At 53.2% G+C, this 69,194-nt stretch overlaps 2 protein-coding genes across 2 annotated transcripts; both read left to right on the forward strand.

Moving 5' to 3' along the window:
- Positions 1–18,117: 18,117 nt before the first annotated feature.
- Positions 18,118–27,240, forward strand: LOC132321125 (ubiquitin carboxyl-terminal hydrolase 42-like). Its single transcript, XM_059834697.1, has 16 exons — positions 18,118–18,183; positions 18,244–18,321; positions 18,515–18,571; positions 18,673–18,737; positions 19,646–19,771; positions 21,588–21,646; positions 23,810–24,010; positions 24,450–24,560; positions 24,636–24,738; positions 24,886–24,953; positions 25,111–25,181; positions 25,740–25,822; positions 26,085–26,196; positions 26,530–26,670; positions 26,886–26,986; positions 27,087–27,240. The coding sequence occupies exons 1-16, from the start codon at positions 18,118–18,120 to the stop codon at positions 27,238–27,240; spliced, it is 1,596 nt and encodes a 531-aa protein (XP_059690680.1).
- Positions 27,241–36,816: 9,576 nt separating this feature from the next.
- Positions 36,817–40,619, forward strand: LOC132321126 (ubiquitin carboxyl-terminal hydrolase 42-like). The gene is made up of 10 exons (XM_059834698.1): positions 36,817–36,832; positions 37,438–37,638; positions 38,078–38,188; positions 38,264–38,366; positions 38,514–38,581; positions 38,739–38,809; positions 39,369–39,451; positions 39,714–39,825; positions 40,159–40,299; positions 40,515–40,619. The coding sequence occupies exons 1-10, from the start codon at positions 36,817–36,819 to the stop codon at positions 40,617–40,619; spliced, it is 1,011 nt and encodes a 336-aa protein (XP_059690681.1).
- Positions 40,620–69,194: the final 28,575 nt, after the last annotated feature.

The following is a 69,194-nucleotide window of genomic DNA, read 5'->3' on the forward strand; positions in this document are numbered from 1 at the left end:
CTCAAAATGACTATTTAGGCCTTTAAAATGAGGCTTTGGACCCTCAAAATGACTATTTAGGCCTTTAAAATGAGGCTCTGGGCCCTCAAAATGAGGCTTTGGAACCTCAAAATGACAATTCGGACCATCAACATGACTATTTGCACCCTCCAAATGACTGTTTAGGCCTTTAAAATGTGGTTTTGGCCTCTCAAATTGCAGCTTTGGAGACTCAAAATGACTATCTGGGCCCTCAAAATAACCATTTGAACCCTCAAAATACGGATATGGACGCTCAAAACGAGGCTTCAAACCCTTGAAATGAGGCCTTGACCCTTAAATGAGCCTTTGGGCCCTCAAAATGAAGCTACGGGCCCTCAAAAGGACTATTTGGGCCCTCAAAATGAGGCTCTGGGCCCTCAAAATGGCTATTTGGAGCCACAAAATGAGGCTACAGGCCCTAAAATTAGGGTTTGGATGCTCAAAAAGAATACTTGGACCTTCAAAATGAGGCTTTGGACTCACAAAATGGGGATTCCAGCCCTCAAAACGGGGCCTCGGACCTTGACAATAGGTTTTGTACCCTCAAGGGATCCCTTGCCACTAAAAACTGTGTCGCGGCAGCCTAAAAACGGGTCTGCGGAAGCGCAAAAATGAGATTTTGGGACCTCAAAATGAGGCTTTGGACCCTCAAAATGACCATTTGGACCCTCAAGATGCCTCTTTGGACCCTCAAAATGATGCTTTTGACCTTCAAAATGACAATTTCAACCCTCAAAGTAACTATCTGAACCCTCAAAATGAGGCTTTGGGTCCTCATACTGTCTATTTGGACCCTAAACGTGAGTATTTAGACCGTCAAAATGAGGTTTTGGAAGATCAAAATCAGATTTTGGGCCCTCAAAATGACTATTTAGGCCCTCAAAATGACTATTTGGTCCCTCCAAATGCGGAATTATACCCTCATAAGAAGACTTTCAGACTTCAAAGCGAGGCTTTAGACTATCAAAATGAGGCCCTGGGGCCTCAAAATGAAATCTTGGAACCTCAAAATGACATCTGGAGTCCTCAAAATGAGCTTTTGGATCATCACAATCAGGCTTTGGGACATCAAAATGACAATTTGGACCCTCAAAATGAGGTTTTGGATCCTCAAAATGGGGATTTGGACCTTCAAAATGAGATTTTGGGCCCTTAAAATGAGGTTTGGGGCTTTCAAAATTACTATTTGGATGCTGAAAATGAGGCTTTGGAGACTCAAAATGACTATTTGGACCCTCAAAATGCCTATTTGGACCCTCAAAATGAAGCTATGGGCCCTCAAAATGACTATCTGGAACCTCAAAATGAGGCTCTGGGCCCTCGAAATGGCTATTTGGAGCCACAAAATGAGGCTAAGGGCCCTAAAATGAGGATTTTGATGCAGAAAAAGAATACTTGGACCTTCAAAATGAGGCTTTGGACCCTCAAATCGGGGCTTAGAACCTTGAAAATACGTTTTTTGCCCTCAAGTGGATCCATTGCCACTAAGAACTTTGTCGCGGCAGCCTAAAAACGGGTCTGCGGAGGCGCAAAAATGAGAGTTTGGATCTTCAAAATGAGGTTTTGGACCCTCAAAATGACCATTTGGACCCTCAAGATGCCTCTTTGGACCCTCAAAATGATGTTTTGGACCTTCAAAATGACTATTTTTACCCACAAAATTACTATCTGAACCCTCAAAACGAGGCTTTGGACCCTCAAAATGAGGATTTGGGCCCTCAAAATGAAGTTTTGGACTCTCAAAACGACTCCTCAAGTTCTCTGTCTCTGAGTCTGGGGACGGGAGGGCATTGGGTAAAGACGTTCAGGCCATGGAGGAAAGAGAGACACCATTTCTTCCGCGTTTCCTCACTTTTAGGGCCCCAACCTGTCTTTCATGACCCCCAGCCTTTTCTCAGGGCCCCCAGTTCCCTCTCGAGGGCCTAAACCCTGAAGGCGGAGCTGGTCGCCTGGCAACGGCCGCCCAGGAGTCTGGGGGGAGTCAGTGGACCCAGGACAGCCAATCGCATTTGGGGAAGGGTGTGATTGACATGTAACCAGACAGCCAATCCGAGGCAACATCACCTCAGGGAAGGGCGGGCAGTGATGGGGGTGGGGAGGGAGCCCTCAGGCAGCCAATAAGAGAGAGCATCCTCTCAGGGGAGGGTGGGCCCCAACTGAGGGCAGAGTGACAGCCCATGTGGGCAATCAGAGGTCAGAGTCCAGGTGAAGGGCGGGAGCCCACCAGGGCAGCCTGAACCAGCTGGGGGCCAATCAGAGGCAGCATCCCCTCAGGGCAGGAGACTGACAGCCCTCCCGACCTATGCCGGCAAAGACTGGTGTGAGAAGAAGGCGGGCTCCACCGGCAGCCGGGCCGAGCTTCAAGATGGCGCAGGTGGGGCCTGCTGTGAGGCTGAGGGTGGGGAGGAGGGGGAGGACCCGGCCGCCATCCGGCGTCTCCCGCCTGAGGTGGTGAGTTGAGTAGGGGGGATGCGGGGCTGGGGTCCCCCCTCAGAGCAGGGGGGTCCCAGGGTTGATGCTCTCCCCACCTCTCTCCCCACAGCTGCTGCACATCATCTCCTTCCTGACGCTGCCCCCACCCCCTGCTGACACTGGGCCAGACCTGCCGCTGCCTCCACGAGGTGTGCGACAGCGAGGCCGCCTGGCGCCACCTCTGCACCCCTCTCTCCTCGGCCTCTACCAGCGCCCGTCCCTGCAGGAGGGCCGCCATCCTCACCTGTGAGTCCCTGTCATTGCCAAGGGATGGGGGGTGGCACTTTGTCCCCCAGCCTCATTTTCAGAGTCCACAGCTTTGATTGTACGGTTGAAAGCCTCATTTGTATGGTCCCAAACCCTCATTATTAGGGTACAAACCCTCAATCATAAGTTCCAAACCCCCCTTTTAAGGTTCAAAGACTCAACGATGAACGACTTTAACGATTCTATATTTCTACACTTCTATGTTTCTATGCTTTTAAGGGCCCAGAGTTTCATTTTTAAAGCCCAAAGTCCGATTGTGAAGGTTAAAGCCTCAGTTTTAGAGGCCAAAGCCTTATGTAGTGGGTCCAAAGGCTCATTTGTAGCTTCCAAAGCCTCCTTTTCAGGGCCCATAGCCTCCTTTTCAGGATTCGGTCCACAATTTGGAGAACCCCAAGGCTATTTTGAGCCCCCCAAGACCCATTTCTAGGGTGCAAAGGCTTAGGTTTTGGTACGGAAGCATCATTTGAGGGCACAAAACCTAATTTCTGGGTTTGAAGTCTCAATCTCATTTCCAAAGCCCCGTTTTTAAAGAACAAAGCCCCATTTTGAAGGCCCACACCCTCCTTTTGAGGGTCCAAACTCTCATTTATTATTAGGTCCAAACCTCTCTTTTACAGCTCTGAGCCTCCACTGGAGTGCCCAAAGCTCTAAAACTTCATTTCTTGGGGCCATGGACGATCCAAGAGTTTCCCCTCCTTTGCAGGCTCCAAAACCTCATCTTTAGCATCGAGCCCATCTTTTAGCCCCAAAAGTCTCTTTTTTAGGGCCAGACCCCTCATTTCTAGGGTCCCAACCTGTCTTTTATTACCCCTAGTCTATTTTTAGGGCCCACGGTTTCATTCTGAGGGTCTAATCCCGCACCATCAAGGCAGAAAGCCTCTTTTTAGGCTCCAAAGCTACATTTCTAGTGTCCAAAGCCTCCTTTTTACTTTCCAAATCTTAGTTTGCATTTCCAAAGCCTCATTTCAGGCTCCAAAGCCTCAGTTTTATGGTCCCAAGTGATATGACTTTCCACATGCCAGCAAGCGTGCCAGGGTCCGGCCCTAGGATACGGCTGAAAGTGCAAGGTCCGAGTGAAGGTGTCCAATTCCTCTTTTATTACTTCTCAGATGACAGCTCATGCTGGTGCCTGAGGCATTTCTCGAATGACGGTTCAGTTGAGGCAGGTGGGCGTCCGTGGGGAAGCAAGCGTTACCAAAATCTTCAACAGCAGTAGAATGATGTCTCTTCCTTTGGTCTTGGAGGAGGCTGCACAACCAAAAGGTAGACTAGACGGGTCTCGGTGGGGTTTTCCAAACTGGTTACCCCCTTGACTTAGTGTAAGCGCTGCTCAGCAACAACTAAACCATCAGTGTGTTACCAACGTTATTCTCCTCCTACATCCAAAACACAGGACCATACCAGCTACTAGGAAGAAAGTTAGCTCCATCCCAGCCAAAACCAGGACAAGTGGAATTGGAAGAGCTGACCCCTCGGTAGGAGACGTTCTGGTTTTGCAGGGTTTCTTCCCTTGCGGAGAGGAGTGCAAAACCTGCTCCCCGTCAGGTTGGACTTTGCCTCAAAACGTGGCGCTGCCCTTTCTGTTGTGACATCACTGACTGCTGTTGATGTCACAAAGCGTCGTCGGTGCTGAGGTAGACCCAGCAGGGCATAAGATCGGGGTCGTGCCTGCACCATTGTCACTCTCGGTCTTGAGAGAAGAGAGATCGCAGAGTGGTTGGCTCGCTCCCGAGCAAGCAGGATGCCTGTTTCCCGCACCTCAGCGGATGCAGAGAGACAGCCATGGAGGGCCCTCGATCTGAACGGGTATGTTTGAAAAATCCTCCTCTCCTTTCCCCAAGGGTATTTTCCGCCTCATCTGCTGGGGTGGGTGGGGGACGGACAGGGGACGCACACGAGGGCAGCCTGAGAGCTCGGCCTGGAGGCGGTGTAAGGCAGCAGCAGTCTCCTCAGTCCCTTCACAAACGCCAGCACTAGGCCTCGAAAGCCTTTTGTCTCTGCCAAATGGGGGACGAGTCCCTTTTGGATCGCATGGAGGGAGTCCCAAGCGGTTGCCCAGCTCCATCCTGCTGCAGTAACTGTGACAGCTTAGCTTAGCTGTGGGCTAAGGAACATCCCTGGGCAGCCAGGAAGGCAGCGGAGGCGGTACAGGGCTCACCGCGGAGTGCTCTGGGTGCCTGCAGCAGCTCTTCCTGGCCTGGGGAGAGCAGCTGGCCCCAGCCCTGGGAGGAGGGCGGCAGGCAGGCAGGGAGTGAGGCCAGGACAGCAGCACGACTAGAGACGGAGAGAGCCAGGTCATAACCTGCTGCCCTCCATAAAACCCCACGCTGCAGAGGTGGGCAGCAGGGCGAAGCAGAGCACTTCCAGCTGCTAGCCGATGCCTAGAGAAGAGGTGCTTGGGTCTCGGGAGGAGAGCAGGCTTTTCCCTCCACCTGGCCAGGGTGCTGGGGTTGCGGAGATGCCAGCCAGGTTGGGCAGGTGGGTGCAAGAGGGCCCAGAAAGCAGGGAGGGATCAGGCCAGAAGCCCCGTGTGCTGCCCGGCTGCCCGGCAGGAGCAGGCAGCCCCAGAGCATGGGGGCTGTCTGCACTACTGCCCTCCAGCCGCGCAGCCCAGCACCCCCATTCCGGGGGCACCGTCCTGCCCCTTCTCTGGGGAGAGCCGAGCGGGGCCAGGCTGCCGCCCCTGTGTCAGGCCAGAGGCCTGTGTGTGTCCCAGGGGTGCTGTGCAAGGGGCCAGACTTTCCCAAAGGCCCGGGGGCCCTTGGGCTTGCAGCTGTGCTGAGCACAGGAACCTCATAGCAAGTGAGCTCCTGAACGGATCCCTGGCAAACCTGCGTCCCAGCCTTGGGCTTTGGTAACAAGAGTGTTCCTTCTCTTTTTAGACAATGCATCACCCACCAGAAGGGCAGGAGGGTCCTGAGGCTCCTTTTCCTGCTGCTTCCCATCCTGTCTGGTGAGTATCCCTGACCACAAATGGTGTCCTCAGTCCTGGGGAGAGGGACCAACTCCTGCGGAAAATAACCACCTCTTGACAATGTGACCCACAGCTGTTGTCTACTGCCGGGGCTCAACGGCGTGGGGAAAGGGAGCCTTGCGCGTAAGTGTCTCTTGCTGCGGGAAAGCCAACGCCTGCAAAGGCGGAGACGGATCTTCCCGAGTGACCTCCGCAGGGTGGCAGGCTGAAGTGGGGAGCACTTTGGCAGAAGGTGCCTTTGCTGCCTGCATCCATCCCGCCCCCTCTTCATCTTGCAGGAGGCGCCAGGGCTTCCTGAAGAGGAGCTGCAGTCTCTGGGGTAAGAGCGCTTTCTTGCCAAGGAACGCACTCTGTGGAGCCGTCTCAGCTGGCTTCGTGCTGCCTGCACTCACTCGCCTCGCGTCCAGGGCTCCTGACCTTCCCCGTCTGCTACCTGCGGTGGTGGAAGGGAGCCGTTTGTAAACAGGAGGAAGGAAAGGGGCTGGGGGGCGGGGGGTGACCCAAGCCCAGAGCACCCTTCTCTGCACGGCGTTTGGAGCCTGCCTGCAGAGGCTGGGCAGCTGCTGGACAAGAGCTGCTTTCTCTTTGCCTCCAGGAACTCACAGGCTTGGCTAGAGCAGAAGATGCAGGAGCTCAAGGAGACGGCGGCTCAAGTGTCTGCTGCCAGGGCGAATATACTGCAGGCAGTGCGAGAGGTCCTCAGAGACCATGGTGTCCAAGAGGAGAAGAGAGAGGTAAGGGTGCTGGGGTAGATCAGAGACCTTGCTGCCTTTGCGGGCTGCCTCCTGCTGCTTCTTTGTGGCCCGCTGTTCGCACAGAACGGCCCATCCATGTGTTTGTGTTCACTGCCATCTCTCCGGTCCTAATCTTTCCCCAGGAAATTCTGCAGCTGACTCAGGCGGCAATTAAGAACGTGCTTGAAAACTACCTCCCGATGCCTGACTGGGCTCTGGAAGCCATAGGTACGCAGACGGGAAGCCTCACTGCCCTCGGTTTGTGTATGGCACTCCCCAAATCTGCCGAGCTCTGCTGTCAAGCCTGAGAAATACATCCTAATGCACCGCTTCAACTCCTAATCTCTGGCCACCTTCATGTCAGGTGCCACCATTGAGGAGGAGAGGACATCCAAGAGTTACGGTGGGCAAGGCAAGAAGAGCTGGTGGCTTTCTCCATTCGGCTTCTCTTCTGCAAACCCTCCAGAGACGATCTTGCAGGTATCACGAGGACAGTCCGGACTCGTGGCTCACCTCCTTGCTTTTGGGCTGCCAGACGAAGTGCACAGCGCTTCCCTTCCGGCCGGCCGTATCGCTCAGCCCTGCCGCCTGCATTGCAGTCCTGACCCCTGCGAGGCTCTTTGGCTGCCTTGCCACTGATGGTCACGGCTTTCTGGTTTCAGCCCCGTATGGCCCCTGGCAACTGCTGGGCTTTCCAAGGATCTCGGGGCCACGTGGTCATCCGGCTGCCTGAGCAGATCTGGCCAAGGGCTTTCACCATCTGGCATATCTCCGAGGCAGTCTCTCCTTCCGGAGAAGTCAGCAGCGCCCCCAAAGAGTTTGCCGTCTCCGTAAGTCTTTGCCTTGTGCTTCTTAGGGTGGGGCCTGGCCCCAGGGAAAAGCTCTACCAGAGACGTGCTTCTCACAGCAGCTTCTCTCAGAGCTCTGTCTGGGGCTGGCTGCTGCAGGGCACCGCCTCCCCTGGGGGGCCACTGGGGGCACGTGGCGGGTCTGTGCCTCTGGGGGCTTCTCTCTGCTTCATGGCCAAGGATCCTGGAGCACGTGCTCAAAGCACCCAGAGTCAGCCTAAGCCGTGCTAGTCTACCGCTAGAGCCGAGGGAGGTGGGCAAGGCTTCCCGGTTCGGCCTCGGCGGGCCCTTTTTCTGGCGCCCTGCTTGAGCCTGACCTGCTCCCTTTGTCTCTTGTCTGTGAGGGCGTGGATGAGGCAGGGGCAGAAACTCTCCTGGGGACATTCACCTACGAGGTGCACAAGGAGGTGGCTCAGACGTTCCACGTGCAGGTACCGCAAGAGCTGTGGGCAGCATGCGCGGGAAGAAGGCCGGGTTCCCTGCAAGTCCGTGGAGGAAAGAGCTCTGGTTGCCCTTGCTTCCTCCTTCGTCAGGGCTGCCGTTTGGTCCTCGGCAGGGGCAGCGTGGGCAGAGGGGCCTCCGGCGATGTGCTGTGGCTCTTGCCACCTGCCTAATGATGGCTGCCCCCATTTCTTTACAGAAGGAGCTTCCCAGGACCTTTCGCTACATCAAATTCGAGGTGCAGAGCAACTGGGGAAACCCAGAGTACACCTGTGTGTACCGTGTACAGGTTCACGGGAAGACGGCGAGCCACCACGACCACCCACAGGCCCAAGATCTCCTTTGAGAAGACTAATGAAACAAGATGTGTGGCAGTTTGGCTTGTGTGTCTTCCTTGTAAAAAGGAAGGTCTGAGGTCTGCCTCAGACCTGGCTCTTGCCCGATTTGGAGGCAGGAGGGTGTATCCAGCATCCTGCGTAAACGGCTGCCCTCGCTGCACCGGCAGGAGCCATTGCCCATGGCGCCTTTCCTTCTGCTGTAGAGCTCCAGCCCCCGGCAAAACCTCCAGCGGGACACAGGGAGCACCGGCACTGTCCCCATGTCCCCGGCAGGGCACCAGCACTGTCTCCATATTCCAGGACACCGGCATGGTCCCTATGTCCCAGCACACCGACGCTGTCCCCCCAGTCCCTGGCTGCCCTGTTGCCACTGTGACCTCACAAGAGCAGGCAGCAGCAGGTGCTGGTAGCGCCCCGGGAAGGGTCGAATGCGGTGACTGTGGGGGGATTCCTCCGTGATGGCTGGTCTGTGTAAAAGGTGGGTGGGTCAGACGTGGTCCTCCCTGGGGACCATCCCAAAGGGGCTGTGACCCCACAGCGCTGGCCCCACTGCTGCCTTGGGCAGCCCCAGGCAGGCTGGGGACCGAGCACTGTCTCTGCTTCTCCCAGGCACAGCACGCGTGCTGGATCGACTTGGGAGTGAGGGGAGCTGGTGACAACAGCAGGTACACCACCCGCCAGAGCTTCCTCTGACCACTGCACAGTATCCTCTCCTTTGGCCTCATGGATGCATTCGGCGTCGTCCTGCTCTGCTCCACCTTCCTCTTCCTCTTTGTCCTGCTCTGGCCCCTCTTTGTGCTGCAGGACCACGTGCTGCCGGCCCTGCTCGTCCTGGGGAGAGCTGCGCTCCCCATTACCGATATCTTTCTCATCTGTCTGCTGCCATCCCTGGCTGCCTTCCTCACCGTTCTCGTCATCCCGTCCTCCTTTTCCTCGGCTTCATGCATCTGCTGGTGCCGCTGCCAAGCTGAGCCCATCAAAGACAGTGGCAGTGCCTTGGGGATAAGGTGTTTGAGAAGATGTAGGAGAAGCAGCCCTGCAGACCCCCAGGGTAGGGGAGAAGGAGGGGAAGAGGTGCTCCAGGTGCGAGAGCAGAGATTCCCCTGCAGCTCCTGGGGAGGACCATGGTAACACAGGTTCTCACCCTGCAGCCCGTGGACATCCGCCGTTGTCACGGCTTATCGCCAGCTGGCAACTAAGCACCACACAGCTGCTCACTCGCTCGCTCTCTCCCCCTGTGGCGGGATGGGCGAGAGAATTGGCAGGGCCAAAGTGAGAAAACTCGAGGGTTGAGATAAAGACAGTGCAGTAGGTAAAGCAAAAGCCACGCGCACAAGCAAAGCAAAACAAGGAATTCATTCACTCCTTCCCATCGGCAGGCAGGTGTGCAGCCATCTACAGTGAAGCAGGGCTCCATCACGCGTAACGATTACTTGGGAAGACAAACGCCATCCCTCCAAACGTCCCCACCCTCCTTCTTCTTCCCCCAGCTCTATATGCTGAGTATGACATCATATGGTATGGAACATCCCTTTGGTCAGTTGGGGTCAGCTGTCCCGGCTGTGCCCCCTCCCAACTTCTTGTGCACCCCCAGGCTGCTCGCTGGTGGGGTGGCGTGAGAAGCAGAAAAGGCCTCGGCTCTGTGTAAGCCCTGCTCAGCTGTAATGAAAACATCCCTCTACTCTCAACACTGTTTGCAGCACAAATCCAGAACACAGCCCCATACCAGCTACGGTGAAGAAAATCAACTCTAGCCCAGCCCAAACCAGCACACCACGGTGCCCCTTCGCCGACGCTGGGGAGCACTCCAGCTCCGCCTGATGACAGCAGCCACTCAAACACAGGCGGTACAGTCAGGGCAACAGGTTTCTTGTCCTGCTGCAGGTCCTCAAAATGAGGTTTTGGACCTTCACAATGAGGATTTGGGCCCCCAAAATGACTATTTGGTCCCTCAATATGAGGCTATGGGCCCCCAAAATGACCATTTGGGCCCTCAGAATGAGGCTCTGGGCCATCAAAATGGCTATCTGGAGCCACAAAATGACTATTTGGACCCTCAAAATGAAGCTACGGGCCCTCTACATGACCATTTGGGCCCTCAAAATGAGGTTCTGGGCCCTCAGAATGGCTATTTGGAGCCACAAAATGAGGCTACAGGCCCTAAAATGAGGATTTGGATGCTCAAAAAGAATACCTGGACCTTCAAAATGAGGCTTTCTTCCTCAAAACTGGGATTCCGGCCCTCAAAACGGGGCCTTGGACCTTGACAATAGGTTTTGTGCCCTCAAGGGATCTGTTGCCACTAAAAAATGAGGCCTGGCAGCCTAAAACGGGTCTGCGGAGGTGCAAAATGAGGCTATGGACCCTCAAAATGACCATTTGGATGCTCAAAATGAGGTTTTAAACCTTCAAAATTACTACTTAGATGCTCAAAATGAGGATATGGACCCTTAAATATGGCTTTGCGTGCTCATACTGCCTATTTGAACCCTCAAAATGAGGTTTCGAACCCTTAAATGAGGCTTAGGACCCTCAAAATGAACTTTTAGACCCTCAAAATGATGTCTGGGGTCCTCATAATGAGGTTTTGGGCCCTCACAATGAGGATTTGGGACCTCAGAATAACAATCTGGACCCTCAAAATGAGGCTTTGGGCCCTCAAACTGTCTATTTGGACCCTAAACGTGAGTATGTAGACGGTCACAATGAGGTTTTGGAAGATCAAAATCAGATTTTGGGCCCTCAAAATGACTATTTGGGCCCTCAAAATGAGGAATTATACCCTCCAAGGAAGACTTTCAGACTTCAAAATGAGGCTTTGGACCCTCAAAATGGGGATTCGGGCCCTCAGAATAAAGCTTTTGGCCCTCAAAGCAAAGATTTCCTTCCTCAAAATGAAGATTTCAGCCCTCAAAAAGGGGGTTCGCGCCGTCAAAATGAAGAAATCGATGCTCAAAATGAAGATTTCGGCCCTCAAATCAGGGGCTTCAGGCCCTCAAAATGAAGATTTTGGGCCTCAATACAAGGCTTCGCATTTGGACATTAGGTTTTGTGCCCTCAAGGGATCTGTTGCCACTAAAAACTGAGGTGTGGCAGCCTAAAAACAGGGTGGCAGAAGCTCAAAATGAGGCTTTGGACCATCAGGATGAGGTTTTGGAGACTCAAAATGACTATTTGAGCCTCAAAATTAGCATCTGGACACTGAAAATCAGACTTTGGGCTCTCCAAATGGTTATTTGGACCATCAAAATGAGTTTTTGGGCCCTCAAAATTACTATTTAGGCCTTTAAAATGAGGCTTTGGACCCTCAAAATGACTATTTGGGCCCTCAAAATGAGGCTTTGGAACCTCAAAATGACAATTCGGACCATCAACATGACTATTTGTACCATGAAAATGACTGTTTGGGCCTTTAGAATGTGGTTTTGGCCTCTCAAATTGCAGCTTTGGAGACTCAAAATGACTATTTGGGCCCTCAAAATTACCATTTGAACCCTCAAAATAAGGATATGGATGCTCAAAATGTGGCTTCAAACCCTTGAAATGAGGCCTTGACCCTCAAATGAGCCTTTGGGCCCTCAAAATTACTATTTGGGCCCTCAAAATAAGGCTCTGGGCCCTAAAAAGAGGATTTGGTTGATCACAAAGAATACTTGGACCTTCAAAATGAGGCTTTCTTCCTCAAAACTGGGATTCCGGCCCTCAAAACGGGGACTTGGACCTTCACAATAGGTTTTGTGCCCTCAAGGGATCTGTTGCCACTAAAAACTGTGTCGCAGCAGCCTAAATACGCGTCTGCGGAGGTGCAAAAATGAGATTTTGGACCCTCAAAATGAGGCTTTGGACCTTCAAAATGACAATTTGGACCCTCAAGATGCCTCTTTGGACCCTCAAAATGATACTTTGGACCTTCAAAATGACTATTTCGACCCTCAAAATAACTATCTGAACCCTCAAAACGAGGCTTTGGACCCTCAGAATGAGGCTTTGGACCCTCGAAAGGAGGCTTTGGGTCCTCAAACTGTCTATTTGGACCATAAACGTGAGTATTCAGACCGTTAAAATGAGGTTTTGGAAGATCAAAATCAGATTTTGGGCCCTCAAAATTAGTATTTATTCCCTCCAAATGTGGAATTATACCCTCATAAGACGACTTCCAGACTTCAAAGCGAGGCTTTGGACTATCAAAATGAGGCCGTGGGACCTCAAAATGAAGTTTTGGACCCTCAAAATGACATCTGGAGTCCTCAAAATGAGCTTTTGGATCGTCACAATCAGGCTTTGGGACATCAAAATGACAATTTGGACCCTCAAAATGAGGTTTTGGATCCTCAAAATGGGGATTTGGACCTTCAAAATGAGATTTTGGGCCCTTAAAATGAGGTTTGGGGCTTTCAAAATTACTATTTGGATGCTGAAAATGAGGCTTTGGAGACTCAAAATAACGATTTGGACCCACAAAATGCCTATTTGGACCCTCAAAATGAAGCTACGGGCCCTCAAAAGGACTATCTGGAACCTCAAAATGAGGCTCTGGGCCCTCGAAATGGCTATTTGGAGCCACAAAATGAGGCTAAGGGCCCTAAAATGAGGATTTAGATGCTCAGAAAGAATACTTGGACCCTCAAAATGAGGCTTTGGACCCTCAAATCGGGGCTTAGAACCTGACAATAGGTTTTTTGCCCTCAAGGGATCCATTGCCACTAAAAACTTTATCGCGGCAGCCTAAAAACGGGTCTGCGGAGGCGCAAAAATGAGAGCTTGGACCCTCAAAATGAGGTTTTGGACCCTCAAAATGACCATTTGGACCCTCAAGATGCCTCTTTGGACCCTCAAAATGATGTTTTGGACCATCAAAATGACTATTTTTACCCACAAAATTACTATCTGAACCCTCAAAATCAGGCATTGGACCCTCAAAATGAGGATTTGGGCCCTCAAAATGAAGTTTTGGACTCTCAAAACGACTCCTCAAGTTCTCTGTCTCTCAGTCTGGGGACGGGAGGGCATTGGGTAAAGACGTTCAGGCCATGGAGGAAAGAGAGACACCATTTCTTCCGCGTTCCTCACTTTTAGGGCCCCAACCTGTCTTTCATGACCCCCAGCCTTTTCTCAGGGCCCCCAGTTCCCTCTCGAGGGCCTAAACCCTGAAGGCGGAGCTGGTCGCCTGGCAACGGCCGCCCAGGAGTCTGGGGGCAGTCAGTGGACCCAGGACAGCCAATCGCATTTGGGGAAGGGTGTGATTGACATGTAACCAGACAGCCAATCCGAGGCAACATCACCTCAGGGAAGGGCGGGCACTGATGGGGGTGGGGAGGGAGCCCTCAGGCAGCCAATAAGAGAGAGCATCACCTCAGGGAAGGGTGGGCCCCAACTGAGGGCAGAGTGACAGCCCATGTGGGCAATCAGAGGTCAGAGTCCAGGTGAAGGGCGGGAGCCCACCAGGGCAGCCTGAACCAGCTGGGGGCCAATCAGAGGCAGCATCCCCTCAGGGCAGGAGACTGACAGCCCTCCCGACCTATGCCGGCAAAGACTGGTGTGAGAAGAAGGCGGGCTCCACCGGCAGCCGGGCCGAGCTTCAAGATGGCGCAGGTGGGGCCTGCTGTGAGGCTGAGGGTGGGGAGGAGGGGGAGGACCCGGCCGCCATCCGGCGTCTCCCGCCTGAGGTGGTGAGTTGAGTAGGGGGGATGCGGGGCTGGGGTCCCCCCTCAGAGCAGGGGGGTCCCGGGGTTGATGCTCTCCCCACCTCTCTCCCCACAGCTGCTGCACATCATCTCCTTCCTGACGCTGCCCCCACCCCCTGCTGAGACTGGGCCAGACCTGCCGCTGCCTCCACGAGGTGTGCGACAGCGAGGCCGCCTGGCGCCACCTCTGCACCCCTCTCTCCTCGGCCTCTACCAGCGCCCGTCCCTGCAGGAGGGCCGCCATCCTCACCTGTGAGTCCCTGTCATTGCCAAGGGATGGGGGGTGGCACTTTGTCCCCCAGCCTCATTTTCAGAGTCCACAGCTTTGATTGTACGGTTGAAAGCCTCATTTGTATGGTCCCAAACCCTCATTATTAGGGTACAAACCCTCAATCATAAGTTCCAAACCCCCCTTTTAAGGTTCAAAGACTCAACGATGAACGACTTTAACGATTCTATATTTCTACGATTCTATGATTCTATGATTTTAAGGGCCCAGAGTTTCATTTTTAAAGCCCAAAGTCTGATTGTGAAGGTCAAAGCCTCAGTTTCAGAGGCCAAAGCCTTATGTAGAGGGTCCAAAGGCTCATTTGTAGCTTCCAAAGCCTCCTTTTCAGGGACCATAGCCTCCTTTTCAGGATTCGGTCCACAATTTGGAGAACCCAACACCTATTTTGAGCCTCCCAAGACCCATTTCTAGGGTGGAAGGCTTAGGTTTTGGTACGGAAGCATCATTTGAGGGCACAAAACCTAATTTCTGCGTTTGAAGTCTCAATCTCATTTCCAAAGCCCCGTTTTTAAAGAACAAAGCCCCATTTTGAAGGCCCACACCCTCCTTTTGAGGGTCCAAACTCTCATTTATTATTAGGTCCAAACCTCTCTTTTACAGCTCTGAGCCTCCACTGGAGTGCCCAAAGCACTAAAGCTTCATTTCTTGGGGCCATGGACGATCCAAGAGTTTCCCCTCCTTTGCAGGCTCCAAAACCTCATCTTTAGCATCGAGCCCATCTTTTAGCCCCAAAAGTCTCTTTTTTAGGGCCAGACCCCTCATTTCTAGGGTCCCAACCTGTCTTTTATCACCCCTAGTCTATTTTTAGGGCCCACGGTTTCATTCTGAGGGTCTAATCCCGCACCATCAGGGCAGAAAGCCTCTTTTTAGGCTCCAAAGCTACATTTCTAGTGTCCAAAGCCTCCTTTTTACTTTCCAAATCTTAGTTTGCGTTTCCAAAGCCTCATTTCAGGCTCCAAAGCCTCAGTTTTATGGTCCCAGGTGTTATGGCTTTCCACATGCCAGCAAGTGTGCCAGGGTCCGGCCCTAGGATACGGCTGAAAGTGCAAGGTCCGAGTGAAGGTGTCCAATTCCTCTTTTATTACTTCTCAGATGACAGCTCATGCTGGTGCCTGAGGGATTTCTCGAATGACGGTTCAGTTGAGGCAGGTGGGCGTCCGTGGGGAAGCAAGCGTTACCAAAATCTTCAACAGCAGTAGAATGATGTCTCTTCCTTTGGTCTTGGAGGAGGCTGCACAACCAAAAGGTAGACTAGACGGGTCTCGGTGGGGTTTTCCAAACTGGTTACCCCCTTCGAAAGAAGGAAGAATCCACCCTGCGCTTCTTTTCTGGTTTGCAGCGCTGCTATCAGTAGCTTCCCAGGCAAGTGGGCCGCGAGGTTTCGTTAGAGTCGCAGGTACAGTTCCAATCTGTGGTAAACTCACGGTGACGGGTTGTCCTGGCTGTAACGCCATCGGATAGTTTCCTTCATCAGAAGGGGGAGCATCAAGCTCAGCTTCTGCAAAGAATGCTCGGCTCACGGGGCTCCCGCTGGGCCCGTGCCGATTATTCAGCTGATGAAGTGTTTGGGGAAGTTGAGTGTTCCTCTGGGCCTTCAGACTCGTTGTCAACAGGCCCTTAGCTCTTTCTACCACCCCATCTGATTGAGGATAACAGGGGGTGTGGAATAGCCATTGGATTTCTTCTTGTGTTGCCCATTCTTGCACTTCCTACACGGGAGAAGTGCGAGCCGTTATCACTGCGGATGACATCAGGAGTAGGTAGACTTGAGAACCAAAACCATAGTCCTCGTACTGTATTTCACCCATCGGCCTTCAGGCACTTTGTTGCCAAAAGCAAGCCGGAGACGACTTCCGCTCCCGTGAGGATGCATCGATATCCCGCAGAGGGTTTGAATGGCCCGACACAATCAGTTTGCCGTGTAGACCATAAGGTTTTTCCTTTATTGCTATGGAGGGGTGGCGCTTTAGCAGGGCGATTTTGCATCATTTTAATCGACATTGAGGACACTCTGCGAGAATAAGTGCACAAGTTTTCCTGTCTAGGGGCCAACCCGTGCTCTGTGCAGCAAAAGAAAGTGCTGCTTTACCTGTGTGACCTGATTTTTGACGTCGCCATTCCCCCATTTGATACCACTCAGAATTTAGGGAGTTCCCTGTTTAGGTTTTCCTGATCTTTGTCAATTCATCCACCTTTCTGTTCCAGTCCGTTGCTGGCTTATTATCTTTGGTGTGAGCTTTCACCCGTCCCACCCTGAATGGGGTTTTTCTGGCTACATTTAATAACAGTTGTCAATCTTGAGTTCTCCAAACGGGAGATCTGTTTACTTCCCAGTTCAGCGATTCCCACTGTCAGAGCCGGTATGTGGCTCCAGCCCACACAGCACAGGAGTCCACGGATATAACTTCTGCTCCGTTCTGTGCTGCTAAAGCAACTGCCCTTCATTCTCCTGCTTGTGCACTGCCTTCGCCTTCTCCTCTAATTTGTTGGCCAGTGTTAATGTTCAATGCGGCAGCTTTATATTGCCATTTAGCATTTGTTCTTTCTGCATCAGTGAACCAAATGTCTTCTGTTGGCATTCCCTCAGTGAGGGGAGGTGCGTTTGAAATTGGTGAGGGTTTGAAAGGCTGTTGTAACACTGATGGGTCTGCACTTAGAGGCATCTGGAATTTGGAAACTTTAGAATGTCCTTGGGTCAGTTGCATGTCATCTGCTGCTCCCATCGGGTAGGAATACCATTGCCTGAGAGTGGGATTTTGTGCAATTCCTTCTGGGGGAGCAGCCCAGCCAAGGTCATCCCACCGCAGTGTCTTTGCTGGCCGCACTGGAGACCTTGGCTTCACCCTCCGGTCACGGAGGTGTACAACAAAAAACATGATAACCCACAGCCCCCTAGACACCCCAAAGGCCCCTCCATTCCTCCCCACAGCTCCCCATACCCCCCACAGCCGCCCGTATGCCCTTGTGCCCTACAGCCCCTATGGCCTCCACACTCCTCCTCCCACGTGAAAGCCCCATCCTGTGCCCTTCTCCCTCCCCACAGCCCCACGGCCCCCGTCTCCCCCACTCCCCATGCTCCCATCCTGGGTGGCCCCACAGCCCCGTGGGCCCCTGTCCCAATACCCAGCAGTGCTGGCCCCATGGTCCTCTTGCCTCTTGCCCCCCATCCCCCGGGGCCCATTCTAGCAATCTCGTAGCCGCTGGCCCTGTCCCCAAAGCCCTGTCCCTGCTGACCCCACAGCCACCGGCCGGCACAGCCCCGGCTGCTCCCTGCCAGCTTCTCCAGGCACTCCCAGGTTTTGCTGCCGAGGGGAAAGGCGCTGTCGGATGGAGGCCGGAGCGACCCGGCCTGCTAACTCCTGAATGTGGCGACGCTGCACGCAGCCGCTTGAAGCGTCACAGCTGAAGCACGTGGCTCACTGCCTGCCTGCTACGTGCCCCTACCCCTTCCTCCTGGCGTCCCCCCGGGTGCCGGCAGCCGCAGCTCTCTGAGCAAGTGAGAGAGCCCATTCCTCTTGGGAGGCTTCAAACACGGTGTCTGCCTGGGCTAGAGCAGAGGACTAGGCTTTATTTTGCCCCTTCCTGGGCTGAAGTTCCGCCCCGGGGCTGGATGCTGGAACCAAACAGGGGCTGGATGCTTGAGCCCTGGGCTAGAGCCCGCGTGGTGTTGCTGCCCGTGCACATGTGCACACCTGTGGTGCACACGCGGGTGTGTGAGTGTCTGCAGTTGCCTGCTGGGAATACTTGCGCAGCCTGGCTCATGCTGGCGCCCGCAATCGCTCCTGCCCGTGCACTGAGAGTGGGTGCTGAGAGCAATGCCCTGATTCCCCGGTGGCCGCGCCTGGGCCCCACGTCAGCTCTTGGTGCCAGCCCCAGGGAGGTGATGGTCGTGTCACAGGAGGCGGGGATGGCCATGTCACCATGATGTCACTGTGGGTTTGTGACACAGGCGCCCTGGCAGGTATAAAAGGGGGCTGCTCCCTGAGGCGGGGGAGCATCTGGAGGAGAACCTCGGTGCTGCTGGGCAGGAGTTTGGAGAATACTCGCCAATGGCCTGTCCTGTGTCTGCCGTGCAGTGGAAGGCCCCCAACGGGGGAGAGGAGGGTGAGGGCAGAGTATCCCCACGGTCCCCACAGCCCAGGGGCTCAGTGCCTGTGTCTGGATCCTCTCCCCAGAGCTGTGTCGTGGCGCGGTGCTGCGAAAACAAACCCCAGGAGCTCCAGCAGCTGGAGGGGCTGCTCACCCAGACGATGGTGAGTTCACAGAAGGACGGCCTGGTTGAGGCTGGAAGCGACCCCTGGAGATGATCTTGTCTTGTGCAGTGCCCCTGCTCAAGCAGGGTCGCCTACAGTCAGTTGCTCAGGACCATGTCCAGAAGTGGACCGTGTCAGAGTTGGGCCTGGGGGTCCCTCTGTCTCCCTGCAATGTGTCCCGCTTGCTTTGCAGAGGGAGCAGTGGTCGGAGCTGCTAGAAGCTGTTGAGGAACGGGTTAAGGTCAAGAAGGTACTGGCGACAGGAGGGACGGGGGCTCAACAGGTTTGTGGGGGAAGCTCCCTCAGAGCGGGCATGGCCAGGACTCTTGACCGGGCCCTTTGCTTCTCCAGCTTCTCAGGAACAAGGTCCAGCGCCTCCTGGAGAGACGGCAATGCCTCCGACAGGCAACAGCTCTGTGAGTGGCGATGGGGCCCTGACTGAAACCGGGGCAGCAGGGTCAGGGGTGCTGAGCAGCTTCGGGCAGACCTCTGCCCGTTGCAGGCCTCTCTCTGGCTCCTGTCTGCTCTTCCAGCCGGCCCTGGAGAGCCCTTTGTCTTCTTCTAAGTGGCTCAAACCCTCTCTGAGCAACTCGGGACTCCTGGAAGCAGCTCTGCACACCTCTGAGCAGCTCCCAGGCTCTCCAACTTGCTCCTCAGGCCTGGGGTGGCACAGGGGTGGGGGATGGGTCTATGCAGTGCTGGGTTGCCGGGGGTGCCTGGTGCCAGCCCCAGCAGAGGCTGGGCAGCACCCAGGCTCCCTGTTGGCCAGCCGGGGGGTCGCCATGCCAGCCAAGGTCTCTCCTCACAGGCCAGCAGCCCGTGGTGTCCGTAGCTGGGGGAAGAAGGCGCAGACAGACGAGACAGACGGGTCGCTGCTGCAGGAGATGGTGGCTGTGCGGCTGGTAGGACAGACAACCCTGCTGTGGGCCTTGGGGAGGGAAGGGGCTGCACTGTGCCCGCGGGACGTGGGGGCACTGATCTCAGCGGGGACGAGGGAGGGGACCTGAGCCCCCAAACCTCGGCCTCCTCGCACACCCCAACACATGTCCCTGCTGTGCCTTGGCCTGTAGGAGGAGCAGCTGGCGTCAAGGAGGAATAGTATCGCTTCTTGGCTGAGGTGAGTTGCCTGGCGGGCGTGGGGTGCTGGGGCTCTTCCATCGGCAGTGGGATGAGAGAGCTGCCCGGGCCCCTCCCCTCAGTCCTGAGCAGGGAGTCTTGTGCCCAGCACGGTGCGAGGTCCCACGGTGCTGTTTGAAGAGGGTGGTTGGAAAGAGCTGAGACAAATTTGCCCCCAGCTCTGCCTGACCCCTCTCCTGTCCCGCAGGAGACTTCTTCTGTTCCTCGCCCTCCTGCAGATCCTTGTCCTCATCGTGGTCTTACTGAAGAGGGACATCCTTAACTGGGTCCTGCCACCAAAGCTGGCGGCCGCCTTTGGGAGCCGCCCAGCCAGGTCCCGGTTCTTTTGAAATGGCGCTAGAAAGAGAATAAAGACATCTCTGATAGCAGGACAAGTGCGTGACCTTGTCAATGAATGTCAGCTGACATGTCGGAGGGAGGTGGCTGCTGCTTTCCCTTCCGCCTGTGCGTGCCCCACGATGGCTCTGCCTCAGACCTGGCTCTTGCCCAATTTGGAGGCAGGAGGGTGTATCCAGCATCCTGCGTAAACGGCTGCCCTCGCTGCACCGGCAGGAGCCGTTGCCCGTGGCCCCTTTCCTTCTGCTGTAGAGCTCCAGCCCCCGGCAAAACCTCCAGCGGGACACAGGGAGCTCCTTCCTCTTCAGCCCCTGCCCGGGGGCACGACGACCAGGTTCTGCGAGAAACACACAAGGGCGCTGCCCCGTGGGCACTGCCGTGGCTGAGTACGTGTCCCAGAGACCACACAGAGCCACCCCACAGGTCCCCTTCTTGCCGGCTGCTCCAGATTGATGCTCCCTGCAAACATGCAGCAGTTCCCTTTCCTTTCCCAGTTGCCTTTCTATATTCTTTTCCTGTGCTACCACCTTGTTGTTTGGGGGCAGAAATACCATCCGTCCCTATGGCCCTACTGCATTTTTTGTGGGGGGAAATAAATCCCCCCAACATCGTCCTCTATTTTATTGGGGGGGAACTAATTTTCATCCCATGGCCTCCTCTATTTTGCGGTTAGCAATAACTCATGTTCATCTTATTTTCCAGCCAGCCAAGTTGTGTGCGACTGCTCCCTGCAGGTCGTGAGCCCCCTCCTGTCCCTCCCGTTCCCCTCTCTGCAGCTCGGCAAGGGCCTTGGTGCCATTCAGCATCTGCTGTCCTCACCCCATCGCTGGGCAGGGCGAGGCGGGACTGTTGTCTTTCCACCGCGCGCTTTGCCAGCAGCCCTGCTGCAGCCAGCAGACGAGGTCATGGAAGAGGGAGAAGGCGTAAGGCCGATCAGGCAGCCCGCAGGCTACTACACATCTTCAGGCGCTGACGCCCCACCTCCTGCGAGCACATCGAGATCGAGAGCAGCACCTGGAAACCAGGCCAAAGAGGTGGAAAGGAGGAGTCTCGGAAGAGGGCTGAAGAGCAGCCCCCTCCTGCTGCCCTGTTGCGGATCACTCCTCTGTGCTCCGACCCCACGGCATGGGAGGCGGTACCGAGATGCTGGAGTGAAACGTTAGGATGCTGCAAAGGAGCAGGCAGCGACAGCCGAGAGGCAGATCCTCTCCTCGGCTGCATCGTCACTCCCGTGTTTAACAAAGTCGTTGGGTTCCAGCGGTGCCCGTGAACAGTTTGTGGTGCCTGGCAGGAGCATCGCAGACTAGTTGGGTCTCCTTCTGTGCTCTGAACTTGCAGAGAGCTACAGAGGTGCCAAAACGTCTTGGCCAAGAAGATCCTCCTCAGGTGACCCCAACGTGTGTTTGGAATCCACCCAGAGAGTATTTCTTCTTGAAGAAGAAAGCCAATCCCAAAGCATCAAGCTTTGGATGGCTGCAGCAGCTTTTGGCGTAAACAAAGACAGCAAAGTCAGAGCACTGCTCTTCTTGTTCATCTCAGCTACAGCACTGTTAGGTACTGCAGGGACGGGCAATGGATCAAGTCTGCAGATAGCTTCACAAGTTGGCAATAGAAACGTCAAGAGTGTCTGACGAGGGCAGACACGGTCTGCACAGGTCTGCCAGAGCTTCCTAGAGCCTGGAAGCCCTGGCAGCTGCTTCTGGCCAGGCTCCTTGTTGCCTTTACTAATAACAGCAGTGAAATATATTGTGGGTTTTTCACCTTTCTTTTTTCTGTTTTCTTTTTCCCCCAAGGAACCTTCAGAGGAATAATACTAAAAAGTCGAGCAAGAAAAAGCTCTGGCCGTTTCAAGGTATGGCCAAGATGCCTTCCATAAAAGGAGCCTCTCAGGACACAGGAATTCTTCAGCCACCTTCACCCAACCAAGCCTGTCTGCCGTGGCATTTTGTGAAGGGTGACGAACGCCACTCTGCCCCAGCACAAAAGCCGGCTCCTGAGCTCTGACCCTCTAATGAGCTCAGCAGTGAGGTAACTTTGCACCTCGGAATGTCAGATGCCAGCTGGAGAAGCGGTGCTAGAGGAGGCTTGCAAGCAAAGCTGACTTTGTGCTGGAAGGCGAGGTCGTGGGGCAAAACCAGCCACCCCGATTTGGGCAGGGGCATAAAGAGCCACTTGAGCATGTTATAGCACATCTCAAAACTCAAGGTCAAAAATAAGTGAAAAAGAATGGAAAGAACAGAAGGAAGACACTTTTTGTTCATCTGGCTGTGCGGCTCAGGGAAGAGGTGGGAGCTCTGCCGGCGGACGAACAGCCCTTTGCCAGCAGTGTGTGGGGAAGCCCAGCGGCTGCCAGCTGCTGGCTACGTGAGGTGCCCAGGCTGCAGGGGCTGCGTGGCCGCAGTGCGTCCCCATGAGTCCCCATGCGTCCCCGCACGTCTCCGTGTCACAAAGGGGCAGTGATGCAGGACCCGCCCGCTGCTTGTGAGCTCACCAGGCCAGGGCTTCATATCCTGAAAAGCGGGCCAGTGAAAGCCACTTGGGCTGAGCTGACCTTCGGGATAACTTGGCTCCTTCCTTTGCTTCTTGCGTGGCTACGTTGTTCCAACCATTTATCGTTTACTGCCCACTTGGCCTCCACTTCCATCCTCTTTCAAAGGTAATTAAGATTTGACTTTCGGGACAGATCACAGAGTAGGTAGATACAGGATAAAAGTCTCCGCTGGTCTATACCTTCCGAGCTGTCGGCTGAGCTATTACACCTCTCTGGGCTGGCCAGATATGCGCTATGGGTAGAGCTCCTATTTGCTAATTCTGATGTCTCTACCGTAGCCTGGGATAGGTAAGTGGGGGGTGGGGGCAGCGTAGTCTGAGGCGTTGGGCTCAGCCTAGAATGACAAGGAGCCCACCCTGGCTGCTGCGGTAGGAAGGAAGGCAGAAAAGGAGCACGGCAAAGGCAGCCGTTAAAGTAGTGGCCAAAAGCTGGTCCGTCACTCCTGCATCCGAGGTGGGAAAGTGTGGGCTGGAGAGCCAGAGGGCTCTGCTGCTAAAGCTGGCAACAGGTCAGCAGCAGGTCCTCTTCCGAGAAGGTGACGCACATTTGAGCCTTTCAAAAGGGCCTTTGGAACTGCTGTGAACCAGGGCCCCGTGACAGTGATGGTGAGGTCGTCAGCCTGCGGCTCTGCAGCAGTTAAAACTACCACGGAAACAGTTTTGATGGCGGATGCTGTTCTGTGAGTTTCCTTTGGGGGTTTCCTCCATCATTTTGTTGAGCTACAATTATTTCTTGGCGATCAGGTGACGGGATTGGCGCTGGTCTTCTCTTCCGCGAGCACATCCTGACATCCTTTGTCATCCCGAGCTTTCCCCTCTGTTCCTGAGAGGAGCGATGGCTGCAATGGGGAACGACTCCTGTGAGTAACAGTTTCCCCAGCAGGCTTGGATTTTGTGAATCCCCAAAGGCGATGGACGCGGCTGGTCCTCCATCCCTGAAAGCTGATGTGCTGACAACCTGGAGTGAAGTCTGGGGCGTTTCCTTATAGTGGCCAGATCTACCCAGGTGTTTTCGATTAGACACAGGAAACGGCGTTTTCTCCCTCCTCTGCCACTATGTACAAGACGTTGAAAGATGACATTGCTCATAGAAAGCTCTGACATCAGTAGGGTTACCTTCTGTGCTAGGGTCTTGCTTGTTTTTGTCCAGTTACAATCAGGAAAAGGGAAGACTTGACCTGATAATCTAGTTCAAGAGCCTAGAGGGAAAGGAAGGTAGCCCGAGGCACAGAAATCAGAGTGTGGGTTTGTTGGACTTTGGGCAACGTAAGCGAGGGAACAGACTATCTTCCACAGCTGTTTCTTAACAAGCAAATTTCAATGGCAGCGTTAGGCTTCCCCCAATGTCTCTGTGTTGGAGGTTAGAGCTGGTTGTCCTGGGTGCTCCTGCACAGAACTCGACTTTGAAATATGCTTTTGTGCAACAGTATCGTCTCACCTCTTTTCAAACGTCGTTTCCCTGCAGTCATTGCCGAGGGAATGGCTCCGCCACAAAGGATCCTCTTTCCCCCGGAGAAGATTTGCATGGGCTGGCAGCAACGACAGAGAGCTGGAGCGGGACTCCACAACCTGCACAATACGTGCTTCCTCAACTCCGTCCTGCAGTGCCTGACGTACACACCCCCTCTGGCCAACTACCTGCTCTCTCGTGAGCACAGCTTGTCGTGTGAGTACTTTTAGGAACATCTCCTTGTCAATCTGTTGGGCACTTCCTGAGGATTCCCAGAACCTGGAATTTGATTTAGGGGAAAAGCAGCCCTTCTTTGTCAAACCCCCACCCCGCCCGCCCCGAGCGGGTCTCCTTTGAACGCTCAAGCCTAGAAGCCGCTTGTCGTACCTAGGCGTGTTCCTCTTCAGAAAGTCACCTCTTTCTAGCCCCGGGTCTCCGTCCCTATTCCTGCAGCTTAAACTCTCTTTGCTTACGGCACACAAAACTTCTGTCAGTTTAGCACCCCTCTGAAAAAAGTTTTCTACGCACAAAAATGTCCCGGGCTTGTTGGGACATTGTCACCCTAGGAGAAGAGAGTAGAACTCCTCTCCATTAAGTTTCCCGTTGCTACGGATATTTTGCTAAGCTGACAAATCGCTTTCCTCTCTCTCCTCAGGTCGCCAGCTAGGCTTCTGCATGATGTGCAGAATGGAAGCGCACGTTAACATGGTCTTGCGTTCCTCCGCCAGTGCCATCGAGCCTTGGGCTGTCCTCAGTGTCCTCAAGCGTAAGTCATTTCAGGTGCTTTGACACGGTGTCTTCTGTTCTCGTAGGAGAGAACTCCTAACTTCTTCTTTCTTAGGAATAGGAGAACATTTCCAGCTTGGCATGCAGGAAGACGCCCACGAGTTCTTACGCTATACTGTCGATGCCATGCAGAGAGCTTGTCTGAGTGGAAGCAGCGAGTAAGCACAAGCAAATGACCTTTTGAATGTTCCCCAGCCCTTTGGACTCCTCGACGTACTCCCGTCAGGGAAAAACTGCGCCCAGGGCTTTCAGACAAAGTAAAACTCTTGGAGGAGATAACTCCCTGCCTTACCATTTATTTCCAGCTTGGACATCTCTTCTCAATCAACTACCGTTGTCCATCAAATATTTGGGGGCTTTCTGAGATCCAGAGGTACTTTTCCACACCTATTGCTCTCCTTGGAATTGTCTGTGCCCTTCTGTCTGCCTGTGATCAACAGCTGTTCTTGTGACTGGCGTAGTAGGTACGACGAGCGTAAACCTGCACAGTCCACTCCCTCTATCGCTGAGCATTTCCATTTGCCTTCCAGTCACGTGCTTGAGCTGCAAAGCGGTTTCTGATGCCTACGAGACCTTCCTGGATGTTCCTCTGGATATAAAAGTAAGAGGGTTTGGAATTGTGCTTCCAGACGTCCCAAGGCTCCTGTAGCTTTCCAGCATAAACGCAGTTGGCTTTAAAACGAAGACGGCAAACACAAGAGAGCTTGGTGGTGGGTGGGGAGTGGAATGGAAGGCGTCCTTCTGGGGAGGCCGTGGCAGTGGTCTCCCTGGAGGTGCCGGCTTTAAGCCGGACAAGCACGAATTATCCTCTCTGCAGCCTCGACGTGCTCTCATCCTTCTTCCCTTTGCCCTCCCTCCACACCCGTCTGACTCCCAGGCTGATGGGTTGTGGTGTTTTCCTTATTGATGACCCTGCACACCATCGGTAGCTGAACCGTGCGGTGCCCCAGAGAGGTGGCTCTTGATGGCCCTGGGATTCCGTGGAATTGAGGGGAATGTTCAGCGTAATCCCCTCTTTCGGCCTCCTCCTGGGCGCTGCTTGCGGGTTCAGGGTGGGTCTCCTCAGCGTCAGCTACCTGGCTCTTCTGGTCAACTCCTAGGAAGTGTTGGGACGAGGGCGTTGCCCTCAGCTCAGTGCTCTCCTTTCTCACTCCTCCAGGCAGCCTCATCGGTCAGCGCAGCTCTCGAGGACTTTGTGAAACCTGAGCAGCTGGATGGTGAAAACTGCTTTAAATGTAGCAAGTAAGATGATTCCTAACGACATATTAATACTAGATCCTGGGGGAAGGTGCTGCATGTCATCGAGCGTAAGTCATCTTTTCCTCTAGGTTAGATGCACAACAAGGACACGCGGCTTTTATTTTTAATCTGGCCTTAGACAACTGAACAGCCTTAAAATAGCGGAAGGACGTGTGAGACGTGAAAGCTTGTCCGGCCTTCTGGGGGGAGAAAAGGGGGCATTTAAGGCTGCATTTCACCACTCGGCTCTGTGCTTGGATTCCAGGTGTGACAAGATGGTTGCCGCCTCCAAGAGGTTTACAATCCATCGTGCGCCAAAGGTTCTCACGGTGTGTCTGAAAAGGTTTGACCATTTCACCGGCGGGAAGATCAGCAAGGTGCGTACGCAATTGGTGTGCGACTTTCTCCCTGGAGCGGGAGGTTTCCCAAAGCAGTGCGCTCTTTCCCAAGCTCTTCATGTTGAGATTTTCGTGTTCCCTTCTGGGGAGAGGAGAGCTCCTGTGGGAAGATGAGGATGCACTCTGCTCCGGCAGAGCTGCTTTGGCTGAGAACACTTTCCTGCCACCCAAACCACGACATGTCGCTTTAGGGAAAACCAAGTTTCCAACAGCCCCAAAAGATGTATTTGTAAACCTCTGGCCCCTGGTCTTGGAAAGCTATTTCGTGTCGAATTTCAGGATCATTTCTGAGCCCTCTTGGTCTCTCCGTAGGTTGTGGAGTATCCCATGTACTTGGATCTTCGGCCATACACGTCTCAGACAGCTGGAGAACCCCTCCTCTACTCCTTATATGCTGTCCTGGTGCACAGCGGTGGCAGCTGTCATACAGGACACTATTTCTGCTACACGAAGGTGAAGAGCAACTTCTCGCCTAACAAGGGAAAAACGTACCCGGGGGAAGACAACTTCCGTGGCACTGTTCCCGGCAGCCAAGCTTTTGGGGGGAAGGTCTCCTTACCGGCCGGGTTGGATCGGTTTTGGCGTCCTCTTGGTTCTGTAGTTTTCTGCCTGTCTTTTTGTGGAGACACCATGCAGTTCATCTCCAGATACCGATGCATTCTTTGCAGGCCAGCAATGGACTGTGGTACGAGATGGACGATTCGTCTGTGGTTCCCTGTGACTTCAACACAGTTCTCAGGCAGCAAGCCTATTTACTGTTCTATGTCAGGTAATAAGCAGTATTAACTGTGTTCAGAATACTGTGTTTCCTTTTCCTGGCTTTGCTACTTTTCTTCTCGTCCTCCTGAGTGTTTCTCTTTCCGTCACAGAAGACAATTACTACCTGCGTCGTTCAGTGCTGTCAAACCCGAGCTACCCCACGTCAGTCCTTATCCTTCCTTGCTGGGCTTTAGGCTGCTGCCCAGGTCTAAACTGCTGCTCCTCTGCTATCTGAAGCTGGCTAATGTAGAGGAGAGTAGTTAACGGGGGCCTACGGGAAAGATGGGGAGGGGCTCTTGATCAGGGAGCGCAGGGATAGGACGAGGGGTAACGGTTTGAAGCTGAAGGAGGGTAGATTTCAATTAGACGTTAGGAAGAAATTCTTTATGCTGGAGGGTGGTGAGGCACTGGAAGAGGTTGCTAAGGGAACTTGCGGATGTCCCTCCCTGGACATGTTCCAGGCCAGGCTGGATGGGGCTTTGAGCAACCTGATCTAGTGGAAGGTGTCTCTGCGGTTGTAGGGGGTGTAAAGACGAGGTCTTGCTCCGACAGGGGCAGACCTGGTGGGAAGACCCTAATCGAATTTCCCACTTGTAGTTTTGGTTGCATCTTCTCTCTGTCATAGAATCTGCCCTGAGAAAATGACAGGTTGGAACTGAACCCCAGAGGAGGCTGCGAGAACAGCCCTAAACAGAGATCACTCTTTCTCTCCAGACGCTCCGATCTGAAAATGGGAGAAAGGACTTCTTCCTCACCGGCACCATCACATGCCCGCTCCTTCCTCAGTCAGTGGGTGGCCGGCAGCAAGCAGGCGGGTTCTGTGGGAGCATGGGATCTGCCTCGTCAGACTAAGGTAGCTCTGGGGAAGTGGGTCAGGGCACCAGGCGCATTTCTTTCTGGGATCTTGGCGTTGCTCTCTTTTCCCTCCCACACTGCAGCTTTCTCCACAGCCGCGAGGCTGCTCCCTCTGAAAGCATCCCGCCTAGATCCATCCCCTTTGTCCGCCTTTGGCCCTTCTGCCTTGGCAGCCCTCCAGAAGAGCCTTTGGGAGGCCTTTAGCTGTCCCCTCCCAGAGCTCCTGGGGTTTCCCCACTGTTGTGGTCCTCTTGGGAGGAAAGGGCAGGACCTTTTCACAGCTCTCTTTGCAGGACATGGCGGTGGGCATGGAGGACTCTCCAGAGCACGGCAGCTCCTCCGCACCAGCCAGCACCAGCCAGCTAACCTGGGCAGGTGCCCGGGAGGCGTCTGCAGGCCGGCCGTGCCTCATCTGGCCAGGCAGGCTCAGCGTCACCTCCGCCGTGCCCAGAAGACAGCCTGATTTCCCGCTCCACCGTCAACCATTTGACCGTGCGCTGCACAGCGTGCGAGAAGATGACAACGACGAGGAGCACGGATTTGGCCCTTTTTCCTGCTGCCAGAGGAACGGGGCCAGGGAGAGGGCCTGGAGCAGATCCCCGCAGTGGGGCAGTGGTCTCCGCAGCTGGTTCGTGGACGCCATGGACTATGACCACTCAACAGGGAGGAGAAGGATGATAACTGGTCCTCCAAATTGTGGCCATGCTCCCAGGGATGACGCAGCTCCAGGGCCCTCCGATGTCAGCTTCCAGTTGGCTCCCCCACCCAGTGCTGCTTGGGAGCAAACCCTGCCGAGGCAGAGAGAGCGGAGCAGATCCCCGCGGCGGGGCTATGATCTCCGCAGCCGTTTTGTAGAGTACAGAGAGTACTGTTCAGCAAGGAGGAGGAGGAGGAGGGGGAGAATAAGTCTTCCACGTTGTGACCGAGCCCCAAGGGATAATGGAGCTCCAGGGCCCTCCAACGCCAGCTCCCAGTTGGCTCCCGCACCCAGGGCTGCTCGGGGGCAAACTTGGCTGAGGCAGAGAGAGCGGAGTAGATCCCCGCCACGGGGCTATGATCTCCGCAGCCGGTTTGTGGCCACCACGGACTGTGACCCCTCAGCAGGGAGGAGGAGAAGGGTTTCAGCGCCCCAGAGAGACATGCCAGACAAACACTGCAGCGGTGATGGGGGCAGATTGTGACCCTGGTTGAGGGAGGAGCACATCTGACTCCTGCAAAGCCAGAGAGGAGCAGGAGGAGGAGGAGGAATCCAGGAAGCACTAAAGCTGCCCCCAGCAGGGACCAAGCTGCACAAAGGGCACCAGCAGCCCACCCTGTCCCTCCTCCCGGTGCTGCCTCTGGCCAGGAAGAGCTTTAATCCGTGGTCAGATTTTGGTATCACCTTGCAAAAACAACACTCCTTTGGAACCAACAGGCAGAAAAGCCAAAGCCAGAATTAAAAACATTTGTTGGCCTTCCAGGGTGTTTTCTTCTCTCTCGGTTTTGAGGCTTTTGGTGGAAATACCCACTGTGGGAGGTTTATATCTTGAGATTTTGAAAGCTGTGTGCTTGCACATGCCCATCTTCCAATCTCTTCTTTTTAAATATGGAGTTCAAGTCACACAAACAGAAATGGGCTGGATGAGCTGACAGCGAGGGGAAACGAAAACCGGCTGAACGGCCGGGCCCAGAGGGTGCTGCTCAGTTGCACCAAGACGAGTTGGAGGCCGGTAATTCCTGGTGTTGCCCAGGGGTCAGTACTGGCTCCAATCCTGTTTAACATCTTCCTTAATGGTCTGGATGATGGGGCAGAGTGCACCCTCAGCAAGCTGGCAGATGACACCAGACTGGGAGGAGTGGCGCTTAGGCCGGGGGGCCGTGCTGCCATCCCGAGGGACCTGGGCAGGCTGGAGAGATGGGCTGACAGGGACCTCATGCAGTTCAGCAAGGGGAAGTGCAAAGGGTGCTGTGCGGGTGACGAGCAGCAGCACAGAGTGCCCAGGGAGCTTGAGGCATCTCCATCCTTGGAGATGTTCCACAGCCCTCTGGACGTGGTCATGGATAACTGGCTGCAGGTGGCCCTGCTTGAGCAAGGGGGGGTTGGACCAGGTGACTTCACCCTCCAGGTGACCTCCCGGCCAGCCTCAAGTAGCCTGTGATTCTGCGAAATGGATCCAGCCACCAACGCTGTCCCCCTCAGGCGGCCATCGACAGCTCCACCAGGAAGCTGCAACCCTGGAGAAAAGCCCAGGCCGGAGCAGGCTCCTGTCAGGAGCTGCGGCCCCTGGGGCCCAGGCGGGAGCAGGTGACAAGGTGAGGAGGAGGAAGGGGCGGCAGAGACGAGGCGCTGTGGGCTGCCCACAGCCCCATTCCCCATCGCCCTGTGCCGCTTGGAGGGGAGAGGGGGCGGAGGAGTCGGGAAGGGAGGAGTGAGGCTGAGCCTGGGAAGAGTGGGGCTGGGGGAAGCCGTTATGGTTGGGGTTTGTTGCTGCTCTCCTGCTCCCTTTTTAATTGCCTAATTGGTTAATTACATGAATTGCATCCTCTCCCCCAGCCTAAACCAGTTCCCACCAGTGTAGCACTGGCTGAGGACACCCGTGGTAAGAGCAGCACAAACCCACTTCCCTTTTCCCACCCCTCCGGCTGCCGGGTGTAGCCGAGCCAGAGGCCGAGCAGGGGAGGGCTCATCCTGCCAGCGCTGCTCGCGGCAGCACAGGAGGGAGCGGCCCGATCCTGCGTTCGTCTAGCTCGGAGAAAAGGAGGCCGAGGGGCGTCCGCGTTGCTCTCTGCAGCTTCCTGGGGAGGGGACGTCGAGAGGGAGGTGCTGAGCACTTCTCCCAGGGATAGGACACATGGGAATGGTTCAAAGCTGCCCCAGGGGAGGTTCAGACTTGACATTAGAAGGCATTTCTTTACCGAGAGAGTGCTCAAGCACTGCAACAGGCTTCCTAGAGAGGTGGTCCATGCCACAGGCCTCTCAGTGTTTAAGAAGCATTTGGACAACGCCCTTAACAACATGCTTTAACTTTTGGTCAGCCCTGAATCGGCCAGGCAGTTGGACTAGACGATCCTTGTAGGTCCCTTCCAAATGAAATATTTTATTCTCTTGTATGCTATGCTGTGCTATAAAGAGGACAGCGTGGGCTGAAGGCATTGCAGTTTCTACAGCTGTGCAACCTGGGCTCGAAAACCAGCTCGACCCAACGCAACCCAACCCAACCCAACCCAACCCAACCCAACCCAACCATCATTGTACTTTCTCTTGGAGGTAGTGCTGATAGGATTCGGCTTAGAAGATGATGTCTCCCTACCAAAGCCCTCCTGGTACCGCAACTGTGGGATTTGAGGAGAATGGGAGTGGACGGGGTGTACGCAAAGAGGTGACGTTTGAGCAGGTGCCTCTTGTCAACATCTGCACCTTCCCGGCTCATGCTCCTTATCTCTTCTCCTCTGGTGATAGTCTACAGTACCACCTTTGTCCTGGAGTAGAGATGTTGTACAAAACGTTGGAAATATCTCTGGTCCCGCCAGCCCTACACAGAGAAAACCTTTCGCTTCCCCATTCAGGAGCTCCTCTCAGACACGTGAATTGCTTTACCCAGGACTGGGAGCCGGGAGCTTCCAGAAGCTGAGCATCAGCAAGGAGTTGTTTTGTGATCTGGGACGACCCCACCTTCCTTCATCCCTTTCTCTGTTGCCCAAATGAGAAGTGAAATGCCAGCCTGTTGTAGGTGAAAGCTGAAGGTCTTGTTTGCCTTGGTAAAGGCTTGGGCTGGTAGAAATCACTCTGTACCTGCCAAATACTGTTACACCAAGGCTCGCCTCCGGCTCGGATGCCCCTGCCTGTTGTCCGTGCCTCCTTGACAGCCCTCCCCGTAGCAAGGTTGCGCTGGCTGACGTCAGACAGCAGAGAGAAACCAGAGCAGAGCAGAAGCCTACGGCTGTGCCCCCCAGCAGGCTGGTGCTACCCACAGCGGGGCGCAGGGAGCAAGGAAAGGCACCAGGAGAAGGGGGAGAAAGCGGCACGGGGAGACCTGCCCTGTCCAGGAGTGGAGGAGCTAGTGGATGAGGGGAAGGCTGTTGATGTTGTCTACCTGGACTTCAGTAAAGCCTTTGACACTGTTCCCCACAGTATTCTCCTGGAGAAGCTGGCGGCCCGTGGTTTAGACAGGTACACTCTTCACTGGGTAAAAAACTGGCTGGATGGCCGAGCCCAGAGAGTCATCCGGCTGCCTGAGCAGATCTGGCCAAGGGCTTTCACCATCTGGCATATCTCCGAGGCAGTCTCTCCTTCCGGAGAAGTCAGCAGCGCCCCCAAGGAGTTTGCCGTCTCCGTGAGTCTTTGCCTTGTGCTTCTTAGGGTGGGGCCTGGCCCCAGGGAAAAGCTCTACCAGAGACGTGCTTCTCACAGCAGCTTCTCTCAGAGCTCTGTCTGGGGCTGGCTGCTGCAGGGCACCGCCTCCCCTGGGGGGCCACTGGGGGCACGTGGCGGGTCTGTGCCTCTGGGGGCTTCTCTCTGCTTCATGGCCAAGGATCCTGGAGCACGTGCTCAAAGCACCCAGAGTCAGCCTAAGCCGTGCTAGTCTACCGCTAGAGCCGAGGGAGGTGGGCAAGGCTTCCCGGTTCGGCCTCGGCGGGCCCTTTTTCTGGCGCCCTGCTCGAGCCTGACCTGCTCCCTTTGTCTCTTGTCTGTGAGGGCGTGGATGAGGCAGGGGCAGAAACTCTCCTGGGGACATTCACCTACGAGGTGCACAAGGAGGTGGCTCAGACGTTCCACGTGCAGGTACCGCAAGAGCTGTGGGCAGCATGCGCGGGAAGAAGGCCGGGTTCCCTGCAAGTCCGTGGAGGAAAGAGCTCTGGTTGCCCTTGCTTCCTCCTTCGTCAGGGCTGCCGTTTGGTCCTCGGCAGGGGCAGCGTGGGCAGAGGGGCCTCCGGCGATGTGCTGTGGCTCTTGCCACCTGCCTAATGATGGCTGCCCCCATTTCTTTACAGAAGGAGCTTCCCAGGACCTTTCGCTACATCAAATTCGAGGTGCAGAGCAACTGGGGAAACCCAGAGTACACCTGTGTGTACCGTGTACAGGTTCACGGGAAGACGGGGAGCCACCACGACCACCCACAGGCCCAAGATCTCCTTTGAGAAGACTAATGAAACAAGATGTGTGGCAGTTTGGCTTGTGTGTCTTCCTTGTAAAAAGGAAGGTCTGAGGTCTGCCTCAGACCTGGCTCTTGCCCGATTTGGAGGCAGGAGGGTGTATCCACCATCCTGCATAAACGGCTGCCCTCGCTGCACCGGCAGGAGCCATTGCCCATGGCGCCTTTCCTTCTGCTGTAGAGCTCCAGCCCCCGGCAAAACCTCCAGCGGGACACAGGGAGCTCCTTCCTCTTCAGCCCCTGCCCGGGGGCACGACGACCAGGTTCTGCGAGAAACACGCAAGGGCGCTGCCCCGTGGGCACTGCCGTGGCTGAGTACGTGTCCCAGAGACCACACAGAGCCACCCCACAGGTCCCCTTCTTGCCGGCTGCTCCAGATTGATGCTCCCTGCAAACATGCAGCAGTTCCCTTTCCTTTCCCAGTTGCCTTTCTATATTCTTTTCCTGTGCTACCACCTTGTTGTTTGGGGGCAGAAATACCATCCGTCCCTATGGCCCTACTGCATTTTTTGTGGAGGGAAATAAATCCCCCCAACATCGTCCTCTATTTTATTGGGGGGGAACTAATTTTCATCCCATGGCCTCCTCTATTTTGCGGTTAGCAATAACTCATGTTCATCTTATTTTCCAGCCAGCCAAGTTGTGTGCGACTGCTCCCTGCAGGTCGTGAGTCCCCTCCTGTCCCTCCCGTTCCCCTCTCTGCAGCTCGGCAAGGGCCTTGGTGCCATTCAGCATCTGCTGTCCTCACCCCATCGCTGGGCAGGGCGAGGCGGGACTGTTGTCTTTCCACCGCGCGTTTTGCCAGCAGCCCTGCTGCAGCCGGCAGACGAGGTCATGGAAGAGGGAGAAGGCGTAAGGCCGATCAGGCAGCCCGCAGGCTACTACCCATCTTCAGGCGCTGACGCTCCACCTCCTGCGAGCACATCGAGATCGAGAGCAGCACCTGGAAACCAGGCCAAAGAGGTGGAAAGGAGGAGTCTCGGAAGAGGGCTGAAGAGCAGCCCCCTCCTGCTGCCCTGTTGCGGATCACTCCTCTGTGCTCCGACCCCATGGCATGGGAGGCGGTACTGAGATGCTGGAGTGAAACGTTAGGATGCTGCAAAGGAGCAGGCAGCGACAGCTGAGAGGCAGATCCTCTCCTCGGCTGCATCGTCACTCCCGTGTTTAACAAAGTCGTTGGGTTCCAGCGGTGCCCGTGAAGAGTTTGTGGTGCCTGGCAGGAGCATCGCAGACTAGTTGGGTCTCCTTCTGTGCTCTGAACTTGCAGAGAGCTACAGAGGTGCCAAAACGTCTTGGCCAAGAAGATCCTCCTCAGGTGACCCCAACGTGTGTTTGGAATGCACCCAAAGAGTATTTCTTCTTGAAGAAGAAAGCCAATCCCAAAGGTAAGGAAGGAAGACACTTTGTAAGGAATGCACCTGGCATTTAGACGTGTTAAAGATAAAACCTGTCTCCACTAACTAACAATAAGCATTAACACAAGGACGACTTCTAGGAAGATAGAATAGAGTGCCAATACAGTGTCCGAAGGCTGACCCACCTCATTATCCTGCGAAAACCACACCTCCTAGGTAGAAAACGCCCCCAACCCAAATAAGCCCCCTCCTCTCTGGGCATGCGTAGTGAATTAAAAGAGAACTGTCGCTTTAAGGTGAAGTAAGAAAGGTACCAACCAATAGTTAGTTAAGGGGTGGGACCGGTAGGCGTCACTCACTTTGCTAACTGTTTAAATACTTGTCATGATTTCAAGCGGGTGTGCATGCTAGGAGGAGAAATCCCCCATGCACCCAGCGCAGCAATAAACCAATGTCGGCCTTCTGAACTGTCATTTGGCTTTGGGAGTTTTCTTGGTTACGATTTTCCGTAACAGGCAGGGCAGGAGTAAATCCAGGTACCCTGCGTGGAGAAGGGGGAAAAAAGAGCTTCCCCAAGCAAGAGAGGGGAACAAAGAGCCGTCCCGAGAGGGACGTGATGAGAAAAAGCCGAGCAAGGCTGTGACCAAACTGGATGCCCCACGTAGAGGATAAAAAGAAGAAAACCTCCCTGAGTGGAGCAGGGGCTAAACTCCCTGCCCTGACTGAGCAGGAGTACAACTATCTGCCCCGAGTAGGACTGGGGAAAGTAGATGACCCAGGTGGGGCAGGGGCCAAACAAGACAGTTCAAGTAGGGCAGGAATAAGAACCGGCTGCCTCGTCAGGGCAGGAGCAATACAACTGCCCGCCGAGCAGGAACAGGGGGTTATAGCAGACGTCCCAAGTGAGGACTGCCCAAAACTACATAAGCCAAGCGGGGCGGGAATAAAACTGCCTCCAGCCACCCCGAGTGGGAATTGGGCAAATGTGTGGCAGCCAGAAATCTCACAAACCCTGGAGGCGGGAGAAAATGTGAAGACGCTAAAAAGCCGCTCCTGAACATTTTTGGAGCTGCAGGGTGGGAGAGCAGCTGGGTGGGGGCCTGGCAGCCAGCTAGGGTCAACCCTGCCCAGTTGCTGAGTGTTCCTGTGGTAGCACTAGTTCAGAGTCAGCCTGAGGCTGTATCTTGGGGGGGCAGATGAAATTCATTGGAAACGAACCCGTAAGAGACCTGGTGCTTTGCTGCACGCGTCTCACGGACACAGTCCCGTAGCTGGGAAGAGCGGAAAAGAAACTCTCAGTAACCCAATGTGCCAGCCAAAGCTGTGAACAGGCACGCTTACTGCCCTGGGCAGGTTTTTATTCCTCTGGCTGTGCGGCTCAGGGAAGAGGTGGGAGCTCTGCCGGCGGACGAACAGCCCATTGCCAGCAGTGTGTGGGGAAGCCCAGCGGCTGCCAGCTGCTGGCTACGTGAGGTGCCCAGGCTGCAGCGGCTGCGTGGCCGCAGTGCGTCCCCATGAGTCCCCGTGCGTCCCCGTGCGTCTCCGTGTCACAAAGGGGCAGTGATGCAGGACCCGCCCGCTGCTTGTGAGCTCACCAGGCCAGGGCTTCACATCCTGAAAAGCGGGCCAGTGAAAGCCACTTGGGCTGAGCTGGCCTTCGGGATAACTTGGCTCCTTCCTTTGCTTCTTGCGTGGCTACGTTGTTCCAACCATTTATCGTTTACTGCCCACTTGGCCTCCACTTCCATCCTCTTTCAAAGGTAATTAAGATTAGACTTTCGGGACAGATCACAGAGTAGGTAGATACAGGATAAAAGTCTCCGCTGGTCTATACCTTCCGAGCTGTCGGCTGAGCTATTACACCTCTCTGGGCTGGCCAGATATGCGCTATGGGTAGAGTTCCTATTTGCTAATTCTGATGTCTCTACCGTAGCCTGGGATAGGTAAGTGGGGGGTGGGGGCAGCGTAGTCTGAGGCGTTGGGCTCAGCCTAGAATGACAAGGAGCCCACCCTGGCTGCTGCGGTAGGAAGGAAGGCAGAAAAGGAGCACGGCAAAGGCAGCCGTTAAAGTAGTGGCCAAAAGCTGGTCCGTCACTCCTGCATCCGAGGTGGGAAAGTGTGGGCTGGAGAGCCAGAGGGCTCTGCTGCTAAAGCTGGCAACAGGTCAGCAGCAGGTCCTCTTCCGAGAAGGTGACGCACATTTGAGCCTTTCAAAAGGGCCTTTGGAACTGCTGTGAACCAGGGCCCCGTGACAGTGATGGTGAGGTCGTCAGCCTGCGGCTCTGCAGCAGTTAAAACTACCACGGAAACAGTTTTGATGGCGGATGCTGTTCTGTGAGTTTCCTTTGGGGTTTTCTTCCATCATTTTGTTGAGCTACAATTATTTCTTGGCGATCAGGTGACGGGATTGGCGCTGGTCTTCTCTTCCGCGAGCACATCCTGACATCCTTTGTCATCCTGAGCTTTCCCCTCTGTTCCTGAGAGGAGCGATGGCCGCAATGGGGAACGACTCCTGTGAGTAACAGTTTCCCCAGCAGGCTTGGACTTTGTGAATCCCCAAAGGCGATGGACGCGGCTGGTCCTCCATCCCTGAAAGCTGATGTGCTGACAACCTGGAGTGAAGTCTGGGGCGTTTCCTTATAGTGGCCAGAGCTACCCAGGTGTTTTCAATTAGACACAGGAAACGGCGTTTTCTCACTCCTCTGCCACTATGTACAAGACGTTGAAAGACGACATTGCTCATAGAAAGCTCTGACATCAGTAGGGTTACCTTCTGTGCTAGGGTCTTGCTTGTTTTTGTCCAGTTACAATCAGGAAAAGGGAAGACTTGACCTGATAATCTAGTTCAAGAGCCTAGAGGGAAAGGAAGGTAGCCCGAGGCACAGAAATCAGAGTGTGGGTTTGTTGGACTTTGGGCAACGTAAGCGAGGGAACAGACTATCTTCCACAGCTGTTTCTTAACAAGCAAATTTCAATGGCAGCGTTAGGCTTCCCCCAATGTCTCTGTGTTGGAGGTTAGAGCTGGTTGTCCTGGGTGCTCCTGCACAGAACTCGACTTTGAAATATGCTTTTGTGCAACAGTATCGTCTCACCTCTTTTCAAACGTCGTTTCCCTGCAGTCATTGCCGAGGGAATGGCTCCGCCACAAAGGATCCTCTTTCCCCCGGAGAAGATTTGCATGGGCTGGCAGCAACGACAGAGAGCTGGAGCGGGACTCCACAACCTGCACAATACGTGCTTCCTCAACTCCGTCCTGCAGTGCCTGACGTACACACCCCCTCTGGCCAACTACCTGCTCTCTCGTGAGCACAGCTTGTCGTGTGAGTACTTTTAGGAACAGCTCTTTGTCAATCTGTTGGGCACTTCCTGAGGATTCCCAGAACCTGGAATTTGATTTAGGGGAAAAGCAGCCCTTCTTTGTCAACCCCCCACCCCGCCCGCCCCGAGCGGGTGTCCTTTGAACGCTCAAGCCTAGAAGCCGCTTGTCGTACCTAGGCGTGTTCCTCTTCAGAAAGTCACCTCTTTCTAGCCCCGGGTCTCCGTCCCTATTCCTGCAGCTTAAACTCTCTTTGCTTACGGCACACAAAACTTCTGTCAGTTTAGCATCCCTCTGAAAAAAGTTTTCTACGCACAGAAATGTCCCGGGCTTGTTGGGACATTGTCACCCTAGGAGAAGAGAGTAGAACTCCTCTCCATTAAGTTTCCCGTTGCTACGGATATTTTGCTAAGCTGACAAATCGCTTTCCTCTCTCTCCTCAGGTCGCCAGCTAGGCTTCTGCATGATGTGCAGAATGGAAGCGCACGTTAACATGGTCTTGCGTTCCTCCGCCAGTGCCATCGAGCCTTGGGCTGTCCTCAGTGTCCTCAAGCGTAAGTCATTTCAGGTGCTTTGACACGGTGTCTTCTGTTCTCGTAGGAGAGAACTCCTAACTTCTTCTTTCTTAGGAATAGGAGAACATTTCCAGCTTGGCATGCAGGAAGACGCCCACGAGTTCTTACGCTATACTGTCGATGCCATGCAGAGAGCTTGTCTGAGTGGAAGCAGCGAGTAAGCACAAGCAAATGACCTTTTGAATGTTCCCCAGCCCTTTGGACTCCTCGACGTACTCCCGTCAGGGAAAAACTGCGCCCAGGGCTTTCAGACAAAGTGAAACTCTTGGAGGAGATAACTCCCTGCCTTACCATTTATTTCCAGCTTGGACATCTCTTCTCAATCAACTACCGTTGTCCATCAAATATTTGGGGGCTTTCTGAGATCCAGAGGTACTTTTCCACACCTATTGCTCTCCTTGGAATTGTCTGTGCCCTTCTGTCTGCCTGTGATCAACAGCTGTTCTTGTGACTGGCGTAGTAGGTACGACGAGCGTAAACCCGCACAGTCCACTCCCTCTATCGCTGAGCATTTCCATTTGCCTTCCAGTCACGTGCTTGAGCTGCAAAGCGGTTTCTGATTCCTACGAGACCTTCCTGGATGTTCCTCTGGATATAAAAGTAAGAGGGTTTGGAATTGTGCTTCCAGACGTCCCAAGGCTCCTGTAGCTTTCCAGCATAAACGCATTTGGCTTTAAAAACGTAGACGGCAAACACAAGAGAGCTTGGTGGTGGGTGGGGAGTGGAATGGAAGGCGTCCTTCTGGGGAGGCCGTGGCAGTCGTCTCCCTGGAGGTGCCGGCTTTAAGCCCGACAAGCACGAATTATCCTCTCTGCAGCCTCGACGTGCTCTCATCCTTCTTCCCTTTGCCCTCCCTCCACACCCGTCTGACTCCCAGGCTGATGGGTTGTGGTGTTTTCCTTATTGATGACCCTGCACACCATCGGTAGCTGAACCGTGCGGTGCCCCAGAGAGGTGGCTCTTGATGGCCCTGGGATTCCGTGGAATTGAGGGGAATGTTCAGCGTAATCCCCTCTTTCGGCCTCCTCCTGGGCGCTGCTTGCGGGTTCAGGGTGGGTCTCCTCAGCGTCAGCTACCTGGCTCTTCTGGTCAACTCCTAGGAAGTGTTGGGACGAGGGCGTTGCCCTCAGCTCAGTGCTCTCCTTTCTCACTCCTCCAGGCAGCCTCATCGGTCAGCGCAGCTCTCAAGGACTTTGTGAAACCTGAGCAGCTGGATGGTGAAAACTGCTTTAAATGTAGCAAGTAAGATGATTCCTAACGACATATTAATACTAGATCCTGGGGGAAGGTGCTGCATGTCATCGAGCGTAAGTCATCTTTTCCTCTAGGTGAGATGCACAACAAGGACACGCGGCTTTTTTTTCTAATCCGGCCTTAGACAACTGAATAGCCTTAAAATAGCGGAAGGACGTGTGAGACGTGAAAGCTTGTTCGGCCTTCTGGGGGGAGAAAAGGGGGCATTTAAGGCTGCGTTTCACCACTCGGCTCTGTGCTTGGATTCCAGGTGTGACAAGATAGTTGCCGCCTCCAAGAGGTTTACAATCCATCGGGCGCCAAAGGTTCTCACGGTGTGTCTGAAAAGGTTTGACCATTTCACCGGCGGGAAGATCAGCAAGGTGCGTACGCAATTGGAGCGCGACTTTCTCCCTGGAGCGGGAGGTTTCCCAAAGCAGTGCGCTCTTTCCCAAGCTCTTCATGTTGAGATTTTCGTGTTCCCTTCTGGGGAGAGGAGAGCTCCCGTGGGAAGATGAGCATGCACTCTGCTCCGGCAGAGCTGCTTTGGCTGAGAACACTTTCCTGCCACCCAAAGCACGACATGTCGCTTTAGGGAAAACCAAGTTTCCATCAGCCACAAAAGATGTATTTGTAAACCTCTGGCCCCTGGTCTTGGAAAGCTATTTCGTGTCGAATTTCAGGATCATTTCTGAGCCCTCTTGGTCTCTCCGTAGGTTGTGGAGTATCCCATGTACTTGGATCTTCGGCCATACACGTCTCAGACAGCTGGAGAACCGCTCCTCTACTCCTTATATGCTGTCCTGGTGCACAGCGGTGGCAGCTGTCATACAGGACACTATTTCTGCTACACGAAGGTGAAGAGCAACTTCTCACCTAACAAGGGAAAAACGTACCCTGGGGAAGACAACTTCCGCGGCAGTGTTCCCGGCAGCCAAGCTTTTGGGGGGAAGGTCTCCTTACCGGCCGGGTTGGATCGGTTTTGGCGTCCTCTTGGTTCTGTAGTTTTCTGCCTGTCTTTTTGTGGAGACACCATGCAGTTCATCTCCAGATACCGATGCCTTCTTTGCAGGCCAGCAATGGACTGTGGTACGAGATGGACGATTCGTCTGTGGTTCCCTGTGACTTCAACACAGTTCTCAGGCAGCAAGCCTATTTACTGTTCTATGTCAGGTAATAAGCAGTATTAACTGTGTTCAGAATACTGTGTTTCCTTTTCCTGGCTTTGCTACTTTTCTTCTTGTCCTCCTGAGTGTTTCTCTTTCCGTCACAGAAGACAATTACTACCTGCATCGTTCAGTGCTGTCAAACCCGAGCTACCCCACGTCAGTCCTTATCCTTCCTTGCTGGGCTGCTGCCCAGGTCTAAACTGCGAGAACAGCCCTAAACAGAGATCACTCTTTCTCTCCAGACGCTCCGATCTGAAAATGGGAGAAAGGACTTCTTCCTCACCGGCACCATCACATGCCCGCTCCTTCCTCAGTCAGTGGGCGGCCGGCAGCAAGCAGGCGGGTTCTGTGGGAGCATGGGATCTGCCTCGTCAGACTAAGGTAGCTCTGGGGAAGTGGGTCAGGGCACCAGGCGCATTTCTTTCTGGGATCTTGGCGTTGCTCTCTTTTCCCTCCCACACTGCAGCTTTCTTCACAGCCGCGAGGCTGCTCCCTCTGAAAGCATCCCGCCTAGATCCATCCCCTTTTCCGCCTTTGGCCCTTCTGCCTTGGCAGCCCTCCAGAAGAGCCTTTGGGAGGCCTTTAGCTGTCCCCTCCCAGAGCTCCTGGGGTTTCCCCACTGTTGTGGTCCTCTTGGGAGGAAAGGGCAGGACCTTTTCACAGCTCTCTTTGCAGGACATGGCGGTGGGCATGGAGGACTCTCCAGAGCACGGCAGCTCCTCCGCACCAGCCAGCACCAGCCAGCTAACCTGGGCAGGTGCCCGGGAGGCGTCTGCAGGCCGGCCGTGCCTCATCTGGCCAGGCAGGCTCAGCGTCACCTCCGCCGTGCCCAGAAGACAGCCTGATTTCCCGCTCCACCGTCAACCATTTGACCGTGCGCTGCGCAGCGTGCGAGAAGATGATAACGACGAGGAGCACGGATTCGGCCCTTTTTCCTGCTGCCAGAGGAACGGGGCCAGGGAGAGGGTCTGGAGCAGATCCCCGCAGTGGGGCAGTGGTCTGCGCAGCTGGTTCGTGGACGCCACGGACTATGACCACTCAACAGGGAGGAGAAGGATGATAACTGGTCCTCCAAATTGTGGCCATGCTCCCAGGGATGACGCAGCTCCAGGGCCCTCCGATGTCCGCTTCCAGTTGGCTCCCCCACCCAGTCCTGCTTGGGAGCACACCCTGCCGAGGCAGAGAGAGCGGAGCAGATCCCCGCGGCGGGGCTATGATCTCCGCAGCCGTTTTGTAGAGTACAGTGAGTACTGCTCAGCAAGGAGGAGGAGGAGGAGGGGGAGAATAAGTCTTCCACGTTGTGACCGAGCCCCAAGGGATAATGGAGCTCCAGGGCCCTCCAACGCCAGCTCCCAGTTGGCTCCCGCACCCAGGGCTGCTCGGGGGCAAACTTGGCTGAGGCAGAGAGAGCGGAGTAGATCCCCGCCACGGGGCTATGATCTCCGCAGCCGGTTTGTGGCCACCACGGACTGTGACCCCTCAGCAGGGAGGAGGAGAAGGGTTTCAGCGCCCCAGAGAGACATGCCAGACAAACACTGCAGCGGTGATGGGGGCAGCTTGTGACCCTGGTTGAGGGAGGAGCACAACATCTGACTCCTGCAAAGCCAGAGATGAGGAGGAGGAGGAGGAGGAGGAGGAATCCAGGAAGCACCAAAGCTGCCCCCAGCAGGGACCAAGCTGCACTAAGGGCACCAGCAGCCCACCCTGTCCCTCCTCCCAGTGCTGCCTCTGGCCAGGAAGAGCTCAGAGAGACCTTCCAGAGCGATGGACAGCTCTGCCGCCTGGCCCGCCTGCCCACAGGTCCCTCGAGGAAGACCTTTAATCCGTGGTCAGATTTTGGTATCACCTTGCAAAAACAACTCCTTTGGAACCAACAGGCAGAAAAGCCAAAGCCAGAATTAAAAACATTTGTTGGCCTTCCAGGGTGTCTTCTTCTCTCTCGGTTTTGAGGCTTTTGGTGGAAATACCCACTGTGGGAGGTTTATATCTTGAGATTTTGAAAGCCGTGTGCTTGCACATGCCCATCTTCCAATCTCTTCTTTTTAAATATGGAGTTCAAGTCACACAAACAGAAATGGGCTGGATGAGCTGACAGCGAGGGGAACCGAAAACCGGCTGAACGGCCGGGCCCAGAGGGTGCTGCTCAGTGGCACCAAGACGAGTTGGAGGCCGGTAATTCCTGGTGTTGCCCAGGGGTCAGTACTGGCTCCAATCCTGTTTAACATCTTCCTTAATGGTCTGGATGATGGGGCAGAGTGCACCCTCAGCAAGCTGGCAGATGGCACCAGACTGGGAGGAGTGGCGCTTAGGCCGGGGCGCCGTGCTGCCATCCCGAGGGACCTGGGCAGGCTGGAGAGATGGGCTGACAGGGACCTCATGCAGTTCAGCAAGGGGAAGTGCAAAGGGTGCTGTGCGGGTGACGAGCAGCGGCACAGAGTGCCCAGGGAGCTTGTGGCGTCTCCATCCTTGGAGATGTTCCACAGCCCTCTGGACATGGTCATGGACAACTGGCTGCAGGTGGCCCTGCTTGAGCAAGGGGGGGTTGGACCAGGTGACTTCACCCTCCAGGTGACCTCCCGGCCAGCCTCAAGTAGCCTGTGATGCTGTGAAATGGATCCAGCCACCAACGCTGTCCCCCTCAGGCGGCCATCGACAGCTCCACCAGGAAGCTGCAACCCCTGGAGAAAAGCCCAGGCCGGAGCAGGCTCCTGTCAGGAGCTGCGGCCCCTGGGGCCCAGGCGGGAGCAGGGGGACAAGGTGAGGAGGAGGAAGGGGCGGCAGAGACGAGGCGCTGTGGGCTGCCCACAGCCCCATTCCCCATCGCCCTGTGCCGCTTGGAGGGGAGAGGGGGCGGAGGAGTCGGGAAGGGAGGAGTGAGGCTGAGCCTGGGAAGAGCGGGGCTGGGGGAAGCCGTTATCATTGGGGTTTGTTGCTGCTCTCCTGCTCCCTTTTTAATTGCCTAATTGGTTAATTACATGAATTGCATCCTCTCCCCCAGCCTAAACCAGTTCCCACCAGTGTAGCACTGGCTGAGGACACCCGTGGTAAGAGCAGCACAAACCCGTTTCCCTTTTCCCACCCCTCCGGCTGCCGGGTGTAGCCGAGCCAGAGGCCGAGCAGGGGAGGGCTCATCCTGCCAGCGCTGCTCGCAGCAGCACAGGAGGGAGCGGCCCGATCCTGCTGAGCGCGGGGTCGCTCTCCCGCCTCGGCTGCCCCTCGGCCCGGCGCTGTTCGATGCGCCGCTGCCGCAGGCAGGCCGGGCAGTTTGCCTGTTGAGCGCTGGGGACGGCTGCCCCAGGGGAAGGGGGAGATGTCTCTGCTCCGTCCTGCTGCGGGAGCTGGGCTGAGCCTCAGTGTTGCGGGCCGAGAGCGGGTCTTTGCGTTCGTCTAGCTCGGAGAAAAGGAGGCCGAGGGGCGAAGACGTTGCTCTCCGCAGCTTCCTGGGGAGGGGACGTCGAGAGGGAGGTGCTGAGCACTTCTCCCAGCGATAGGACACATGGGAATGGTTCAAAGCTGCCCCAGGGGAGGTTCAGACTTGACATTAGGAGGCATTTCTTTACTGAGAGGGTGCTCAAGCACTTCAACAGGCTTCCTAGAGAGGTGGTCCATGCCACAGGCCTCTCAGTGTTTAAGAAGCATTTGGACAACGCCCTTAACAACATGCTTTAACTTTTGGTCAGCCCTGAATCGGTCAGGCAGTTGGACTAGGCGATCCTTGTAGGTCCCTTCCAAATGAAATATTTTATTCTCTTGTATGCTATGCTGTGCTATAAAGAGGACAGCGTGGGCTGAAGGCATTGCAGTTTCTACAGCTGTGCAACCTGGGCTCGAAAACCAGCTCGACCCAACGCAACCCAACCCAACCCAACCCAACCCAACCATCATTGTACTTTCTCTTGGAGGTAGTGCTGATAGGATTCGGCTTAGAAGATGACGCCTCCCTACAAAAGCCCTCCTGGTACCGTAACCGTGGGATTTTAGGAGAATGGGAGTGGACGGGGCGTACGCAAAGAGGTGACGTTTGAGCAGGTGCCTCTTGTCAACATCTGCACCTTCCCGGCTCATGCTCCTTATCTCTTCTCCTCTGGTGATAGTCTACAGTTCCACCTTTGTCCTGGAGTAGAGATGTTGTACAAAACGTTGGAAATATCTCTGGTCCCGCCAGCCCTACACAGAGAAAACCTTTCACTTCCCCATTCAGGAGCTCCTCTCAGACACGTGAATTGCTTTACGCAGGACTGGGAGCCGGGAGCTTCCAGAAGCTGAGCATCAGCAAGGAGTTGTTTTGTGATCTGGGACGACCCCACCTTCCTTCATCCCTTTCTCTGTTGCCCAAATGAGAAGTGAAATGCCAGCCTGTTGTAGGTGAAAGCTGAAGGTCTTGTTTGCCTTGGTAAAGGCTTGGGCTGGTAGAAATCACTCTGTACCTGCCAAATACCGTTACGCCAAGGCTCGCCTCCGGCTCGGATGCCCCTGCCTGTTGTCCGTGCCTCCTTGACAGCCCTCCCCGTAGCAAGGTTGCCCTGGCCGACGTCAGACAGCAGAGAGAAACCAGAGCAGAGCAGAAGCCTACGGCTGTGCCCCCCAGCAGGCTGGTGCTACCCACAGCGGGGTGCAGGGAGCAAGGAAAGGCACCAGGAGAAGGGGGAGAAAGCGGCATGGGAAGACCTGCCCTGTCCAGGAGTGGAGGAGCTGCGGCTGCGGCCCCGGGCAGAGGGACCCGCTGCTGCTGCCTCCCCTGGCTCTTCCTGGGGCTGCTCCTGTTCTGCAGGGACGGGCACAGACGGGGCACAGTTGGGACCCCTGCGGAGGGTGACCTCCAATGTTCTCGCTTCCTCCTCCGTGTCGGAGCTGGCGGGCTGTGGCGACTGATGGCTACACAGGGCGGGGGGACGCGATGACATGCTCCAGGTAGTCATCTGCTCCCTGCGCAGGGAACTTGATCTCCCACCTCCGTCCACTGCAGAGCGGGCAATTTGACGTCCTTCTTGCAGAAAATGGCGGCAGATGTTTTGAACCCTCAAAATGCCTATTTGGACCCTCAAAATGACGATTTGGACCCTCAAAAGGAGGATTTGGACCCTCAAAATGAGCGTTTGGATCCTCAAAATGAGGATTTGGACCCTGCAAATGAGGCTTTAGCCCCTCAAAATGAGGCTATGGGCTCTCAAAATAAGTATTTGGACCCGCAAAATGAGGATTTGGACCCTCAAATGATGCTTTGGACCGTTGAATGAGGCTTCGAGCCTTCAAAATGAGGTTTTGTACCCTCACAATGAGGCTTTGGGACTTCAAAATAACAATTTGGACGTTCAGAATGAGATTTTGGACCCTCAAAATGCCTATTTAGACCCTCAAAATGAGACTAAGGACCCTCAAAATGCCTATTCAAACCCTCAAAATTAGGATTTGCATCTACAAAATGTCTATTTGGATGCTGGAAATTATGATTTGGACCCACAAAATGACTATTTGGACCCTCAAATTGAGGCTTCGGACCCTTAAATGAGGCTTTGGACCTTCAAAATTATGCTTTGGACTCTCAAAATGAGGCTTTGGGCCCTCAAAATGACTCTTTGGACCGTCAAAATGAAGTTTTGGACCCTCAAAATGAGGCATGGCATTCTCAAAATCAGATTTTGGCCCCTCCCAATGAGGATCTGGGCCCTCAAAATGACTATTTGGACTCTGAAAATGAGGCTTTGGACCTTCAAAATGGCTATTTGGACCCTCAAAACAAAGATTTTATTCTTCAAAATGAAAATTTCAGCTTTCAAAATGGGGGTTTGGGCCCTCTAAATGAAGATTTTGATGGTCAAAATGAAGATTTTGGCCCTCAAAACAAGGCTTTGGACCTTGATATTAGTTTTTGTGTCCTCAAGGGATCCCTCGCCGCCAGGAACTGAGGCTTAGCAGCCTAAAAACAGGTCTGCGGAGGCCCCAAATGAGGCTTTGAACCCTCAAAATGACCATTTGGACCCTCAAAATTACTGTTTTGACCCTCAAAATGAGGTTTTGGACCCTCACAATGAGGCTTTGGACCCTCAAAATGGGGATTCCAGCCCCCAAACTAAGTTTTTGTTCCTCAAAATGAAGATTTCAGTCTTCAAAATGAACTTTCTATCTACTCAAAAGTTACTCGTCTTGAGAACGTTCCAAGCACTCCAAGTGAATAGTGCTCCTGCGTGTCGAGAGTCTGCCTGAAAAGAGGGTCCTGGGAAGAAAGAGACTATAAAAGACGCCAGGACAGACTGGGTGAAGGCGCCCCACCACCCAGGAACCACGAACGAGACACTACGCAGGATAAGACATCGCTGGAACCTAGGGTGGTGATATGTCTCTCTCTTTTCTATTTCTCCTTTTCTCTTGTTGATTCTTACCCTTCCTTCTTTTTCCTTTTACCCGTTGCTTGGGAATTATATAACTATAGAGGTCGTCAGGGACATTCCATCCCTTTTGTCTCCAACCAATAAAGGATTTTCTATTGAATCTCCTGCAAACCTGGGGCAGGGGCAGAGAAAGGGGCAGAAGCCAGAGTCATGCCAGTTGCTGAGCCTGGGGCAGAGGCATGGCCTCTACACAGGCTGAGGGAGCTTCAAGTCTGGGGAGAGGAGACACTTGCCACCGCCCGCGTGTCCTGCCTCCTTTGTGCCAGCGCGGTGGAGGGAGCCCGGCGGGCTCTGCTGGTCTCTCCCTGCTGACTTCATTTCAGCTGCTGCTCTGCGCTGACGTCAAAACAGAGGAGTTTGTTGCCCTGTACAAGGCCCAGAGGTACCTGAGGCATCCAAGCCTGGTGATGCTCTCGCTGGTGCTCAGGGCCCTCATCACGCTTGCGAAGACACCTGAGACGGTGAGCATATAGGCAAGAAAAATGCCGGTCCTGCTGCCGGACGTCATGGAGACCCTGCAGGATGCCAACACTGATGTCAAGATGAAGGCCCTGGTATTCCGCAGGAACACGATGCGTCACGTGAAGAGGGAGGAGGCCAGCGTCATCGCTTTGCAGCTGGCGGAAAAGTTCCTGCCCCTCTTTGGTGATGTAAGGCTGCCGTGGGAGCCTGAGCCCTACAGATGGGTGCTCTGCAAAGACAGCTGCCCTTCAGCCCAGCCCTGTGGGCAGCACTCGGGCAGGGCTCCCCTCCTCGCTCCTCTTGTGCGGCCTTTCAGGGCTCTGGGGCCATTCAGCCGCAGCTGCGGATATGGCCCACAGTCCCCGTGTTCAGGATCTGACCCCAGATCGTCTCCCCTCACATCAGCCACGCTAACGCCGATGCATCGATGCATTCTTGCAGGAGCGGAAGTCGCCTCTGGCTTGCTTTTGGCAACAAAGTGCCCGAAGGCCGATGGGTGAAATACAGTATGAGGGCTATGGTTTTGGTTCTCAAGTCTACCTACTCCTGATGTCATCCGCAGTGATAACGGATAGCACTTCTCCCGTGTAGGAAGTGCAAGAATGGGCAACACAAGAAGAAATTCAATGGGCGTAATGAGCATTTGGACCCTCAGAATGACTCTTTGGACCCTCACAATGAGGCTTTGAGCCCTCAGACTGTCTATTTGGATCCTAAACATGAGTATTTAGACCGTCAAAATGAGGTTTTGGAAGATCAAAATCAGACCCTCAAAATGGGGATTCGGGCCCTCAGAGTAAAGCTTTTGGCCCTCAAAACAGACTTCATTCCTCAAAATGAGATTTCAGCCCTCAAAAAGGGGCTTCAGGCCCTCAAAATGAGGATTTCATCCCTCAAAATGAAGATTTTGGCCCTCAATACAAGGCTTCCGATTTTGACATTAGGTTTTGTGCCCTCAAGGTATCCGTCGCCACTAAAAACTGAGGCGTGGCAGCCTAAAAACGGGTCTGTGGAGGCACAAAATGAGACTTTGGACCCTCAAAACGAGGCTTTGGACCCTCAAAATGACTATTTGGGCCCTCAAAATAACAATTTGGACCCTCAAAATGGTTATTTGGACCTTCAAAATTACTGTTTGACCTTCAAAATGAGGCTTTGGGCCTCAAACTGTCTATTTGGACACTAAACGTGAGTATTTAGACCGTCAAAATGAGGTTTTGGGAGATCAAAATCAGATTTGGGGCCCTCAAAATGAGGAATTATACCCACAAAAGAAGACTTCCAAACTTCAAAATGAAGCATTGGACCCTCAAATGAGTATTTGGACCCTCAAAACGAGGCTTTGAACCCTCAAAATGAGGCCTTGGGACCTCAAAATGAAGTTTTGGACGCTCAAAATGACATCTGGGGTCCTCAAAATGAGGTTTTGGACCATCGCAATGAGGCTTTGGGATGTCAAAATGACTACTTGGGCCTTTAAAATGTGGTTTTGGACTCTCAAAATGAGGCTTTGGAGACTCAAAATGACTATTTGGGCCTCAAAATGAGGATTTGAGCACTGAAAATCAGACTTTGTGGCCTCCAAATGACTATTTGGACCATCAAAATGAGGTTTTGGGTCCTCAAAATTACTATTTATGCCTTTAAAATGAGGCTTTGGACCATCAAAATGACTATTCGTACCCTCAAGTTTACAATTTGAAAACCTCAAAAATAAGGATTTGGATGCTCAAAATGAGGCTTCAGACCCTCAAAATGAGGCTTTGAGCCTTAACTGAGGCTATGGGCCCTCAAAATGATTATTTTGGTCCTCAAAATGAGGCTCTGGGCCCTCAAAATGGCTAGTTGGAGCCACAAAATGAGGCTATAGTCCCTAAAATGAGGATTTGGATGCTCAAAAAGAATACTTGGACCTTCCAAATGAGACTCTGGACCCTCAAATCGGGGCTTAGGACCTTGACAATAGGTTTTGTGCCCTCAAGGGATCCATTGCTACTAAAAACTGAGGCGTGACAGCCTAAAAACCGGTCTGCGGAGGCACAAAATGAGGCTTTGGACCCTCAAAATGACAATTTGGACCCTCAAAATTAGTTTGGATGCTCAAAATTAGTGTTTGGACCCTGAAAATGAGGCTATGGACCCTCAAAATTACTATTTCAACCCTCAAAAAAAGGATTTGGACCCTCAAAATTAGTTTGGATGCTCAAAATTAGTGTTTGGACCCTGAAAATGAGGCTTTAGACCCTCAAAATTACTATTTCAACCCTCAAAAAAAGGATCTGGACCCTGAAAATGAGGCTTCAAACCCTTAAATGAGGCTTTGGACCCTCAAAATGAGGATTTGGGCCCTCAAAATAACAATTTGGACCCTCAAAATGAGGCTTTGGACCCTCCAAATGACTTTTTGGGCCCTCAAAATTACAATTTGAAAGTCACAAAATAAGGATTTGGATGCTCAAAACGAGGTTTCAAACCCCCGAAATGAGGCTTTGAGCCTTAACTGAGGGTTTGGCCCTCAAAATGACTCTTTGGGCCCTCAAAATGAAGTTCTGGGCCCTCAAAATGGCTCTTTGGAGCCACAAAATGAGGCTACGGGCCCTAAAATGAGGATTTAGATGCTCAGAAAGAATACTTGGGCCTTCAAAGTGAGGCTTTGTGTTGGAGAGGGAGAACCACCCGGAGTAACGATGAAATCTCAGTATGAGTATAGTCGTTCTCCCCTTTATTCAAACTTACAGAGTATATATAGACAGATGCCAAGAACACGCGTCCGCAACAGTTGTATAATTGGCTTACAGCCTCTGTTCATGCGCCAGGGCGGCGAGTGTGATTGGTACAGTGCTCTTGTGCACGCACAGGAGCACTTCTCCTCTTCGTGGATGTAGCTCCTTCTTCTTGTTTACCATTCCGCTGTCTCTTATCACAACAGGCTTTCAAGGACAGTTAGCGGTTCCTTCTGAGCCTTTCCTCCCATCAGAGACTGAGTTGCTCATGGGAATCAGATCGTGTCCCTTGTTACTAAACCATTCCTCCACAGCTTTGGACCCTCAAATCGGGGCTTTGGACCTTGACAATAGGTTTTGTGCCCTCAAGGGATCCATTGCCCCTAAAAACTGAGGCGTGGCAGCCTAAAAAATGGTCCGCGGAGGCCCAAAATGAGGCTTTGGACCCTCAAAATGACCATTTGGCGCCTCAAAATGCCTCTTTGGACCCTTCAAAATTATGCTTTGGACCTTCAAAATGACTATTTCGACGCTCAAAATCACTATCTGAACCCTCAGAAGGAGGATTTGGGCCCTCAAAACGAGGCTTTGGACCCTCAAAATGAGGCCTTGGGACCTCAAAATGAAGTTTTGGACACTCAAAATGACACCTGGGGTCCTCAAAATGAGGTTTTGGACCATCGCAATGAGGCTTTGGGATGTCAAAATGACTACTTGGGCCTTTAAAATGTGGTTTTGGACTCTCAAAATGAGGCTTTGGAGACTCAAAATGACTATTTGGGCCTCAAAATGAGGATTTGAGCACTGAAAATCAGACTTTGTGGCCTCCAAATGACTATTTGGACCATCAAAATGAGGTTTTGGGTCCTCAAAATTACTATTTATGCCTTTAAAATGAGGCTTTGGACCATCAAAATGACTATTCGTACCCTCAAGTTTACAATTTGAAAACCTCAAAAATAAGGATTTGGATGCTCAAAATGAGGCTTCAGACCCTCAAAATGAGGCTTTGAGCCTTAACTGAGGCTATGGGCCCTCAAAATGATTATTTTGGTCCTCAAAATGAGGCTCTGGGCCCTCAAAATGGCTAGTTGGAGCCACAAAATGAGGCTATAGTCCCTAAAATGAGGATTTGGATGCTCAAAAAGAATACTTGGACCTTCCAAATGAGACTCTGGACCCTCAAATCGGGGCTTAGGACCTTGACAATAGGTTTTGTGCCCTCAAGGGATCCATTGCTACTAAAAACTGAGGCGTGACAGCCTAAAAACCGGTCCGCGGAGGCACAAAATGAGGCTTTGGACCCTCAAAATGACAATTTGGACCCTCAAAATTAGTTTGGATGCTCAAAATTAGTGTTTGGACCCTGAAAATGAGGCTTTGGACCCTCAAAATTACTATTTCAACCCTCAAAAAAAGGATTTGGACCCTGAAAATGAGGCTTCAAACCATTAAATGAGGCTTTGGACCCTCAAAATGATGTCTGGGGTCCTCATAATGAGGTTTTGGACCCTCACAATGAGGATTTGGGCCCTCAAAATAACAATCTGGACCCTCAAAATGAGGATTTGGACCCTCAAACTGTCTATTCGGACCCTAAACGTGAGTATTTAGACCGTCAAAATGAGGTTTTGGAAGATCAAAACCACATTTTGGGCCCTCAAAATGACTATTTGGACCCTCAAAATTACAATTTGAAAGTCACAAAATAAGGATTTGGACGCTCAGAACGAGGTTTCAAACCCCGAAATGAGGCTTTGAGCCTTCACTGAGGGTTTGGCCCTCAAAATGACTATTTGGGCCCTCAAAATGAAGTTCTGGGCCCTCAAAATGGGCTCTTTGGAGCCACAAAATGAGGCTACGGGCCCTAAAATGAGGATTTAGATGCTCAGAAAGAATACTTGGGCCTTCAAAGTGAGGCTTTGTGTTGGAGAGGGAGAACCACCCGGAGTAACGATGAAATCTCAGTATGAGTATAGTCGTTCTCCCTTTTATTCAAGCTTACAGAGTATATATAGACAGATGCCAAGAACACGCGTCCGCAACAGTTGTATAATTGGCTTACAGCCTCTGTTCATGCGCCAGGGCGGCGAGTGTGATTGGTACAGTGCTCTTGTGCACGCACAGGAGCACTTCTCCTCTTCGTGGATGTAGCTCCTTCTTCTTGTTTACCATTCCGCTGTCTCTTATCACAACAGGCTTTCAAGGACAGTTAGCGGTTCCTTCTGAGCCTTTCCTCCCATCAGAGACTGAGTTGCTCATGGGAATCAGATCGTGTCCCTTGTTACTAAACCATTCCTCCACAGCTTTGGACCCTCAAATCGGGGCTTTGGACCTTGACAATAGGTTTTGTGCCCTCAAGGGATCCATTGCCCCTAAAAACTGAGGCGTGGCAGCCTAAAAAATGGTCCGCGGAGGCCCAAAATGAGGCTTTGGACCCTCAAAATGACCATTTGGCGCCTCAAAATGCCTCTTTGGACCCTTCAAAATTATGCTTTGGACCTTCAAAATGACTATTTCGACGCTCAAAATCACTATCTGAACCCTCAGAAGGAGGATTTGGGCCCTCAAAACGAGGCTTTGGACCCTCAAAATGAGGCCTTGGGACCTCAAAATGAAGTTTTGGACACTCAAAATGACACCTGGGGTCCTCAAAATGAGGTTTTGGACCATCGCAATGAGGCTTTGGGATGTCAAAATGACTACTTGGGCCTTTAAAATGTGGTTTTGGACTCTCAAAATGAGGCTTTGGAGACTCAAAATGACTATTTGGGCCTCAAAATGAGGATTTGAGCACTGAAAATCAGACTTTGTGGCCTCCAAATGACTATTTGGACCATCAAAATGAGGTTTTGGGTCCTCAAAATTACTATTTATGCCTTTAAAATGAGGCTTTGGACCATCAAAATGACTATTCGTACCCTCAAGTTTACAATTTGAAAACCTCAAAAATAAGGATTTGGATGCTCAAAATGAGGCTTCAGACCCTCAAAATGAGGCTTTGAGCCTTAACTGAGGCTAATGGGCCCTCAAAATGATTATTTTGGTCCTCAAAATGAGGCTCTGGGCCCTCAAAATGGCTAGTTGGAGCCACAAAATGAGGCTATAGTCCCTAAAATGAGGATTTGGATGCTCAAAAAGAATACTTGGACCTTCCAAATGAGACTCTGGACCCTCAAATCGGGGCTTAGGACCTTGACAATAGGTTTTGTGCCCTCAAGGGATCCATTGCTACTAAAAACTGAGGCGTGACAGCCTAAAAACCGGTCTGCGGAGGCACAAAATGAGGCTTTGGACCCTCAAAATGACAATTTGGACCCTCAAAATTAGTTTGGATGCTCAAAATTAGTGTTTGGACCCTGAAAATGAGGCTTTGGACCCTCAAAATTACTATTTCAACCCTCAAAAAAAGGATTTGGACCCTGAAAATGAGGCTTCAAACCATTAAATGAGGTTTTGGACCCTCAAAATGATGTCTGGGGTCCTCATAATGAGGTTTTGGACCCTCACAATGAGGATTTGGGCCCTCAAAATAACAATCTGGACCCTCAAAATGAGGATTTGGACCCTCAAACTGTCTATTCGGACCCTAAACGTGAGTATTTAGACCGTCAAAATGAGGTTTTGGAAGATCAAAACCAGATTTTGGGCCCTCAAAATGACTATTTGGACCCTCAAAATTACAATTTGAAAGTCACAAAATAAGGATTTGGACGCTCAGAACGAGGTTTCAAACCCCGAAATGAGGCTTTGAGCCTTCACTGAGGGTTTGGCCCTCAAAATGACTATTTGGGCCCTCAAAATGAAGTTCTGGGCCCTCAAAATGGCTCTTTGGAGCCACAAAATGAGGCTACGGGCCCTAAAATGAGGATTTAGATGCTCAGAAAGAATACTTGGGCCTTCAAAGTGAGGCTTTGTGTTGGAGAGGGAGAACCACCCGGAGTAACGATGAAATCTCAGTATGAGTATAGTCGTTCTCCCCTTTATTCAAGCTTACAGAGTATATATAGACAGATGCCAAGAACACGCGTCCGCAACAGTTGTATAATTGGCTTACAGCCTCTGTTCATGCGCCAGGGCGGCGAGTGTGATTGGTACAGTGCTCTTGTGCACGCACAGGAGCACTTCTCCTCTTCGTGGATGTAGCTCCTTCTTCTTGTTTACCATTCCGCTGTCTCTTATCACAACAGGCTTTCAAGGACAGTTAGCGGTTCCTTCTGAGCCTTTCCTCCCATCAGAGACTGAGTTGCTCATGGGAATCAGATCGTGTCCCTTGTTACTAAACCATTCCTCCACAGCTTTGGACCCTCAAATCGGGGCTTTGGACCTTGACAATAGGTTTTGTGCCCTCAAGGGATCCATTGCCCCTAAAAACTGAGGCGTGGCAGCCTAAAAAATGGTCCGCGGAGGCCACGCGGAGGCCCAAAATGAGGCTTTGGACCCTCAAAATGACCATTTGGCGCCTCAAAATGCCTCTTTGGACCCCTTCAAAATTATGCTTTGGACCTTCAAAATGACTATCTCGACGCTCAAAATCACTATCTGAACCCTCAGAAGGAGGATTTGGGCCCTCAAAACGAGGCTTTGGACCCTCAAAATGAGGCCTTGGGACCTCAAAATGAAGTTTTGGACACTCAAAATGACACCTGGGGTCCTCAAAATGAGGTTTTGGACCATCGCAATGAGGCTTTGGGATGTCAAAATGACTACTTGGGCCTTTAAAATGTGGTTTTGGACTCTCAAAATGAGGCTTTGGAGACTCAAAATGACTATTTGGGCCTCAAAATGAGGATTTGAGCACTGAAAATCAGACTTTGTGGCCTCCAAATGACTATTTGGACCATCAAAATGAGGTTTTGGGTCCTCAAAATTACTATTTATGCCTTTAAAATGAGGCTTTGGACCATCAAAATGACTATTCGTACCCTCAAGTTTACAATTTGAAAACCTCAAAAATAAGGATTTGGATGCTCAAAATGAGGCTTCAGACCCTCAAAATGAGGCTTTGAGCCTTAACTGAGGCTATGGGCCCTCAAAATGATTATTTTGGTCCTCAAAATGAGGCTCTGGGCCCTCAAAATGGCTAGTTGGAGCCACAAAATGAGGCTATAGTCCCTAAAATGAGGATTTGGATGCTCAAAAAGAATACTTGGACCTTCCAAATGAGACTCTGGACCCTCAAATCGGGGCTTAGGACCTTGACAATAGGTTTTGTGCCCTCAAGGGATCCATTGCTACTAAAAACTGAGGCGTGACAGCCTAAAAACCGGTCTGCGGAGGCACAAAATGAGGCTTTGGACCCTCAAAATGACAATTTGGACCCTCAAAATTAGTTTGGATGCTCAAAATTAGTGTTTGGACCCTGAAAATGAGGCTTTGGACCCTCAAAATTACTATTTCAACCCTCAAAAAAAGGATTTGGACCCTGAAAATGAGGCTTCAAACCATTAAATGAGGCTTTGGACCCTCAAAATGATGTCTGGGGTCCTCATAATGAGGTTTTGGACCCTCACAATGAGGATTTGGGCCCTCAAAATAACAATTTGGACCCTCAAAATGAGGATTTGGACCCTCAAACTGTCTATTCGGACCCTAAACGTGAGTATTTAGACCCTCAAAATGAGGTTTTGGAAGATCAAAACCAGATTTTGGGCCCTCAAAATGACTATTTGGACCCTCAAAATTACAATTTGAAAGTCACAAAATAAGGATTTGGACGCTCAAAACGAGGTTTCAAACCCCCGAAATGAGGCTTTGAGCCTTCACTGAGGGTTTGGCCCTCAAAATGACTATTTGGGCCCTCAAAATGAAGTTCTGGGCCCTCAAAATGGCTCTTTGGAGCCACAAAATGAGGCTACGGGCCCTAAAATGAGGATTTAGATGCTCAGAAAGAATACTTGGGCCTTCAAAGTGAGGCTTTGTGTTGGAGAGGGAGAACCACCCGGAGTAACGATGAAATCTCAGTATGAGTATAGTCGTTCTCCCCTTTATTCAAGCTTACAGAGTATATATAGACAGATGCCAAGAACACGCGTCCGCAACAGTTGTATAATTGGCTTACAGCCTCTGTTCATGCGCCAGGGCGGCGAGTGTGATTGGTACAGTGCTCTTGTGCACGCACAGAAGCACTTCTCCTCTTCGTGGATGTAGCTCCTTCTTCTTGTTTACCATTCCGCTGTCTCTTATCACAACAGGCTTTCAAGGACAGTTAGCGGTTTCCTCTGAGCCTTTCCTCTCATCAGAGACTGAGTTGCTCATGGGAATCAGATCGTGTCCCTTGTTACTAAACCATTCCTCCACAGCTTTGGACCCTCAAATCGGGGCTTTGGACCTTGACAATAGGTTTTGTGCCCTCAAGGGATCCATTGCCCCTAAAAACTGAGGCGTGGCAGACTAAAAAATGGTCCGCGGAGGCCCAAAATGAGGCTTTGGACCCTCAAAATGACCATTTGGCGCCTCAAAATGCCTCTTTGGACCCTTCAAAATTATGCTTTGGACCTTCAAAATGACTATTTCGACGCTCAAAATCACTATCTGAACCCTCAGAAGGAGGATTTGGACCCTCAAAACGAGGCTTTGGACCCTCAAAATGAGGCCTTGGGACCTCAAAATGAAGTTTTGGACACTCCAAATGACACCTGGGGTCCTCAAAATGAGGTTTTGGACGGTCACAATGAGGCTTTGGACCCTCAAAATGACAATTTCGACGCTCAAAATTACTGTTTGGATGCTCAAAATTACTGTCTGGACGCCCAAAATGAGGATTTGGACCCTCAAAATGAGGCTTCGAACCCTTAAATGAGGCTTTGGGACCTCAAAATTAAGTTTTGGACCCTCCAAATGACTGTTTGGGCCTTTAAAATGTCATTTTGGACTCTCAAATTGCAGCTTTGGAGACTCAAAATGACTATTTGGGCCCTCAAAACTACCATTTGAACCCTCAAAATAAGGATATGGACGCTCAAAAGGAGGCTTCAAACCCTTGAAATGAGGCTTTGACCCTTAAATGAGCCGTTGGGCCCTCAAAATGACTATTTGGACCCTCAAAATGCCTATTTGGACCCTCAAAATGAAGCTACGGGCCCTCAAAATGACTATTTGGGCCCTCAAAATGAGGTTCTGGGCCCTCGAAATGGCTATTTGGAGCCACAAAATGAGGCTACGGGCCCTAAAACGAGGATTTGGATGCTCAGAAAGAATACTTGGACCCTCAAAATGAGGCTTTGGACTCTCAAAATGGGGATTCCGGCCCTCAAAATGGGGGCTTGGACCCGGAATGACTATTTGAGGCTCAAAATTAGCATTTGGACACTGAAAATCAGACTTTGGGCCCTCCAAATGCGTATTTGGACTGTCAAAATGAGTTTTTGGGCCCTCAAAATTACTATTTAGGCCTTTAAAATGAGTCTTTGGACCATCAAAATGACTATTTGTACCCTCAAAATTACAATTTGAAGAAAATAAGGATTTGGAGGCTCAAAACAAGGCTTCAAACCCTCAAAATGAGGCTTTGAGCCTTAACTGAGGCGACGGGCCCTCAAAATGACTATTTGGACCCTCAAAATGAGGCTAGGGGCCCTCAAAATGGCTATTTGGAGCCACAAAATGAGGCTACGGGCCCTAAAATGAGGATTTAGATGCACAAAAAGAATTCTTGGACCTTCAAAATGAAGATTTTGGCCCTCAAATCGGGGCTTTGGACCTTGACAATAGGTTTTGTGCCCTCAAGGGATCCATTGCAACTAAAAAGTGAGGCGTGGCAGCCTAAAAACTGGTCTGCGGAGGCGCAAAATGAGGCTTTGGACCCTCAAAATGACCATCTGGCCCCTCAAAATGCCTCTTTGGACCCTTCAAAATTACTGTTTGGACCCTCAAAATCACTGTTTGGACCCTCAAAATGAGGCTTCGAACCCTTAAATGAGGCTTTGGGCCCTCAAAATGATGTCTGGGGTCCTCATAATGACAATTTGGACCCTCACAATGAGATTTTGGGCCCTCAAAATAACAATTTGGACCCTCAAAATGAGGATTTGGGCCCTCAAACTTTCTATTTGGACCCAAAACGTGAGTATTTGGACCGTCACAATGAGGTTTTGGAAGATCAAAATCAGATTTTCGGCCCTCAAAATGACTATTTGGGCCCTCAAAATGAGGAAATATACCCTCAAAGAAGACTTTCAGACTTCAAAATGAGGCTTTGGAGACTCAAAATGGGGATTCAGGCCCTCAGAATAAAGCTTTTGACCTTCAAAACAAAGAGTTCCTTCCTCAAAATGAAGATTTCAGCCCTCAGAAAGGGGATTCGGGCCCTCAAAATGAAGAATTCGATGCTCAAAATGAAGATTTCGGCGCTCAAATCAGGGGCTTCAGGCCCTCAAAATGAAGATTTTGGGCCTCAATACAAGGCTTCGCATTTGGACATTAGGTTTTGTGCCCTCAAGGGATCTATCGTCACTAAAAACTGAGGCGTGGCAGCCTAAAAACAGGTTGGCAGAAGCTCAAAATGAGCCTTTGGGCCCTCAAAATGACTATTTGGGCCCTCAAAATGAGGCTCTGGGCCCTCAAAATGACTATTTGGAGGCACAAAATGAGGCTAAGGGCCCTAAAATGAGGATTTGGATGCTCAAAAAGAGTACTTGGACCTTCAAAATGAGACTTTGGACTCTCAAAATGGGGATTCCAGCCCTCAGAACGGGGCCTTGGACCTTGACAATAGGTTTTGTGCCCTCAAGGGATCCCCTGCCACTAAAAACTGGGGCGCAGCAGCCTAAAAACAGGTCTGCGGAGGGGCAAAAATGAAAGTTTGGACCCTCAAAATGAGGTTTTGGACCCTCAAAATGACAATTTGGACCCTCAAAATGACTATTTGGACCCTCAAAGTGAAGCTACGGGCCCTCAAAATGACTCTTTAGGCCCTCAAAATGAGGCTCTGGGCCCTCAAAATGGCTATTTGGACCCTCAAAATGAGGATCTGGACCCTCAGAATGGCTATTTGGAGCCACAAAATGAGGCTACGGGCCCTAAAGTGAGGATTTGGATGCTCAAAAAGAATACTTGGACTTGGGTCTGCAGAGGTGCAAAAATAAGATTTTGGACCCTCAAAATGAGGCTTTGGACCCTCAAAATGACTATTTGGGCCCTCAAAATAAGGCTCTGGGCCCTCAAAATGACTATTTGGAGGCGCAAAATGAGGCTAAGGGCCCTAAAATGAGGATTTGGATGCTCAAAAAGAATATTTGGACCTTCAAAATGAGACTTTGGACTCTCAAAATGGGGATTCCAGCCCTCAAAACGGGGCCTTGGACCTTGACAATAGGTTTTATGCCCTCAAGGGATCCACTGCCACTAAAAACTGGGGCGCGGCAGCCTAAAAACAGGTCTGCGGAGGTGCAAAAATTAACCTTTGGACCCTCAAAATGAGGTTTTGGACCCTCAAAATGACCATTTGCCCCTCAAAATGACTATTTGGACCCTCAAAGTGAAGCTACGGGCCCTCAAAATGACTATCTGGAACCTAAAAATGAGGCTCTGGGCCCTCGAAATGGCTATTTGGAGCCACAAAATGAGGCTAAGGGCCCTAAAATGAGGATTTGGATGCACAAAAAGAGCACTTGGACCTTCAAAATGAGGCTTTGGACTCCCAAACTTTGGATTCCGGCCCTGAAAACGGGGCCTCGGATCTTCACCTTAGGTTTTGTGCCCTCAAGGGATCTGTTGCCACCAAAAATTGCATCGCGGAAGCCTACAAATGGGTCTGCGGAGGCGCAAAAATGAAAGTTTGGACACTCAAAATGAGGTTTTGGACGCTCAAAATGACCATTTGGACCCTCAAGATGCCTCTTTGGACCCTCAAAATGATGTTTTAGACCTTCAAAATGACTATTTCAACCCACAAATTTACTATCTGAACCCTCAAAACGAGGCTTTGGACCCTCAAAATGAGGCTTTGGGCCCTCAAAATGAAGTGTTGTCTCTCAAAACGACTCCTCAAGTTCTCTGTCTCTCAGTCTGGGGACGGGAGGGCATTGGTTAAAGAGGTTCAGGCCGTGGAGAAAAGAGAGACACCATTTCTTCCGCGTTTCCTCACTTACAGGTCCCAACCTGTCTTTCATGACCCCCAGCCTTTTCTCAGGGCCCCCAGTTCCCTCTCGAGGGCCTAAACCCTGAAGGCGGAGCTGGTCGCCTGGCAACGGCCGCCCAGGAGTCTGGGGGGAGTCAGTGGACCCAGGACAGCCAATCGCATTTGGGAAGGGTGTGATTGACATGTAACCAGACAGCCAATCGGAGGCAACATCACCTCAGGGAAGGGCGGGCAGTGATGGGGGTGGGGAGGGAGCCCTCAGGCAGCCAATAAGAGAGAGCATCACCTCAGGGGAGGGTGGGCCCCAACTGAGGGCAGAGTGACAGCCCATGTGGGCAATGAGAGGTCAGAGTCCAGGTGAAGGGCGGGAGCCCACCAGGGCAGCCTGAACCAGCTGGGGGCCAATCAGAGGCAGCATCCCCTCAGGGGAGGAGACTGACAGCCCTCCCGACCTATGCCGGCAAAGACTGGTGTGAGAAGAAGGCGGGCTCCACCGGCAGCCAGGCCGAGCTTCAAGATGGCGCAGGTGGGGCCTGCTGTGAGGCTGAGGGTGGGGAGGAGGGGGAGGACCCGGCCGCCATCCGGCGTCTCCCGCCTGAGGTGGTGAGTTGAGTAGGGGGGATGCGGGGCTGGGGTCCCCCCTCAGAGCAGGGGGGTCCCGGGGTTGATGCTCTCCCCACCTCTCTCCCCACAGCTGCTGCACATCATCTCCTTCCTGACGCTGCCCCCACCCCCTGCTGAGACTGGGCCAGACCTGCCGCTGCCTCCACGAGGTGTGCGACAGCGAGGCCGCCTGGCGCCACCTCTGCACCCCTCTCCCCCGGCCGCCGCCAGCGCCCGTCCCTGCAGGAGGGCCGCCATCCTCACCTGTGAGTCCCTGTCATTGCCAAGGGATGGGGGGTGGCACTTTGTCCCCCAGCCTCATTTTCAGAGTCCACAGCTTTGATTGTACGGTTGAAAGCCTCATTTGTATGCTCCCAAACCCTCATTTTTAGGGTACAAACCCTCAATCATAAGTTCCAAACCCCCCTTTTAAGGTTCAAAGACTCAACGATGAACGACTTTAACGATTCTATATTTCTACAATTCTATGATTCTATGCTTTTAAGGGCCCAGAGTTTCATTTTTAAAGCCCAAACTCTGATTGTGAAGGTCAAAGCCTCAGTTTTAGAGGCCAAAGCCTTATGTAGAGGGTCCAAAGGCTCATTTGTAGCTTCCAAAGCCTCCTTTTCAGGGACCATAGCCTCCTTTTCAGGATTCGGTCCACAATTTGGAGAACCCAACACCTATTTTGAGCCTCCCAAGACCCATTTCTAGGGTGCAAAGGCTTAGGTTTTGGTACGGAAGCATCATTTGAGGGCACAAAGCCTAATTTCTGGGTTTGAAGTCTCAATCTCATTTCCAAAGCCCCGTTTTTAAAGAACAAAGCCCCATTTTGAAGGCCCACACCCTCCTTTTGAGGGTCCAAACTCTCATTTATTATTAGGTCCAAACCTCTCTTTTACAGCTCTGAGCCTCCACTGGAGTGCCCAAAGCTCTAAAACTTCATTTCTTGGGGCCATGGACGATCCAAGAGTTTCCCCTCCTTTGCAGGCTCCAAAATCTCATTTTTAGCATCGAGCCCATCTTTTAGCACCAAAAGTCTCTTTTTTAGGGCCAGACCCCTCATTTCTAGGGTCCCAACCTGTCTTTTATTACCCATAGTCTATTTTTTAAGCCTACGGTTTCATTCTGAGGGTCTAATCCCGCACCATCAGGGCAGAAAGCCTCTTTTTAGGCTCCAAAGCTACATTTCTAGTGTCCAAAGCCTCCTTTTTACTTTCCAAATCTTAGGTTTGGTTTCCAAAGCCTCATTTCAGGCTCCAAAGCCTCAGTTTTATGGTCCCAAGTGATATGACTTTCCACATGCCAGCAAGCGTGCCAGGGTCCGGCCCTAGGATACGGCTGAAAGTGCAAGGTCCGAGTGAAGGTGTCCAATTCCTCTTTTATTACTTCTCAGATGACAGCTCATGCTGGTGCCTGAGGGATTTCTCGAATGACGGTTCAGTTGAGGCAGGTGGACGTCCGTGGGGAAGCAAGTGTTACTGAAATCTTTAACAGCAGTAGAATGATGTCTCTTCCTTTGGTCTTGGAGGAGGCTGCACAACCAAAAGGTAGACTAGACGGGTCTCGGTGGGGTTTTCCAAACTGGTTACCCCCTTGACTTAGTGTAAGCACTGCTCAGCAACAACTAAACCATCAGTGTGTTACCAACGTTATTCTCCTCCTACATCCAAAACACAGGACCATACCAGCTACTAGGAAGAAAATTAGCTCCATCCCAGCCAAAACCAGGACAAGTGGGAATTGAAAGAGCTGACCCCTCGGTAGGAGACGTTCTGGTTTTTCAGGGTTTCTTCCCTTGCGGAGAGGAGTGCAAAACCTGCTCCCCGTCAGGTTGGACTTTGCCTCAAAACGTGGCGCTGCCCTTTCTGTTGTGACATCACTGACTGCCGTTGATGTCACAAAGCGTCGTCGGCGCTGAGTTAGACCCAGCAGGGCATAAGATCGGGGTCGTGCCTGCACCATTGTCACTCTCGGTCTTGAGAGAAGAGAGTGGTTGGCTCGCTCCCGAGCAAGCAGGATGCCTGTTTCCCGCACCTCAACGGATGCAGAGAGACAGCCATGGAGGGCCCTCGATCTGAACGGGTATGTTTGAAAAATCCTCCTCTCCTTTCCCCAAGGGTATTTTCCGCCTCATCTGCTGGGGTGGGTGGGGGACGGAGAGGGGACGCACACGAGGGCAGCCTGAGAGCTCGGCCTGGAGGCGGTGTAAGGCAGCAGCAGTCTCCTCAGTCCCTTCACAAACGCCAGCACTAGGCCTTGAAAGCCTTTTGTCTCTGCCAAATGGGGGACGAGTCCCTTTTGGATCGCACGGAGGGAGTCCCAAGCGGTTGCCCAGCTCCATCCTGCTGCAGTAACTGTGACAGCTTAGCTTAGCTGTGGGCTAAGGAACATCCCTGGGCAGCCAGGAAGGCAGCGGAGGCGGTACAGGGCTCACCACGGAGTGCTCTGGGTGCCTGCAGCAGCTCTTCCTGGCCTGGGGAGAGCAGCTGGCCCCAGCCCTGGGAGGAGGGCGGCAGGCAGGCAGGGAGTGAGGCCAGGACAGCAGCACGACTAGAGACGGAGAGAGCCCGGTCATAACCTGCTGCCCTCCATAAAACCCCACGCTGCAGAGGTGGGCAGCAGGGCGAAGCAGAGCGCTTCCAGCTGCTAGCCGATGCCTAGAGAAGAGGTGCTTGGGTCTCGGGAGGAGAGCAGGCTTTTCCCTCCACCTGGCCAGGGTGCTGGAGTTGCGGAGATGCCAGCCAGGTTGGGCAGGTGGGTGCAAGAGGGCCCAGAAAGCAGGGAGGGATCAGGCCAGAAGCCCCGTGTGCTGCCCGGCTGCCCGGCAGGAGCAGGCAGCCTCAGAGCATGGGGGCTGTCTGCACTACTGCCCTCCAGCCGCGCAGCCCAGCACCCCCATTCCGGGGGCACCGTCCTGCCCCTTCTCTGGGGAGAGCCGAGCGGGGCCAGGCTGCCGCCCCTGTGTCAGGCCAGAGGCCTGTGTGTGTCCCAGGGGTGCTGTGCAAGGGGCCAGACCTTCCCAAAGGCCCGGGGGCCCTTGGGCTTGCAGCTGTGCTGAGCACAGAAACCTCATAGCAAGTGAGCTCCTGAACGGATCCCTGGCAAACCTGCGTCCCAGCCTTGGGCTTTGGTAACAAGAGTGTTCCTTCTCTTTTTAGACAATGCATCACCCACCAGAAGGGCAGGAGGGTCCTGAGGCTCCTTTTCCTGCTGCTTCCCATCCTGTCTGGTGAGTATCCCTGACCACAAATGGTGTCCTCAGTCCTGGGGAGAGGGACCAACTCCTGCGGAAAATAACCACCTCTTGACAATGTGACCCACAGCTGTTGTCTACTGCCGGGGCTCAACGGCGTGGGGAAAGGGAGCCTTGCACGTAAGTGTCTCTTGCTGCGGGAAAGCCAACGCCTGCAAAGGCGGAGACGGATCTTCCCGAGTGACCTCCGCAGGGTGGCAGGCTGAAGTGGGGAGCACTTTGGCAGAAGGTGCCTTTGCTGCCTGCATCCATCCCGCCCCCTCTTCATCTTGCAGGAGGCGCCAGGGTTTCCTGAAGCGGAGCTGCAGTCTCTGGGGTAAGAGCGCTTTCTTGCCAAGGAACGCACTCTGTGGAGCCGTCTCAGCTGGCTTCGTGCTGCCTGCACTCACTCGCCTCGCGTCCAGGGCTCCTGACCTTCCCCGTCTGCTACCTGCGGTGGTGGAAGGGAGCCGTTTGTAAACAGGAGGAAGGAAAGGGGCTGGGGGGCGGGGGGTGACCCAAGCCCAGAGCACCCTTCTCTGCACGGCGTTTGGAGCCTGCCTGCAGAGGCTGGGCAGCTGCTGGACAAGAGCTGCTTTCTCTTTGCCTCCAGGAACTCACAGGCTTGGCTGGAGCAGAAGATGCAGGAGCTCAAGGAGACGGCGGCTCAGGTGTCTGCTGCCAGGGCAAATATACTGCAGGCAGTGCGAGAGGTCCTCAGAGACCATGGTGTCCAAGAGGAGAAGAGAGAGGTAAGGGTGCTGGGGTAGATCAGAGACCTTGCTGCCTTTGCGGGCTGCCTCCTGCTGCTTCTTTGTGGCCCGCTGTTCGCACAGAACGGCCCATCCATGTGTTTGTGTTCACTGCCATCTCTCCGGTCCTAATCTTTCCCCAGGAAATTCTGCAGCTGACTCAGGCGGCAATTAAGAACGTGCTTGAAAACTACCTCCCGATGCCTGACTGGGCTCTGGAAGCCATAGGTACGCAGACGGGAAGCCTCACTGCCCTCGGTTTGTGTATGGCACTCCCCAAATCTGCCGAGCTCTGCTGTCAAGCCTGAGAAATACATCCTAATGCACCGCTTCAACTCCTAATCTCTGGCCACCTTCATGTCAGGTGCCACCATTGAGGAGGAGAGGACATCCAAGAGTTACGGTGGGCAAGGCAAGAAGAGCTGGTGGCTTTCTCCATTCGGCTTCTCTTCTGCAAACCCTCCAGAGACGATCTTGCAGGTATCACGAGGACAGTCCGGACTCGTGGCTCACCTCCTTGCTTTTGGGCTGCCAGACGAAGTGCACAGCGCTTCCCTTCCGGCCGGCCGTATCGCTCAGCCCTGCCGCCTGCATTGCAGTCCTGACCTCTGCGAGGCTCTTTGGCTGCCTTGCCACTGATGGTCACGGCTTTCTGGTTTCAGCCCCGTATGGCCCCTGGCAACTGCTGGGCTTTCCAAGGATCTCGGGGCCACGTGGTCATCCGGCTGCCTGAGCAGATCTGGCCAAGGGCTTTCACCATCTGGCATATCTCCGAGGCAGTCTCTCCTTCCGGGGAAGTCAGCAGCGCCCCCAAAGAGTTTGCCGTCTCCGTAAGTCTTTGCCTTGTGCTTCTCAGGGTGGGGCCTGGCCCCAGGGAAAAGCTCTACCAGAGACGTGCTTCTCACAGCAGCTTCTCTCAGAGCTCTGTCTGGGGCTGGCTGCTGCAGGGCACCGCCTCCCCTGGGGGGCCACTGGGGGCACGTGGCGGGTCTGTGCCTCTGGGGGCTTCCCTCTGCTTCATGGCCAAGGATCCTGGAGCACGTGCTCAAAGCACCCAGAGTCAGCCTAAGCCGTGCTAGTCTACCGCTAGAGCCGAGGGAGGTGGGCAAGGCTTCCCGGTTCGGCCTCGGCGGGCCCTTTTTCTGGCGCCCTGCTCGAGCCTGACCTGCTCCCTTTGTCTCTTGTCTGTGAGGGCGTGGATGAGGCAGGGGCAGAAACTCTCCTGGGGACATTCACCTACGAGGTGCACAAGGAGGTGGCTCAGACGTTCCACGTGCAGGTACCGCAAGAGCTGTGGGCAGCATGCGCGGGAAGAAGGCCGGGTTCCCTGCAAGTCCGTGGAGGAAAGAGCTCTGGTTGCCCTTGCTTCCTCCTTCGTCAGGGCTGCCGTTTGGTCCTCGGCAGGGGCAGCGTGGGCAGAGGGGGCTCCGGCGATGTGCTGTGGCTCTTGCCACCTGCCTAATGATGGCTGCCCCCATTTCTTTACAGAAGGAGCTTCCCAGGACCTTTCGCTACATCAAATTCGAGGTGCAGAGCAACTGGGGAAACCCAGAGTACACCTGTGTGTACCGTGTACAGGTTCACGGGAAGACGGCGAGCCACCACGACCACCCACAGGCCCAAGATCTCCTTTGAGAAGACTAATGAAACAAGATGTGTGGCAGTTTGGCTTGTGTGTCTTCCTTGTAAAAAGGAAGGTCTGAGGTCTGCCTCAGACCTGGCTCTTGCCCGATTTGGAGGCAGGAGGGTGTATCCAGCATCCTGCGTAAACGGCTGCCCTCGCTGCACCGGCAGGAGCCATTGCCCATGGCGCCTTTCCTTCTGCTGTAGAGCTCCAGCCCCCGGCAAAACCTCCAGCGGGACACAGGGAGCACCGGCACTGTCCCCATGTCCCCGGCAGGGCACCAGCACTGTTTCCATATTCCAGGACACCGGCATGGTCCCTATGTCCCAGCACACCGACGCTGTCCCCCCAGTCCCTGGCTGCCCTGTTGCCACTGTGACCTCACAAGAGCAGGCAGCAGCAGGTGCTGGTAGCGCCCCGGGAAGGGTCGAATGCGGTGACTGTGGGGGGATTCCTCCGTGATGGCTGGTCTGTGTAAAAGGTGGGTGGGTCAGACGTGGTCCTCCCTGGGGACCATCCCAAAGGGGCTGTGACCCCACAGCGCTGGCCCCACTGCTGCCTTGGGCAGCCCCAGGCAGGCTGGGGACCGAGCACTGTCTCTGCTTCTCCCAGGCACAGCACGCGTGCTGGATCGACTTGGGAGTGAGGGGAGCTGGTGACAACAGCAGGTACACCACCCGCCAGAGCTTCCTCTGACCACTGCGCAGTATCCTCTCCTTTGGCCTCATGGATGCATTCGGCGTCGTCCTGCTCTGCTCCACCTTCCTCTTCCTCTTTGTCCTGCTCTGGCCCCTCTTTGTGCTGCAGGACCACGTGCTGCCGGCCCTGCTCGTCCTGGGGAGAGCTGCGCTCCCCATTACCAATATCTTCCTCACCTGTCTGCTGCCATCCCTGGCTGCCTTCCTCACCGTTCTCGTCATCCCGTCCTCCTCTTCCTCGGCTTCATGCATCTGCTGGTGCCGCTGCCAAGCTGAGCCCATCAAAGACAGTGGCAGTGCCTTGGGGATAAGGTGTTTGAGAAGATGTAGGAGAAGCAGCCCTGCAGACCCCCAGGGTAGGGGAGAAGGAGGGGAAGAGGTGCTCCAGGTGCGAGAGCAGAGATTCCCCTGCAGCTCCTGGGGAGGACCATGGTAACACAGGTTCTCACCCTGCAGCCCGTGGACATCCGCCGTTGTCACGGCTTATCGCCAGCCGGCAACTAAGCACCACACAGCTGCTCACTCGCTCGCTCTCTCCCCCTATGGCGGGATGGGCGAGAGAATCGGCAGGGCCAAAGTGAGAAAACTCGAGGGTTGAGATAAAGACAGTTCAGTAGGTAAAGCAAAAGCCACGCGCGCAAGCAAAGCAAAACAAGGAATTCATTCATTACTTCCCATCAGCAGGCAGGTGTGCAGCCATCTACAGTGAAGCAGGGCTCCATCACGCGTAACGATTACTTGGGAAGACAAACGCCATCCCTCCAAACGTCCCCACCCTCCTTCTTCTTCCCCCAGCTCTATATGCTGAGCATGACATCATATGGTATGGAACATCCCTTTGGTCAGTTGGGGTCAGCTGTCCCGGCTGTGCCCCCTCCCAACTTCTTGTGCACCCCCAGGCTGCTCGCTGGTGGGGTGGCGTGAGAAGCAGAAAAGGCCTCGGCTCTGTGTAAGCCCTGCTCAGCTGTAATGAAAACATCCCTCTACTCTCAACACTGTTTGCAGCACAAATCCAGAACACAGCCCCATACCAGCTACGGTGAAGAAAATCAACTCTAGACCAGCCCAAACCAGCACACCACGGTGCCCCTTCGCCGACGCTGGGGAGCACCCCAGCTCCGCCTGATGACAGCAGCCACTCAAACACAGGCGGTACAGTCAGGGCAACAGGTTTCTTGTCCTGCTGCAGGTCCTCAAAATGAGGTTTTGGACCTTCACAATGAGGATTTGGGCCCCCAAAATGACTATTTGATCCCTCAATATGAGCCTATGGGCCCTCAAAATGACCATTTGGGCCCTCAGAATGAGGCTTTGGGCCATCAAAATGGCTATCTGGAGCCACAAAATGAGGCTACAGGCCCTAAAATGAGGATTTGGATGCTCAAAAAGAATACCTGGACCTTCAAAATGAGGCTTTCTTCCTCAAAACTGGGATTCCAGCCCTCAAAACGGGGCCTTGGACCTTGACAATAGGTTTTGTGCCCTCAAGGGATCTGTTGCCACTAAAAAATGAGGCCTGGCAGCCTAAAACGGGTCTGCGGAGGTGCAAAATGAGGCTATGGACCCTCAAAATGACCATTTGGATGCTCCAAATGAGGTTTTGAACCTTCAAAATTACTACTTAGATCCTCAAAATGAGGATATGGACCCTTAAATATGGCTTTGCGTGCTCATACTGCCTATTTGAACCCTCAAAATGAGGTTTCGAACCCTTAAAGGAGGCTTAGGACCCTCAAAATGAACTTTTAGACCCTCAAAATGATGTCTGGGGTCCTCATAATGAGGTTTTGGGCCCTCACAATGAGGATTTGGGACCTCAGAATAACAATCTGGACCCTCAAAATGAGGCTTTGGGCCCTCAAACTGTCTATTTGGACCCTAAACGTGAGTATGTAGACGGTCACAATGAGGTTTTGGAAGATCAAAATCAGATTTTGGGCCCTCAAAATGACTATTTGGGCCCTCAAAATGAGGAATTATACCCTCCAAGGAAGACTTTCAGACTTCCAAATGAGG

The sequence above is a fragment of the Gavia stellata genome, unplaced genomic scaffold, assembly GCF_030936135.1.
Source record: "Gavia stellata isolate bGavSte3 unplaced genomic scaffold, bGavSte3.hap2 HAP2_SCAFFOLD_53, whole genome shotgun sequence".
NCBI lineage: Eukaryota > Metazoa > Chordata > Aves > Gaviiformes > Gaviidae > Gavia > Gavia stellata.

Bases quoted from the DNA above. Each gene is read 5' to 3' on its own strand.
- LOC132321125 (XM_059834697.1), top strand. From the start codon at position 18,118: ATGGCCTGTCCTGTGTCTGCCGTGCAGTGGAAGGCCCCCAACGGGGGA. The intron at 24,954-25,110 runs GTACTTTTCCAC...TTTGCCTTCCAG, and splicing joins GGGCTTTCTGAGATCCAGAG to TCACGTGCTTGAGCTGCAAA. The intron at 25,182-25,739 runs GTAAGAGGGTTT...TCACTCCTCCAG, and splicing joins ATGTTCCTCTGGATATAAAA to GCAGCCTCATCGGTCAGCGC.
- LOC132321126 (XM_059834698.1), top strand. The intron at 38,367-38,513 runs GTAAGCACAAGC...ATTTATTTCCAG, and splicing joins TGTCTGAGTGGAAGCAGCGA to CTTGGACATCTCTTCTCAAT. The intron at 38,810-39,368 runs GTAAGAGGGTTT...TCACTCCTCCAG, and splicing joins ATGTTCCTCTGGATATAAAA to GCAGCCTCATCGGTCAGCGC.